Raw genomic sequence first — 72,089 nt, forward strand, 5'->3', positions numbered from 1 at the left:
TGGGTCGGCAAATCCCCCTTGTGGGATTGGTCTTTTTGATGGCTCTGTGCTTCAACTCTTTCTCTCAATGGTTGTATGCAATGGGCAAAACATGGCAATGGATGCTTAAACTGAAGGTGAGAGATAAAATGTTATGAGACAATAATGGGGATGATGAGAATGGTCATGGTGAAGAATGAGGAGAAAACCCTTCCATTTATAACAAAATTTTGAGATAAATTAAGATTTAGAAAATAATAAAATATTATATACTAACTCAAAATCTAGCTATTATGAATATTTTATGATATTTTTTAGAGATGCAAAGATATTCAAAATGGTCAAATATATTTATTTAGAAAGTGGTTAAAGCAATTGACAAATAAAAAAATATTTAATAATTACTTTATTAGAAAATTATATATTACAGAGCAATGGAACACATAGAATATTGCAAAAATATAAACACAGAAAACGCATAAAACCAAAGAGACACAGATATACGTGGTTCACCCAGTTTGGGCTACATCCACCCTGAACAGCCAGTCCTTCCTTTCTATTATCCAGCAAAATGAAGAGACATAACCTACAACAGATCCATTGTAATATCCTCTGTTTTCTCTCACAGTCTCACCTCTCTATTTTTCGCTCGGAGAATACACACCTATATTACACAGCCTCAATACAATGCCCTCATACAAAGAGAGGGGTTGCCTTCTAGGGAAAAAAACCATAAACTAAACATAAGTTCTACTGTCAGATCATCCGCCTAATGAATGGCCCAGATTGACTAGAAATTACTATACTTTTACAAGGAAATTTTACATCTGTTTTTAGCTTCGAGGCGCTGCCCCCGAAACCTACGCCGGGGGACCGCTGGCCCCCGGACCCCCCAGCCGGGGAGGATCCCCACCCACGAACCCACGTGGGGGGGACAAGTCCCCCTGGCACGCCCCCGCGTGGAGGGGTGTACAAACTTCCTAGGGTATACATCCAACTGAAACAAAGACCTCTAAATAATCATGCTCCACACCCAACATACTTTATGGTGATTAAGTCAAATATGAATTAGAAATAATTATTAAATAATGAATTAACTATTATCTTATGAGGGAAATAAGCGAAGAATAAATAAATAATGATTTATTTACTTATTCCTGAGTGACTAAGTAAAAAATGGTTAGAACTAATCATTAAATAATGCTTTAACAATTGTTTTGAGGGAATGACAAATAAATAATGATTTGTTTAATTATCCTCATGGGATTTTTTGGATTTTAATGAGAAATTATTTAAGAAAATGGTTCACTAAATTATTTCCTAAGGTGAAAGTGGGTTTTAATATGTAAAATAAACATCCTTCTTGGTGTATTTTAATCAACCTAGTAGAAAATGGCTAAGCGATCATTTTTTGGGTGATAATAGTTGTGAGGGAAAAATAAGTTGAAGGATAGGATGCTTTCAAAGGTTTTAATCCTTCCCACATGAAATAAATTCTTGATATTGTCTCTAAGATGAGATTCTTCAGGAACCAGTCGCATTACCTCCCAAAAGAGAAATTCGGCATGAGATTCATCTTTAACAAGATGCCCCTCTTCCAAATGTGGGAATGTATGAGATGATAGCTATGGAAATGGAAGAAATGAAGAAGTGGGTGCAAGGACTATTTGAGTGGTTGGTAATTCCATTTGGGCTTTGCAATTCCATAGCTACATTCATGGGGGTGATGAATGATGTATTTCGACCATTCTTAGATGATTTTGTGCTTGTATATCTAGATTATATACTTGTATTTAGCAAAAAATGGGATGATCATGTAAAACATGTCAAAAAGTGTTGGTCCACTTTGCAAAAAGAGAAATTATAATTAAAATTGTCCAAATGTGAATTTGGAAAAACATCTTTAGTATATTCAAGTCATATTATGGGAGGAGGTCAATCGAAGATTGATCCTTCTAAAGTTGATGTAATTATTAAATGGCCTAAACCTACAAGTGTAACAGAAGTGAGAAGCTTCTTTGGAGTGGTAGAGTACTAAAGAATATTAATAACCAACTTCTCCATCATTACATCTCCTTTGCATGCCATGACTAGTGTGAAGTTGATATTTAAGTGGGGAGGAAAGCAACACAAGGCTTTCAACACCTTAATTTAAAAGTGTTGAAAATTTAGCAAGAAAAGTCTTCATTTGAGTTGTGCCTTAGTCAAATGGAGAAATTAGATTTTCCATGTCAGCACGATGACTTGCATTACAATTAACTTGTGTGACATGGCCTTTTCTACTAGTTAGCTCAGTAAATTTGAGGTATAGGCTAGAAGTAGAGTTGTGGATGTAGTGATTCCTAATATTTGGCAATCTAGTTCATTTATTTTAAGTTTGATGCAGTTAACTGAGTTCAAGTAATTAATTGAGTCAGTTGAGATCAGTTGAGTAGTAGCACTATTATTAACTCAATGATCTCTCAATTAACCTAGTCAATTAGCAAAAAATAGATAGACTCATGCATGGAATTTGAATTTCCTAGTTGAATGGACAGAAAAGGTATATTTGTATTTATAATTGTATATTGTTGAGTGTACATTTCTTTTTCACTGAACATGTGATCAATTCCTCGAGAAATTGTGCAAGGAAATATGGAATTTCTCCCCTTTTTTTAGCGGCTAATTCCTTCAGGATTATGCAAGGAAATAGGACGTTGGTTGAGGATTTAATTGAATAAGTGTTGGCTAGATCAAGTCAGGAAGTAGGAGAATGAGTTTACATTGTAGGGTGTGCTTCAGAGTTGAAGCAAGACATTGTAATTGTTTCTCTTTTCATTTGAATTAATGCAAAGCAACGAAGGGGTTTTTCCTAGTTGGATTCCCCTGTAAATCATTGTGTTCTTGTGGTTTTAATGGTTGCATGTCATTGCATGTGTTCCCATCATATGTTTTCCTTTCCACATAATAGTACAAGAAATTTATGTCCCTTGATTTCAGTTCGATTTCATTAGCGTTAGAAAATTTCTTGAAATTTCGACATGTTATTAGAGCGAATTTGATTAGAGAGGGAAGCTCAGAAGCAGATGAAGAATATTTGTTGCTCAGAGGGAGAAACATGAAGAATTTTTTGGGGCTACGAAGTTCATAGCCAAAGAGTGTGAATTCCTAGGAAGTTTGATTTTTCAGTGCTGAGTTATAGAAAAATTCAGTTTTCCAGATCGAGTGATAGAGAGAGCACCGATAGCTCATATTTTCACTAAGAATTTTCCTTGTTTGGGCACAAAAGGGTTTTGCAGTAGTTACTAGAGTAGAATCAATGCTTGGTGGAAGAGAAAGTGAACACACAGAGGGAGTTTTCTTAGAGGGTTTCCAATTTTTAGGAAATCTAAAATTTCCAGTTGTAGAGGTAGAACTAGTAGAAAGGAGTATGAATTACAGAGCAGGTAGCCAAGCGAGAGAGAAGGAGATTCCTATTTAAATTTTAGTTTTGAGTTTGATAGATTTTGTAGCTTTCTAAAGATGGTTGTACAAGATTGCCAGAGGAGGTCATGCGAGCTATCGAGAATGCAGATCTAGGTAGCAAATCAACTTCTCGTTGTCGGGGGTAGGTGCTAGGGGAAGTGTGAGCCTTCAAGTGAAAGTTTCCGAGCAAGGGACAAGGATTGATTGGAAGTAATGGGGCACCAAATCCAGGAGGAAGAGGATTATGACACTCCACTCTGTGAAGTGGGCAGGATATAGTGAAGAAGCAATAAGGAGATCAGTTAGATTAGTCCCAGTTTTTGCAACAACATCATCACCTTTGCTACAGGGGCCCATAGTATCATAGTAGAAAGTTCAATGTTAGCAGGGGAAGCCATTAATTCAGATGACAACTACAGATCTAGTTGCATTTCACATGAGACAGTTACAGAGCTAGATGCAGTGACACAGGAAATGAAAATTACAGTTTCAGTTCTAGCCATCAGATTCCCAATCGAAAGTTGTGCAGTCAAATTTCCATTATAGGAGGATAGCGCGAGTTGCAAGGAGGGAGAAAATAGATTTCCCACAGCGAGATTGAGACTCATAGGGAGTCTAGTTTTAATGGGAGTAGCCCTATGGAAGCTTGTAGTTCAAGATATGGGGATATCCAAATCATTTTTGTAGTAATTGCAACAACAGTGTGGAAGCCACAACAGAGTAATAGAAGCAACAATATGAGTAGATCAAATTTCGTCATGCATGCATCTATACCTACAGGAGTGAGGTGGGGCGATGTAGAGCCTTAGTCCCAAAGTTGTGAATATTTTAGAAGGATACATAGAAGAGTTGTAGCAATTGCAGTGTGCTCTTCTCATTTATCATTACCCTTGTTACACTAGCCCCCAATATTTAATAGCAGATGGGCATGTGTCATTTGATGTAGTCAAATATTAAGTGACAATTGCAAACTAGTTGTAATCAGATGCTGAGGAGCACAGAGAAGTGTTGATAGTAGTGCAGGAGGCATAATGCAAAATCACAAACAACGCAATATTATATGTAGACAATGCAAAGACTAGGAGCAACCAGATTCTCAGGGGATAGTTGTTGTTCACAAACACAATTGATTTAGTATTTTTGATACTTCTCAATTGTAGTTGTTGAAGTAACAACAAGAACATCGAGAGGGAGTTGTATTATAGTACATTCCTAAACAAGTAGGATTGGGAATGTGCAAAATACTTTTCTTGCTAAGAGGGAGTGTTGAAAATGTAGCAAGAAAAGTCTTCATTTGACTTGTGCCTTAGTCAAAAGGAGAAATTAAATTTTCCATATCAGCAGGACGACTTGGATTGTGGTTAACTTGTGTGACACGACCTTGTCTAATAATTAGCTTAGTAAATTCGAGTTATAGCCTAGAATTAAAGTTGTGCATGTAGTTATTCCTAAAACTTAGGAAACTAGTTCAATTATTTTTAGTTTTTCTTAGTTAACTGAGCTCGGGTAATTAATTGAGCCAGTTGAGTAGTAGAATTGCTATTAACTTAGTGATATATCAGTTGAACTAGTCAATCAACTAAAAATAGACATAGTCATGCATGGAATTCTAATTTCCTAGTTGAGTGAATGGAAAAGGTATATTTGTGTTTATAATTGTATATTTTTTAGTGTCCATTGCTTTTTCACTAAGGAGGTGATCAATTCCTCAACCTATTGCACAAGGAAATAGGGAATTTCTCCTATTTTTTAGGGGATAATTCCTCCAAGATTATGCAAGGAAATAAGCAGTTGGTTGAGGCTTGAATTGACTAAGTGTTGGCCAGAGAAATTCAAGGAGTAGGAGATCAAGTTTGTAGTGAAAGGTGTGCTTTAGAGTTCAAGAAAGACATTGTAATTATTTCTCTTTTCATTTGAATTAATCCAAAGAAGTGAAGGGGTTTTTCCCAGTTGGGTTCCCCTGTAAATCATTGTGTTCTTATGGTTTTAATGGTTGCATGTCATTTCATGTGTTTCTATCTTGTGTTTTCCTTTCTTTAGAATAGTAGAAGAAATTTTTGTCTCTTGATTTCAGTTTGATTTCATTAGCAATAGCAAATTTCTTGAAATTTCTATAAAACAGTCAGCACAATGCAATTACTAGCCTTACCATACATTCAAGAACCATTTGAGATCTCGATGGATGCCAGTGGATATTCCATAGTGTAGTAATGATGCTGCATCATAAACCATTTTGTTACCATTTAGAGACTTTCTTTCAAGCAATTGTAAACTATCCTATGTATGACAAAGAGTTGTATGTATTGGTTCAAAGTGTAAAGAAATTGAAGCAATACTTGATAGGAAATGAGACTATCATACATATAGACCATCAACCCTTACACTCTCTCCAGTCACAAACCAAGTTCAACAAACTCATCACTTCAGATAGATGGGATTCCTTCAACATTTCCATTTGTTATTCAAGTACAAGAAGGGTATAAGTAACCAAATGGAAGATATTCTTTCTATACCTCCCATTTATGCATCTATTATTTTGAATATTTCTTCTTTATGTCATGATAGTTATGTTGAGCAATATGCTACTGATGGAGATTTTAAAGAATTTTATGAAAGGTTAACCCATGAATCGTAGGTGCATAACTACCATTTTTAGGATATGTTACTCCACCATCTTGGAAAGTTATGTATTCCTATAAGAGAAAGGGTCCACTTAATTCAAGAAGTTCACACTTCTCTTATGTCTAGTCACTTGGGGTAAGGAAAATTATGTCTCAGTCGTAGAGGTTTTGTTATTGACCTCTAATGAAAGAAATTTTAACCAAATATGTAAAAGGACATGTGATGTTCTATATTTGTAAGCCCACTAATAAAAAAATAGGCCTATACACACCACCCCCTATTCCTTCTCATCCTTGGGAATGTATCTCCATGGATTTTTTAGGGGGTTGTCTTTGTCAAAAAGGGGTCATGACTACTTGTATGTAGTGGTGGATAGGTTTAGAAAGATGTGTCTTTATGCCATGTAAAAAAAAGATTGTTGCTGAGTAGACTACTCAACCTTTCTTTTAGCATGTATGGGTCCATTTTGGACTACCCACATCCATTGCTTTAGCTCAAGACTCTCAATTCCTTAGAGAGTTATGGACATGCTTATGGAAGATGATGGAAACCAATCTAAAGAACAATGCAACATTCCATCCACAAACTAACAGAAAAATAGAGTTCGTTAATAGAACAATGGTTCATTTGATCTGAGGTTATTGCAACAAGCATCCTAAGTTGTGGAATGAACATATACATTATGTTCAATATGCATACAATAAGGCTTTGTACTATTCAACTCAAAGTTCACCATTTGAGACATGCTTTGGATACCTGCAAAAAGCTCCCTTAGATTTAGTATTTGGGAAATATGAAGATTCCAATGAGCGAAGTGATGAAGATAAAGCTCACAAGTTCATTCAGTGGATCCAAATGATTCATCAAGAAATGAAAGAACATTTGGAAAAGAGTTAGGCACAATATAAGGTCTGGCATGAAAAAACACAAAATTGATCACCAATTCTAGGTTGAAGATAAAGTATGGATTCTCATGAACAAGGATATGTTGAAGGGAGAAGGCAAGAAGTTTAAACCAATTAGCTTTGACACATTCACTATCATAGAAGATATTGGAACACATACTATCGCCTTGATCTTCTAGAATATATGCAGATGTATTCCGTAGTCAATGTTGAGAACTTGAAACTTTATGAACCACCCATGACCATGGATCCAGAGGAGTGTGGTCATGTCCCATTAGTGGATGATTTCGCTCTAGAATACTTGGACAAGTTTCCAAAAGATGTCATCCTAGACATAAGAGTTAGGACTTCACGTGAGGGAGATGTGAAGTACCTTTGAGTGGGTTTTAAAGGAATGCATCCTACCAAGGCACGATGGATAGAAAATGAGAAAGTGAGGGAACAATTCACCTACCTATTGATTGTTAAGCATTTGAGTCCCAAAAGGTTCTCAATGGGGAGGAATGATCCATGAGGATCGACAAAAAGGCTTAAAATTTAAAGTCCTCAAATCTCATAAAAAAACTAGCACCAAGTCATAGATCTTGTGGAGATGATTCCAACGATGCAAATGAAACCTCAGTCTAAGTATGTATGACAAAGTTATGTTTTTCTAAAGTTTTTGGTAAACAAAACAATGTAAACTTTGAAACGGGAACTATGAACTCAAAACGAGAACTCTGCCCAAAAAACCTGAAAAAACATGAAAAACAGTGCTAAAAATGAAAAGTGTGTATACTAGAATGATGGTTTTTTTTTAGGGTCAATTTTGAACATCTTTTAAAAATGGCAGTGAGAATGATTTTTTTGTGTAAAAATTGTGCAAAAAACAACTTGAAAATGAAAAGTGTTAATAATGGAATGATGGATTTTTTTTTTTAGGGTCAATTTTCAACATTTTAAAAAAATGCCAGTAAAACCAAATTTTTATGTGCAAAAATTGTGCAAAAAACACCCTCAAAACGAAAAGTGTTGATGCTAGAATAACACCTTTTTTTTGTTTTTTATTTTTGGGTAAATTTTCAACATTTTGAAATAATGGTGTAAAAGATTTTGTTATGACTCCGAAAAACATTAAAATTTCAAAAAAAATAATGAAATCATAAAATTAAAAATAAAAACAAAAATAAAAACGATGAAAAAAAACACAAAAAAAAAATGTTTAAAAAAAATACCAAAACATAAATAAAAATAGATATAAAAACAAAACATAAAATAAAAAAAATCAATCATAAAAATGCAAAAAAAAAAAAAACAAAACAAAATTAACCTATAAAATATCAGAATTAAAAAATTAAAAAAATTAAAGAAATAAATAATAAGAAAAACATATTTTCAAAAAAATAAGATTTTTTTTTAATATGGTAAACCATAAAAAAATTTGAAAAAAAAACGATAAAATTAAGTAAAAATAAGAAATTTTAAAAAAACATTATGAAAAACTAAAAAAATAAAATAAAATTAAAAACAAACTAGATTAAAAATTAGAAAAATAACAAAAAAAAGGAAAAAAAAAACTATCAAAAATTAAGATTAAAAACATTAAAAAAAAAAAAACCCTAAAAAACAAAAATATGTTGAAATTAAAAATAAAATAAAAACCCAAAAAAACAATTAAAATTAAAAAAAATACATATTTTCAAATTAAAAAATAAAATCAAAAAACATTTAAAATTAATATATATATATATATTTATATATATATATATATATATATATATATATATATATATTTGATTTAAATATATATATATATATATATATATATATATAAATATATATATATAAAATAAAAAATTTAAAATTTAAAATTTGGATTTAACAATGATTTAAAATTTGGATTTAAAAAAAAAAAAAATTAAAATTAAAAAAAAAAAAACATTTAATATATATATATATATATATACTTAACAAAATTTATCTTTTATTTAAAAAAATAATAATTTTATCGGCTACTGCCCCCACGGGCGGTGGCTATACGATTCTGAGAATCGAATAGCCACTTCCCGGCCACCCCCACGGGTGGTTGGGCGGTGGCTATCCGATTCCGAGAATCAGATAGCCACCACTCAGCCGCCTATGAGGGTGGCCGAGTGGTGGTTATCAGATTCTCAGAATCGGATAGCCACCGCCCAAGGGCGGCCGAGTGGTGGCTATCCGATTCTGAGAATCGGATATCCACCTCAAGGGCAGTCAGGGGGTGGTTATCCGATTCCGAGAATCAGATAGCCACTGTCTGACCACCGGAGGGGGTGGCTATCCAATTCTCGGAATCGAATAGCCATCGCCCGACTGCCAGTGTGGGTGGCTATCCGATTCTCAGAATCGAATAGCCATCACGTGGATGCCCGTGGGGGTGGCTATCCAATTCTCGGAATCGAATAGCCATCGCCCGGTTGCCCATGGGGGTGGCTATCCGATTCTCGGAATCGAATAGCCACCACCCAACCACCCGTGGGGGTGGCAAGGGGGTGGCTATCTTATTTTCAAAATCAGATGGCCACTGCTCGGCCGCCCGTGGGGTGGCCGGGTGGTGGGTATCCGATTTCGAGAATCGGATAGCCACTCCCACGGGTAGTCGGATGGTGGTTATCCGATTCCGAGAATTGGATAGTGCCCATGGGGGTGGCTATCCGATTCTCAGAATCGGATAGCCACCGCCTAGCCGCCTGTGGGGGCGTGGCCCTCGGTGGCAGAGCTGCGTGCATATATTTTTTTTAAGGTTTTTATCATAAATATATGTTTTTTAAAGTTTTAAATGTTTTTTATTTTTTACAAATTGAAAATATATGTTTTTTTTTTTTTTTTTTAAATGGTTTTTTTTTTTTTTTTTAATCCAATATATATATTTTTAAATTTAAAATGTTTTGAGGTTTTTTTTTTTTTTTTTTTTATTTCAATAGTTTTTTAGATTATTATTGGCTTTTTTTTCCATTTTTTTTAATCTAGTTTGTTTTTTATTTTTAATTTTTTTTTAGTTTTTTGTTAATGTTTTTTAAAAATTTTCTATTTTTAGTAACTTAATTTTATAGTTTTTTTAATTTTTTTTTGTTTTTTTTTTTCCAACTTTTTTTTATGGTTTATATATATATATTTTACATTTTAAGTTTTTTTTTGTCCTTTTTTTTTATTTTTATATTTTTATATTTGTTTTTTTTATAAAAAATTTAAAGTGTCAAAATTTGTTAAATTTAGAAAAAATTATTTACATTTCATACATTAGAAAATTTAAAGTCAAAAAATAGGTCTTTTAAAAAATGGGCCTGATACAGAATCACCACTTTTTTAAATCAGCGTGCAAATTACTAACATTCTAAAACGTAATGTACATAACAAAATTTAAAGTTCCAAAAACTATGCTCTAAAAAAATATGTGTGTTCTACATGGCCCCTTTTCAAAATCGGGTCACTCCTTTGCTATCTCTACGAAACAGGTAACAGTATCAGTTCCAGTTCAAAGTTTACATTGTTACAATAATTTTTTTGGCATTGATAGTGCCACGTGGCATCACTAGGAGGCACAAGATAGCACCTCTCAGGAGTACCATATCTCACCCACTCAACACTCCACATGACATGACATGGAATCCTTATAGGAAGATGATGTGGCAAGACAGGGATGACTAAGCACACATGTGCTCCAATTGTATGGGGCCACATGACCCAATCATATAGTGTCATGTAACACCCAATTGGAAGCAAAATGAACCTCGGCCAACCCACAACAATAGTCACATGACAACTATTATATTAGTGGCACATGGTCAAATATGGAAAGGCAAGTTAACTATGGTAGAATTCAACGTTTGTTATAACTAATACTAAACGTACCCACATATCACATGCCAACCAACATGCCAATGGCTAGGATGTTGGTAGGTCCGTTGACCCAGAGTTATATAAAATCATACCTATTCTATCGACATCAATCCATGGAGGAGAGAGAACGGGGTCAAGTATATCAAACCTTTAATGGATATCAAACCTAAATTTATCTAAGAATAGAGAGACCAAGTATCTAAAAATGGTGAATTTATATTAATATACTAAGACAACCATAACACCACTAATGGGGGAGAAGGGAACTCAATCTTAAGCATTATTTATAGTTTGATTATTAAATATCCATTTCTTCTCCATAAGTGAATTGTAATGTCTTAGTTAACATATGGGGGCTTGATGATTTAACTTGACTTATATGCTCATCAAACAACCCATTACAAGGGTGTAAATATTTATACCACATGAAAATTTAAAAGTAAGTTAATAAGTGTGTAAGGTTGATCTTTTTATCTCCAAATCTAATAAGAATTTTGTTTGAAGTTAAAGTTTATATTTAATTAATAAGAAGTTTGGCTGGAAACCTTGCCATTTATATTAACAAAATAAACTTTTTAATTACTAAGAACTTTGGCCACAAACCTTGCCATTTACCTTGACAAAATAAACTTTTTAATTAATAAAAACTTTGACGGCAAACCTTGCCATTTACCTTGACAAAATAAACTTTATAAAAAAATCAAGCTTTTTTAGTTAAAAGTTTTCTTTAAAATTAACACTTTTGAATGAAATTATAATTCCACTTAATTAATAAAAACTTTTAAATGTGAAAATTCACCGTTTACAAATTTTTGTTCTATTTCAAAACATAAATTTAGAAAAAAAAAAAAAACACAAAAACAAATACTTAATATTTTAATATCTAAATCCAACTCCCAAAACCCCTCCCCTCAAAAGAAAAAACAATTCATATACATATAAAAATACATAAAATTGTAATCTACTCGTAATCTTAATGTGTTTTGATTCAATTATATTATAATCTAATATAAAAAAAATAATTGTTACACATAATTTTTCCATAGAATTTCATCACTACTCAAAAAGAAATTACCAAAAAACATATTCTCCCATAAAATTTCATCCAATTAACTAAAAAAGGCCATGAGAACATTTTACTTTATAGAACAATCGTGAAATCATATTATAAACCAATTGGTCATGGATTTATTTTATCGAAACCTGTGGGTGTTCAACCAATGATAAAATCGTAATCCTATTTGAAGGACAGGCTGCCAAATTCCTGTTAATTTATCGAAACCTTCCAAGACACCACCAAATTCTTTGGGTAATTTGAGAAACATCGAATGGAATAAACTCTTCAGGTGCCACATTTTGGAGAGGCTTTCGGATTTCCTTACATAATTTAATTAAACTTGATATTTTTTGTTGTACTTAAATTTGCATTTAAGTTCAAGATAACTTGAAATGAGTATGTAAAATTTAATAATTTATTTTATTTATTTTAATATATATATAGAGGGGGATAGCATTCAGTTCATGTACGAGATTAAGTTAAATATATTAAAATATATATAAATTTCTTGAAAATAGTTTTAATGATGATTAAAAATATAGGATTTTAAATTAAAAGTGTATATCTTAAATTAAAATCTAAAGCTATCTATGAGTTAGGATTAGTATTTCTCAAATTTAAATAAAATCTCAAGATCATTCCAAGAACAAGAAAGGTGGTAAGAGTGAACCTTGCTCTTTTTAAAACCACCATTATGATATTTTAAGTAATGTAATTTTTTTAAATAAAAATTATTGTTAGGATATTTTGACACATAGGAAATAGTTAAGTATAACTTGGTATAGTGTAGAATTAGGTAAAGTGTGTTTCTTTACTATGTACTTTTGTAACTTACAATCTGACGGTCACGATATGTTCTAGACATGAAGTGATCCGACAGTTCATTCTCTCCTCAGTATTACGACACTTGATCCGTGGCTTAACACTCGATTGGTCCATGATCTCTATTTAAAGAGCATGGAGGGTCATTTGTAGGGTGACTATTCATGAGAGAAGTTTATTTAAATTTTCTTCTTTTATTAATAAATTGCCTGAAGTGGCCGTGTTGGCTCAAGCCATGGACTGTTTCCTTCTTTGGGGGTTTTAACCATGTCAAGGATACTGGTGTATTGATCTGTGATCTATTTATGAGCGATGTCCTTTGGTGTTCTATCTGAGGAACTTACCCTGTAAATTCCTACATAGTATCAGAGCTATTTGAGGGCTACATCCGTTGGTGATCCAAATGAGAAGCCGGTAGAATTGCATCTGACTTTCATTTCCTAGATCTATTGTTTTTGACTGCTTTCGGGCCGAGAGGATTGCTCTGTTATCTTAGGAGCATCTGTTCCAGTGAGGAACCCCTTTCATTTCACACGAAAAGGTTTCTGGTAGCCCTAGTTACGTCATTTTTAAGATCTGGAGGTATACAATATTTATTTGCAGTTTTAGTTATTTATCTCTCTATTTTTTATTACTAGATCTATACCTTTCATTTCTGTGTATGCTCTTTGCCTTGTGACTCTATGCGATATGGACAAATTAGAAACAGAAAGGAAGTATTTTTCTCATGCGTATGCTATTTTCTGTCACGCCTTAGTGTGATCTTAGAAAATCAGAAACATTGAGGAAAATTTTTAGTTTCCAGCGAAAGCTAACTTGAAGCCATAAGGTTTGGTTTTTTTGTATGTCCGTGTTGAGTTGTGTGGTTTCTTGTTTTGTAGGCAAAAATGGTTTTTTCAAATAAGCACGCACCCCAAAGCTCCAGTGACAAAAAAAGAAAAAACATCATTCCTTTTTTCCAAAAATGCTAACCTTTTAAACTAACTCACTTGATCCAAAGTTACTTTATGAGAATAGAGGTTTTGGGTTAAAGTCTTTCTTTTTGTTGAGTTAGTTATTCAAAACGCACGTGTAGCTTACATTTTAAAGTTACTTTATGTAAAAGTGTTCTCACCCACTATAAAAAGTGAGTCACTTATAATTCTAAAGTCTCCTTATCTTTTATTTAAGTTACAATTTAATGGGTAGCTCATAAAGTACCATTGTAAAAGTGACTTTCATTTATTTATAAATGTGGATTACATAAAAAAAAAAATTTAATTGAACTAATTAAATTAAGTTTGGAAAGGGGAGGAGAATTTTTTTAAAATATAACATTATCATTCACTTCTGCACATTCATGCACTTCGTCGACATCTTCAACAACTTTTCTTCAAAAATCCATAACTTCTTCATTCAGAAGTCGTTTTCAGAGCCGTTTTTGTTTAATCAATCTAATTTTTTGAGATGTTTCCATTAGAACACTTAGTTTCAGCATCTACAGCTTCAATTTCTGTTAAAATGAAAAGTCCATGCCAAGTTATTCTTCACAACACCAACTACCTCCAATGGTGGTCCTACATTGTGGATTTACTTAGAAGTAAAGATCTTTATAGAATAGACCTAGGCCAAAAAACCAAACCTAAAGATGAAGATAAGGTAGCCAAATGGGAAAATAGGCAAGATCAATCATGTGAGTTGATAGGGATGTTTATTTCTTCAAACCTTACATTCCATATCGCAGAACTTGATACCCCTAATGAAGCAATGAAACAACTCACTAAAGTTTTTAGAATTAAAAATGAAATGAGAGCCCATCAACTCAAAAATGAGTTTCTTACGTTGGACCCCAATAATTTTTCTTCCATTCAATTTTTGTCTAAGATCAAGACCCTTAGACTTCTCTTGGAAGGTGTAAGGTTAAGAAAGAAGATGCCAGCCTTATCTATTCCATTATTACTAAGTTGGGACCAGCCTACTCTATGCTTGTTTCCACCTTCCATTCTACTAGAGAAGCCTGTATTTCTCAAGGACAAGACTACGAGTTCCCCTATTTTGATACCTTTTGTGATTCTTTAATAAGAGAATAAGAACAACTCTTGCATCTTGGTCTTCTTAATCTTGGAAACTCTTCTAAGAAAGCCTTAGCTGCCCAGCATCAACCAAATTCAAAGAATCCTAAGAAATAGTATCCTAAAATGAATGGTCCTAAACCAAACAAGGGTCCTAAGCAATTTCAGTCTCAAAATGAAAAATCAATCCAATAAAATGATAAGGAAAATAAAAACAAAGGGAAGAAGATAAACATTGCAACTTTTGTAATCGAGATGGCCACTTAGAATCCAAATTCTTTAAGAAGATGGAAGCCTTGGAAGCAGTAATGAAGAAGCATAACATCCATTTGGAGCATTTTAGTGTCAGTATTTGCATACTTCCATCAGGGATCAAAATTCGCTCTTTGCATTTTCATTTTAGGGTTCTCATACTGAAAATTTTGCATCATTCCATTAGGTCATGATAAACCGATCCACTGATGGTTGTCCTCTCTTATGAAAATCTAATTTTTTCCCTCATAGAGTATACTTGCTTATCCTCCTTCAGGTTGTTTTCAGTCATGGTTTCATGGTCAATCTATAATCATCATTTCATTAGGTCATACAACATCATTTCATTAGGTCTTAGGGTTTCATCACCAAGGTCAAACAACCTGATTTTAAAGTGTAAATAAAGGTCAGAAAGGGTATGAGGATGATCAATAAATCAAGCATGATGGTTTGTAAGTCATAGATACTGAGTTATTATATTTTAACCTAATGTAATTTTCACCTCAAAAACATGTTTTTGAGGTGAAAACAGAGTATTTTAAGTTTATTTGTATTTCATATGTAATTTTAAGTCACCGTATGTAATAATTGATCTCAGCTACACCAGAGCATTTCTCCTTACTGCAATACAAAGAAACACTGCAAAAATCAAGTCAAATTGAGCATTTATCCACTTGCAAAGACACAAAGAAGAAAAAGACATTAAAACAGAGTTTTGAAGAAGAACAAGAAACATTAGAAAAGTGGGTTTTTTGAGTGAAAAATCAAAATCTACTCCTATTTAAGCCCTCACATTTCATTTTCAAATTAATTATCTTCATTACCAAGCAAGGAGTGAAAGGGTAAGAAAAAAAGGGCAATCTTAAGTGAGTTTGAGTGAAGGAAGCCCGGCGCTACCCTTTTGGCAGAGTGGCGCTGCGCTTTTGGCTGAAGAAGACTAGCGTTGTGCTTTTGGAGACCAGTGCTACGCTTTTGACCTGGTGCTGTGCTTTTGGCCAATTTTCCCAGTGCAAATTAACACAGGCGCTGTGCTTTTGTCTTGGTGCTGCGCTTCTGAGCATTGGTGCTACACTTTTAGCAGGAGAGCCCAAAAACCTTAAAGCCCTCAAACAAACTTCAAAATTTCTCTTGCTCTCCATCATCACAGGTAAGTGGACATCTCTCACTTTGGTTTTGATTTTCAAATCTAAGTTATAAGCATTGTTTTCCATGTTTAATCTCAAACCCTAAAATCTCCCTAATGATGCTTAAACCCTAAATCCTCACTATCCATCCTATCACCTAGCCCTACAGTTCTAAATTCCCCTATCCCTATTTCTCTATCAGCTCATCCCTTTTTCCCTTTACCACCATTCCATATCATTCATATTCCCCTTTGTCCCTCTTCCCCAAGAGCAAATCTCAAGCAAACAAACCCTCCCTCTCATTTCCTACTCCATTCATTTCCTAGCCACAAGCTCATCTCCCATCCCCTCATTCCTAAAAACACTTTCACTCATTTCCACACACCTCAACCTTGCAAACATGGACCTGGAAGACTGAGACTATGAGGAGGAGAACACAAGCAGTGACACTTCAACAGAGAGACCCATACAACCGAGAAAACCACACAAGGGAGGCAGGATTATTAGAGAAGAGCCATCAAACCTTAGGGAATTGCAGGCCTCTGAGTTGGATGTCACATGTTTCAAATACCTTGGCTGCTATGAATTCTGTGAACGGGTAGAGAGGGTTCAATATCACCTGGAGCTCACTAGACTTTTTTAAGCCCGTCTTCAGGACAATAGGGTGACTCTTGTCGGGGTAACTTTCACCATTTCATCTTCCATCATTTCAAATGCCACCAGAATTCCTAATGTAGGAGAGAACTGGTTCAAGTGCCAGGATCTGGATGAGTACTATTATGAACCTTATATCAAACCCCAATACAGAAATGAGGTGAAGAGACTATTTCCTTTCAGATTTCTTGAGAACAAGTATGTCCCCATGATGAAAATCGTCATGAAGTATTTCACTTGTGAGGGTAGATTCTCCAGGTTGTACACTCATCACATCATGATCCTCATGCACTTTACCAGGGTGAGGATGTTAAACCTCCCTTACTACTTGTTCTGGAGTATTGAGAAGATGGCTTATATTGCCTAAAGGAAGCCATACCCTCAGTAGATGAGCATCCTTTATCATTACTCCTTGATCAAGGTCATTGTGCTTCATCATCTCAGTCTCCTTAACATCGCTTGGGAGACCTTTATTTCTCATGATATCTTCAAGGGTCGTCAAATTCCTCCACCAGTGCCTCAAGAAGCAGGAGGACCTTCTAGGCCAGTAAAAAAATAGATGAGGAGGCCAAGGAGACAGGAACTACTGAGTTGCCTATTTACATGACTTATCAGAGGGGCACTAGGAGATTATTTACAGCAGATAGGCAAGTGTTTTCTCCATAGGATGTGGAAGGGGCCTTGCCTTCTTCATCAACCCATAGGAAAATGCTAGCTACACAGGATGTGGAAGGGGCTTTGCCTTCTTCATCGACACAGCAGGTATAAGGGCAGCAGCTACATAAAGGAAAGGAAAAGATTCTGGATGATGATGAGGAGGAAAGGGACTTTGAGTTGACAGAGCATGATGAGTCAAAATAGCATCACTCTCATCATGACATCGAAATCATTGACTTGGAGGCCTAGGATAAGGAAACAATAAAGTACATCATCATATGGGAATGGGAGGCTCAAGTACAGGCTCTAATGGACAATTTAGAAAGGGCCAAGTATGTCATCACATACTTAGAGCAAGAAAACAAGTCGTTGAGTGACAAACAAGTCCTCATGGAGTTGGAAATGCTCAAGGCAAAAAGGCAAAGTGACAAAGAGACACAAGTCACTTTGACTCCTATTGAGCAGGAGATTGAAGATGATAGGGAGACCTAGCTTGAGAGAGTCAACCTACACCTTGAGAAGTTGCTACGGAAGGTCAACAGAGACAATCAGATGATCAGACACATGGCCTATCATTGCAAGACCCGTAACAAGATTTGCAACAGGAGGGTGAGGAAGATGAAAGTTAGGCTAAGCCGGGCCTTGAAAGGAAAAAAAGAGGAGGATAGAATTAGGATTTTAGTTGAGGCTTCCTTTCCTCATCAGAGCACATGATGATGGTACTTCTCACCAATTTTGGGAAAATTTGGAGCAAATTTTGTCATTTTCATATTTTGGATTTCAATACACAAGAAAACTGCCTAAAAGCGCAGCACCACCGGCGCTGCGCTTTTCCTAGGGGCACCCATTGAAGGAATAGCTTGAATTTTTGGAATCAAAGTGATGAGGACATGCACCCTAGGAAGTTTCAAAGTTTTTGGGGTAGAACTGGTCCACCAAAACGTCAAACAACACCCTAAAAATGACCTTTTTGCCACTTTTTGGACACACAGAAGCAGTCTTGGGAGAATCAAGTTTTGAAGGGCCAAATGAGCTCCACATGCAGAAATTCTAGGTGTTTTGGAAAGTATGCTTGAAGACCTTTCCAATGAGTAATCATGCGCTTAATTTGGATTCCGAGAAGCCCTCCAAACGGGACCTGAAAGTGGTGTTGTGCTTTTGACATTTTTTGCTCAAGGTTACTTTTTTCCAGTTTTTTTATTGTAATCATGGATTCTCTCTCATGGTGGATGATTTACCATTGTAAATGATAACTTGGCATGTAATTATGATGGAAAAATAGTGATAGATGGTAGATTCATTTCTTTAGGAGTTAGTTTTAGCTCAAATGAATCATTTTTTCACTTTTAGGGGCAAGTTGTTGATGATGCCTATATTCATGTTTCTTGTTCAACATCAATTAGATTAGCTCCTCATCTTAGGGATTCAACCACTGACGATGGGAGGAGGTTGAATACTTGTCTATATCTTCTTCTTCTTTCTCTTTTTTGAGGGTTGGACTCAGTTGGATGCTCAAACCTTGATTGTACACCTTTGTAAGCAATTTGGCAGGAGATTAATAAGAAATGTGGCTATTTTTATGGGATCTCTGTGGTATGGAGTTTTAGTACAGTTTATTCTTCTGTGATTATATGTTTATATGTTTTATGTATGCCATCAATCATTTCATTGCTTCTAGTTGAATGTTTTCAAGTTTGATAGGCAGAATTCATTGCATCAATGCTTTGCCTTGGGAAACCATTCACCATTTCATGTTTTCTGCAGTCCATGAAGGATACATGATTGTCACATGCCCTTATTAGCTTCTCACTAGTCTAAAACTTCTCACCACATGAAACCCTAGGTGTTAAAGCCTATGCCTACCTTGCCCCATTGAACACCTCCATTTCTGACCTAGTTTCCTAGACCTAAACTGCCCAGCTCCTTCTGATCCGGCAAAACCTTTCCAAAATCAAATCAAAACTTTCATGCTACTATACCTAGCCTAAAATCCTTTACCTGATCTAGTCATCCTAACTACGATCCTTAAGGAGAGAGCCCTCTCTCAGCCTAGTAGGGCTAGCTACTAGGCTAAGCTTGGTTTGTGGTTACCCTCGCATTACCTTCCTTCAGCCTAAGGTTCAATCCAGGTGATAACATAACACTCTTCAACTTCAACTTCATCTTCAAGAATAGCACTTTCTACATGGGGCTGTCAAGCATCTCACTCTGGTTATGCATGAAATGTATCTTCCTCTTCTCATTCTCATGAGTAGCTCATTGATTCTGGAGCTTCTTATCACATGGTAAAAAACAAAGCCATGTTTTCTTCTTTAAATGATTGTAACACCAAAAATATATATGTTGGTGATGATATATCTCTTAGTGTTGTCAATTTAATGATTTATTATGTGTTCCAACCTTATCTTGCAACCTTCTACCTGTATATTAGATAACTCAATCAGGTGAAGGTAAAACCATTGAATTTTCACCTCATGATGTTGTAATTAAGGACCTAAGAGATCCTAATAGATTTTAGCTCCTGGAATTGTTGATGATTCTTCAAGATTGTATAAGTTTTGGGTCATCAACTCTTCCCTCGGTATTTGTTGCTCACAATGATGAAGTGAGCAAACTTTGGCATGAGCGATTAGTTAAACTATCGCTCCCTTCAAAATATATGTAAAGAAAATATGGTGACAGGTCTTCCTATGGTATCTTGCAGAGATGGTGTTTGTTCCGGATGTGTACTCGAAAAGCATAATCGGGATAGTTTTGAAAAACATGCCTCTTGGCACACCTCAGCCCCTTTACAGCTTGTGCATAGTGATTTATGTGGTCCACTTCCAATTGTTTCATTCTCTGGCTACAAGTATTTCTTAACTTTCATTGATGATTTCTCCAGACGCACTTGAGTATACTTCTTAAAACTCAAAGTGAAGTGTTTAACATGTTCTTGGCCTTGAAGGCCTTTGCTAAGAAACAATTTGGACATCAAATTCTAAGCGAAGATCTGATAATGGTGGCGAATATGTTAACAACAAATTCATCAAATTTTGCACTGAGCATGGAATTCAAATGCAACATATTGTTCCATATACTCCAAAACAAAATGGTGTAGTTGAAAGGAAGAATCACACCTTAAAGGAAATGGCTAATTGTATGCTTCAATCTAAAGGACTTAGTTTTAATTTTTGGGCAAAAGCAATTAACTATTAAAATGTGGCAACAAGAATATTCCAATTTTATTTTTTCCTTTAATTAAAACTGTGAATTAAAATTCGAATTTAGTCTCACCAGTTGGTTGAAAAATAATTAATTAATTCATCTTGAGTTAATTAGTTGGAGAAATTCAAGTTAGAAGTCTTTCTAAAGTCATGCAACAGTTATCGCTTAAATTAAGGAGATTATCCCTTAATTAAGGAGATAGCATTGAGTTATATTTGAGTTGTAATTAGTTAGCTCAGTTTACTGAGTTAAGTCCAGTTAAATTAGTTCCAAACTATTTGAGGAACTAATTGTGAGTTATCAGTCAGTTGATACATGCATGCACTCAACTAGTGTACTCCAGATAACTGAAGATTCTCTCATCATTAACTCATGCATGTCTATTCTGAGAAAGACCCAGTTGAGATTAAAGACAGGGACAATGTAATATCAGTTGCATGTGTTTTCCTATAAACAAAACTCATGCATGCAGAAGGAATTCATTCCTTGAGGATTGCGCAGTTTTACAAGGTGTGAGATTAGTGTGAGTGATCAGTGTTCCACTTGGTAACAGGAGGATCACTTAGGATAAACTGCACAAGGAAATAGGAGCTTGGAGGGCAGAGGAGAAGGCTTATGAGAAGTCTATTTTGCTTGTGAGAATTTGTGAGGATTGTAATGAGAGTTGGCAAGCTATGAGAACTAAGGCTTGGTGTAATTCTGAGATATTTCCAACTTGTATGATAATATAGATAGTGGGGTTTTTAGTTGAGGCTTTCCCCTGAGTATTTTTCTATGTTTCATGTGCATTGATTCTTCTTTTGGTTATATGTGTTTAGCTTGATCTTGCTCAAATATTTTAAGCTTCCACAAATTGATTGTAGAAGTAGGTTAAAGTATTTTTCTTTGGTCATTTTGCATTATCAAGTTAATCTGCAGTCACAATTTCTACATGGTATCAGAGCAAAGTTTATCAGAGTTGTGAATAGTATACTGAGAAGAGAATTCTAGGTTTGAAGTTTGGGGTTGCAGGTGCAAAATCGAATTCTTATCATACTTCAAGGTTGGCCAATGCCGTTCAATGGCTTGAGACTCGAGTATACCTTGGATGGTAGCTCCAATTACATAACATGGAAAGATCACATGGAGGATGTATTAGAAGACAACAGCTTGAAGGAATTCATTGATCAAGAAATCCAAAAGCCAGCTTCAACTAATGCACAAGAGTTGGTTAAGTGGAAGAAGTGTGTGGCGAAGATGAGACAGATCATCCTTGATAGAGTTCGAGACCATATTATCTCGAGTCTCCATGGGGAGGATACTCCATTTTCAATGCGGAAGACATTGAAGGACCTCCACCAGAACAGTAGCGACCAAAGGAAATTGGTGCTCAAGGATAAGCTTCAAAGAATTAAGATGGAGAAGGGAAATACTATTTCCACATATCTGAACAAGCTCACTAGCTACAGAGATGAGCTTAGTAGTGTGGGAATAACTACTGTCGATGATGATATGGTGAGCCTCGCTCTCCTTGGCCTTCCAAAGAGATGGAATAGCTACCAGGACTCTATGGATGGAAGGGAGAAACTATCGGATTGGGAACGACTATAGTCGGATCTCATGCAGGAGGAGATCAGGAGGAGCACATGAGATGGTTCTTCATCCAAGAATGATGATGAAGAAAATATGGCCTTAGAAAGTAAGGCAAGGAAAGTGAAGGGGAAGACTTCCCATTCCAAATCGAATTATTCTCATGGAGGGAAGAAGGTTGACAAGTCTAAAGTGAGATGCTTTAATTGTCACGAGATGGGACATTATGCAACTAATTTCCCATCGAAGAAATCAGAGAAGGGATCCTCGAAAGGATTGGAAGGTGAGGCATTAGCCTCTCAGTTCAAAATGGACTTTACCCTCATCACATGCATGGTTTCATCGATGATGGGTTGTGTCTGGTATCTTGACAATGGAGCATCATTCCACATGACCGGTGATAAAAATTTATTCAGTGCCTTGGAGGAGAAAGACCTCAAGATGCACATAGAGATGGGTGACAATGGAAGGTATAGTGTTTCAGGAGTGGGCACGGTTTCTTTTCAGAGGAAGCAGGGAGCTCCTCTCACCTTGACAGATGTGATGTATGTGCTTGGGCTGAAGAAGAGCTTGGTATCGGTCGCAATGTTGGAGGAAAAAGGCTACGATGTTGTCTTCAATAAAGGAAAGGCATTCCTAAGACACATAGCCACGGGTTAGACCAAGAGGGTAGGGATTCAGGTGAAAAATCTCTATAAACTAGAGGTAGATGATTGTGCAGCATTGAGTACGAAAGCAGAATTGGTGCAAAGCCAAGACATTGGCGAGTTGTGGCACAGGCGGTTGGGAAATTTGCATCATGGGGCCTTAGAGATAATGCATCAGATATCTACAAGACTTCCCAAAGGTAAACTTGAGCAAGTTGACACATGCAAAGGTTGTACCTTTGGGAAAGTACACCAAATCTTCCTTTCATGATCGAGACAGTCGAGCAGAGGCTAACTTAGAGCGAGTTCATACTGATGTGTGTGGACCATTCTCGATGGAATCCACAACGAAGCAAAGGTATTATGTGATTTTCATTGATGATTATTCTCGTAAATGCTGGATTTATTTCATACTAAAGAAGGACCAAACCTTCACAAGTTTTGTGAGTTCAAAGATTTGGTCGAGAAAGAGTCAGGGAAGAAGATCAAGGCCTTGAGAAGCAACAATGATGGATAATATGTCTCTCAAGAGTTTAAGGACTTCTGTGTAGTAGAAGGAATTAAACGAGAGTTGACGACACCTCATAGCCCACAACAAAATGGGGTGGACGAGAGGAAGAACAAAACTATTGTAGGGGCAGCATGGGCGATGCTGCATGACAAAGCCCTACCACTTCACTTGTGGGCTGAGGCATGCAACACAATGGTCTATTTGCAAAATAGAAGCCCGCATCACATACTTGGCATGAAGACACAAGAGGAAGCTTTCTCTGGTAGGAGACCAGATTTGGGTCACTTCAGGATCTTTGGCTCATCGGTATATTGTCATGTGACAAAGGATGCACGGAAGAAGCTTGAGCCGACAACAGAGTTGGGGATACTTGTGGGGTACATTGATACACCCCACAACTATCGGGTGTATCTACTTACTAGTCGGAGGATAGTGGTTCGCAGAGATCTCAAGTTTGATGAGCAGAAGGCCATGCGAGTTTCCCTTGAGAGGGAGCTCAAACTATAGTCTATGGAGGAACTGTTGGTTCCTAAGGAGGAGGAGCCTTAGACTGATATAGCGCAACCACATGGAGAGGTTCCAAGAGTGGAGACATCCACTCAAGCAGAGTCTTCCAGAGATGGACGAAAGTGCACAAGAGAAGCTAACAGATTGTTGATGGATGTGAGAGAGAATGTGGGAGAACCATCTTCTTAGAGCAGATAGAGGAGGTCACCTAAGAGGTACACTGGATACATGGACCTTGTTGGGGAATGTGTTGAGACATAGCCATATTCCTTTGAGGAAGAAGTGCGGCATCCAATTTGGATTTATACTATGGTGGAGGAGTATCACTCCATAGTTCGTAACAGTGTTTGGGACGTGGTTCTGAGACCGGAGAACAAGTCAGTTGTGAGTTCCTGTTGGCTTTACAAGGTAAAGCAAGTTGTTGATGGTAGTGTGGAGAAGCATAAGGAAAGATTTGTTTCCCATGGTTTTTCACAGGTCGATGGGATTGACTATGATGAGACTTTTGCTCCTGTAGCAAGATACTCATCTATCAGATCGATGTTGGCACTATCAGCACAGATGGGTTGGAAGATCCATCAGATGGATGTGAAGACTGCATTCCTCAATGGAAATATTGAGGAAGAGGTGTAAATAGAGCAGCTGGAAGGTTTTGAGACCTTTGATCGTGAGTTGCATGTGTGCCAACTCAGGAGAGCTTTGTACGGGCAGAAGCAAGCACCTTGTGCTTGGTACACCAGGATAGACAACTACTTCACCGGGTTGGGCTTCACAGAGAGTGAAGCAGATGCGAACCCGTACCATATCATGGTGAAAGGTAAGTCATTGATCATTGTAATTTATGTTGATGATCTCATATTGAAAGGTGATGATCAGTTGATCATGTCTTGCAAGGAGGACCTTGCAAGAGAATTTGAGATGAAAGACATGGGTCTCATGCATTACTTCCTTGGCATGGAAGTGTGGCGGAAGGATGGGGAGTTGTTTGTATCTCAGCGTGTTGGGTTGTGTTATATTCTTTCCATGACTAGCCCATGTAGTTAACTAGGCAGTTAAAGGGGGGGCAGAGTCCCCCCTTCGCTGCGCCGATTGCATAGCGGGTGGGTCATAGGGGGTTTGAGGGGTGCAAGTTCCCTGGAAAAAAAAAAATTTGGACCTTATATTTGGTTGGGCAGACCTACCTATGGTTTTGTGCATGATTTTCACACATGGTTTTGGACACGATGGTTTTCGGTCCATGGTTTTGGATGTGATGGTTTTCGGTCCATGGTTTTGGACGTGATGGTTTTCGGTCCATGGTATTGGATGCTTCAGCATGTATAAATATGTATTGTAACATTGAAAGGAACATAATGAAAGATCAAGCTGGTAGTCTCGGTTTTGGGATCCAGGGGAAATATCTCTGTATATGTGTTTTATGTGTTATGCTCTCGCATTATTTATTTTCTATGTTTTATAATTCGTATGCAGGTAATTCATGTATGGAGTTAAAACCTACATTTGGTATCATAGTTGTTTTGGCTTCAAGGGGATGCATTTGTTGCTGAGGGGTTTCGCTCGGGCCTATGGTAGAACTTATTCAGTGTGAGATCTGCGAGATCGATTCTGGTGGTGAAAAAAGATGGCGAGCAGTGGAAAGATAGAGATTGAGAAATTTAATTGTCAGAATTTTGAGTTGTGGAAACTCAAGATGGAGGATCTGTTGGTGGATAAAGATCAGTGGATCGCAGTAGATCCAGATACTAAACCAATGAGAGTGTCCGATGAAGAATGGAAGAAGTTGGATCGGAAGGCAAAGAGCACAATACGATTATTTGTCTCAGATTCAGTTTTTCTGAATGTATCAGGGGAAGCTACGCAAAAGGCTTTGTGGGACAAGTTAGGGACTTTGTACCAATCTAAGTCTCTGGTGAATAAACTATTCCTGTGGAAAAAGCTATATAACCTGAGGATGAAAGATGGAGACTCGGTGACAGAGCATCTGAACACATTTAATATTGTGGTAAGTCAGTTATTATCTGTTGATATTAAAAACTTTAGATGAAGATAAGTGCATCAGTTTGTTGTGTTCTCTACCAGATTCATGGGATAGTCTGGTTATTGCAATAGGTAGCAATACAACTACCTTGTAGTTTGATGAAATAGTCTCATCCTTGCTGACGGGGGAGATGAGATGGAAAACTATGGAGAGCCAGAATGGTGATGCCTTGTCTGTATGAAGACAATCCCAGAACAGAAACAAAAATAAGTCATCAAGTGGAAGATATAAATCTAGAGGGAGATCTAAATCTCCAAGAAAACCTATAAAGGTGGTGTGCTATAAATGTGGAAAGGAAGGGCACTACAAAAAGGATTGTAAATCTAAAGCTCTCAATAAAGGAAAGGGATATGATGATGCTCCTTCTGCAGAGATGAAAACCACCTCAGATGAAGGTGGGAATGTGTACACATGTAGATCATGATCGCTGGTTGATTGACTCAGGCACATCCTTTCACTTCAATCCCCATAGAGAGTGGTTCTTCAAGTATGAGAAATATGATGGTGGTGATGTCTTCTTGGGGGATGACAAGAAGGCTAGAATCGTTGGTCGTGGAAAAGTAAAGTTGAAGTTGCAAGGTGGAATTGTTAGAACACTTCCGGGTGTTCTGCATATTCCCGCATTAGCCAGAAATTCGATTTTTGTAAGCAAGCTGGATGATGCAGGTGTAAAAACAGTGTTCGAGAAGGATACCTTGCAAGATGGTTCGAGGGGCACTGGTATTGATGTGGGGAGTTCGAATTGGAACTATGTACAAGCTGCATTGTAGCACTATTGTTGATGGGTGCAACAGTTCTGTGGTTCATGAAAGTGGAGTAGAAAATCTAGTGGTCTCTGGAGAGAAGACCATGTTGTAGCATCAAAGGCTTGGACATATTAGAGAGAAGGGCCTTCGAATACTTCATGGTAAAGGTATGGTAGAAGGTATGAGTGATAGCTCTCTGGATTTTGATTTCTGTGAAAATTGTGTATATGGGAAGCGAAATTGGGTGAGTTTCCCCTCTGGTGGTAAGAGGGCGAACCATATATTAGAACTTGTGCATAGTGATATGTTTGGACCTGTGAAGGTTCCATCACTGGGTAATTCTATGTACTATGTACCATTTATAGATGAATTCTCAAGGAATACATGGATATATTTCTTTGAGAAGAAATCTAAAGTCTTTGACAGGTTTAAAGAATTTAAGGCTCTGGTGGAAAACCAGACAGAGAAGAAGATAAATGTGTTGAGGACCGATAACGGTGGAGAGTTTTGCAATAAGGAATTTTAAGAATTCTGTAAGAAGTGTGGTATAGCACGACAAAATTCTACTCCATACACACTTGAGTAAAATGGAGTTGCAGAAAGAATGAACAAGACGTTGATGGAAAGGGCAAGAAGCATGCTCAGTGGTGCCAGGTTAGGATAGGAATTTTGGGCAGAGGCGGCGGAGACAACATGTTAGCTAGTCAATAGATCACCTTCATCAGCGTTGGAGGATAAGCCTCCACAAGAGGCATGGAATGGTAAGAAACCATCTCTTTCACATCTGAAGGTATTTGGATGTGATGCATATGTACATGTTCCAAAGGAGAAAGGAACCAAGTTGGATAGTAAATCTGAAAAGTGCATCTTTATTGGGTATAAGGATGGTCTAAAGGGTTATAAGATTTGGAACCTAGTAACAAGAAAGGTTGTGTACAGCCAAGATGTGGTGTTTAGAGAGGTGAAATATGTTATTAAACATGAATTCCAACCAAAGGAACCTGAGAAGATAGAGTTTGAGCTTAAGGAGGAAGAATCAGACTCTACAGCAGAGGAGAATCAGAAGATGAAGAGCCACAAACTCCGAGTGTGAGAAGATCAGTTCGAGAAAGAAGGTAGCCGAAAAGGTATATTCCATCTGCTTTCTATTCAAATTTTGCTTTATCCGTTACTGATGATGATCCCATAACTATGAAGGAAGCAGTAGATTCAGAGGATGGAAAACTCTGGAAAGAGGCTATGGTTGATGAAATGGCATCTTTGCAAAAAAATGAGGCTTGGGATCTAGTGGAGTTGCCGGTTGGAAGGAAACCCATTGGCGGAAAATGGGTGTTCAAGAAGAAGACAAATGCAGAAGGAAAGGTGGAGAAATACAAAGCTCGGTTGGTAGCAAAAGGTTATTCCCAGGTGCCAGGAATTGATTTTGGTGATATTTTTTCTCCTATTGCCAAGGTAGCTTCTATTAGATTACTTTTATCTGTTGTTGTTGCTTTTGATTTTGAGGTAAAATAGATGGATGTGAAGACAACATTTCTTCATGGGGATCTGGAAGAGGAGATCTACATGAAGCAACCTGAAGGTTGTGCGGTGAAGGGTAAGAAAGAAATGGTATGCAAGTTAAATAAGTCTCTGTATGGGTTAAAACAGTCACCAAGGATGTGGTATTAGAAATTTGATACATTTATATGGGGACTTGGCTTAACCAGAAGAAAAGCATATCACTGCATGTATTTTAAATTAATTGGAGACTGTGTTATGTATCTGGTCTTGTATGTGGATGATATGTTGCTGGTTGGAAATGACAAAGAAATTATCTAGGATTTAAAGACCCAATTGTCCTCCAAATTCGACATGAAAGATCTTGATGCTGCAAACTATATTTTGGGCATGGAAAAGAGACTAGGAAAAGAGGAATCTTTGGTTAAACCAGAGGAAATATGTCGAGACAATATTGCAGAGGTTTAATATGCAAGATATTAAACTGGTGAAGGTTCCTATTCCTATAGGTGTGAGGTTATTTGCTGAACAGTGTCCCAAGACATAAGAAGAGGAAGAGGACATGTCTCGTGTTCCATATGGAAGTACAGTTGGTAGCCTGATGTATGTAATGGTCTGTACTAGACCAAACATTGCACATGCAGTGGGAGTATTGAGTAGGTTTATGTCAAAACCAAGGAAGGAGCACTCGACAGCGGTGAAGCGGGTTTTCAGGTATTTGTGTCGCACTAGTGATTATGGTTTGTGCTACCAAGGAAGACCAGGATTAGATAGAGTGTTGGATATTCGTGGCTTTGTTGATGGAGACTGGGATGGAGATCTGGATCGGAGAAGATCTACAAGTGAGTATCTGTTTAACCTATTTGGAGGTGCAGCTAGTTGGGTGAGTAAGAAACAATTTTTAGTGGCACTATCAACTACAGAGGCAGAATAAATGGCAGCCACTCATGCAAGCAAGGAATAAGTTTGGTTGCAGAGATTGTGTTCAAGTATGGGGATAGTACAGGGAGCTATAAGGCTAGACTGTGACAGCCAAAGTGCAATTTTCTTGGCAAAGAACCCTGCATACCATTCAAAGGAAAAGCACATTGATGTTCAGTATCATTTTGTGAGTGATATGATAGAAGACAAAAAGGACTTGCTGGTAAAGGTGAACACTTTGAAGAATACTGTAGATGCATTGACAAAATCTGTGAGCTTTGAAAAGTTCTCTTGGTGTAGAGAAACTATGGGTGTTGCAGGGTTGGATAAATGACTAAGCTCTCTTGTGGCCCCCTGTGGAAGGAAAACAACAAGTGGGATAACGTTGGTTTGTGTTATATTCTTTCCACGGCTAGCCCACGTAGTTAACTGGGGGGTTAGAGGGGGGGTGGAGCCCCCCATTCGTTGCACCGATTGCATAGTAGTGGGGTCACAGAGGGTTTGAGGGGTGCAGGTAACCCCACTCTATAGGGTCCGGGGCAGTGCCCTAGAAAATTTTGTTTTTGGACCCTATATTAGGTTGGGTGGACCTACCTATGGTTTTTTGCATGATTTTTGCACTTGGTTTTGGACGCGATGGTTTTCGGTCCATTGTTTTGGACGTGATGGTTTTCGGTCCATGGTATTGGATGCTTCAACATGTATAAATATGTATTGTAACATTGAAGGGAACATAATGAAAAATCAAACTTGTAGTCCTGATTTTGGGATCCAAAGGAAAATCTCTATGTATATGTGTTTTATGTGTTATGCTCTCGCATTATTTATTTTCTGTGTTTTAGAATTTGTATGCAGGTAATTTCTGTACGGGGTTAAAACCTACACAAGGCAAGTATGCCAACGAGATACTTAGGAGATTCCACATGGAGAAGTGCAAGCCCATGCAGACTCCTCTAGCAGGTAATTGGAGTAAGGAGGATGCTACTTCAGGAGGTAGAGGTTATTGTGTACAGGCATCTTGTGGGTTCACAGATGTACTTAGTGAACACATGACCAAATTTGTGCTATGTGGTGAACCAACTGAGTCAAGCAATGGTTCAACCTACCCAGATGTTTTGGAAGGTGGAAAAGCATGTATTGAGATACCTCAGAGGCACATCTCAGTATGGATTATGGTACAAACACACAGAGGGAGTGAAGCTACAGGGATTTACTGATGCAGATTGGGAAGGGAGTTCATCAGATCGGAAGAGCACATCAGGGGGGATTTTCAACCTTGGGTCAGCTGCAGTTTCTTGGTACAATAGGAAACAGAGGTCGGTTGCACTCAGCTCGACAAAGGCTGAATACATAGCTGCAAGACAGGCAGCATGTGAGACCATCTAGATGAGGAAAAACTTAGTTGGTTTGTTTTATTAGAGGATGGATCCAATTGTGATCTATTGTGATAATCAAAGTTGTATCAAACTCTTTGAGAATCCAGTATTTCATGATAGGTCCAAGCACATCGATATTTGATACCATCATCTCAGAGACTGTGTAGCGAGGAGGATCATGTTGTTAGAGTATATTTCAACAGAGGAGCAAGATGCTGACATTTTGACAAAGGCATTGTCAAAGTATAAATTCGAGTTCCATAGAGACAAGATCGGGGTGGTAGATAATCCATTTCTTGTTGAGAGGGAGTGTTGAAATGTGGCAACAAGAATGTTCCAATTTTAATTTTTCCTTGAATTAAAATTGTAAATTAAAATTCGAATTTAGTCTCACCAGATGCTTCAAAAATAATTAATTAATTCATCTTGAGTTAATTAGTTGGAGAAATTCAAGTTAGAAGTCTTTCTGAAGTCATGCAAAAATTATCCCTTAAATTAAGAAGAATATCCCTTAATTAAGGAGATAAGATTGAGTTATATTTGAGTTGTAATTACTTAGCTCAATTTACTGAGTTAAGTCCAGTTAAATTAGTTCCAAACTATTTGAGGAACTAATTGTGAGTTATCAGTTAATTGATGCATGCATGCACTCAACTAGTGTACTCTAGATAACTGAATATTCTCTCATCATTAACTCATGCATGTCTATTCTGAGAAAGACCCAGTTGAGATTAAAGACATGGACAGTGTACTATCAATTGCATGTGTTTTCCTATAAACAAAATTCATGCATGCAGAAGGAATTCATTCCTTGAGGATTGCGTAGTTTTATAGGGTATGAGATCAGTGTGAGTGATCAGTGTTCCACTTGGTAACAGGAGGATCACCCATGAGAAATTGCACAAGGAAATAGGAGCTTGGAGGGCAGAGGAGAAGGCTTATGAGAAGTCTATTTTGCTTGTAAGCATCTATGAGGATTATAATGAGAGTTGACTAGCTGTGAGAGCTAAGGCTTGGTGTAATTATGAGATATTTCCAACTTGTATGATAATACAGATAGTGGGGTTTTTAGCTGAGGCTTTCCTCTGAGTATTCTTCTTTGTTTCATGTGCATTGATTCTTCTTCTAGTTATATGTGTGCAGCTTGATCTTGCTCAAATATTTTAAGCTTCCACAAATTGATCGTAGAAGTAGGTTAAAGTATCTTGCTTTAGTTATGTTACATTATCAGGTTAATCTACAGTCAAAATTTCTACATTAACTGTGCAAACTACATAGTAAATCACACTCCTACTAAGGTTTTAAAGAATATCACTCTAGAAGAGGCATAAAGCTCAATTAAACCAGATGTAAGTCACTTTCATGTTTTTGGAAGTGAAGCATCGACCCATATTCCAGATGAGAAACATAAAGCTTTAGAACCTAAGAGTGAAAAATGTATTTTTGTTGGATATTCTGAAGATGTCAAAGGATATAGACTTCTTTCACCTAAATCCAAAAATGTTATCATTAGAAGAGATGAAAAATTTGCTAAAAATATATCAGCCTATGAGCCTAGTTCGGCAGATGTGCCACCTCCCTCTATCCCTTCTACTTCTGAAAATATTTATTCTTCAGATGATGACAGTGAGGATGAAAATCCTCCGCCACCTTCTCAGGATCCTCCTTCAGCTCCTCAGCTTCCAAAATGGGTCCGTGCTACTCAGGATGTAGCAGGTGCTCTTGTAGGTGATCCTACAGATCATGGACATACACGTTCTTAGTTCGATAGAGCCTCTTCCTTACTAGCTCAAGCTTCAGCGAATTATGATCCTGACACCTTTACAGAAGCTTCAGGCCATCCAGATTGGGACGCAGCTATGAATGAAGAATATTGTTCATTATTGGCAAATGATACATGGGATCTTGTTCCTCTTCCAAAGGGACAAAAACTTGTTAGATGCAAATGGGTTTACAAAAACAAGTTTGAACCAGATGGAAAAGTTGACAAAAATAAAGCTCATCTTGTTGCTATGGGTTTTTCACAAGTTGAAGGCATTGACTATACTGAAACCTTCTCTCATGTTGCCAAAATGAACTCTATCCGCCTTATTCTTTCCCTTGCTACTTCTTTCAAATGGGAAGTCCATCAGATGGATGTTAAATCTACCTTCTTGCATGGGGACTTGCATGAATAAATCTATATGGAGCAACCTCTTGGCTATATAAAAACAGACTCCAACCTTGTATGTCAGCTTAAGAAATCCCTTTTTGGTCTCAAGCAAGCTCCTCGGGCTTGGTATGCCAAAATGGATAGCTTTCTTTTAGATAATGGCTTTTCTAGGTGTCATTTGACAATACTGTCTACACTAAGAAAGTGGGTAAGTTTCTTATCATTCTTGTTCTTTATGTTGATGATCTTATCCTTACTGGTAGTGATCCCAACTTTATAAACCATGTGAAGTCTAGCCTTAAAAAGAAGTTTGAAATGACAGACTTAGGAAACTTGCGTTATTTTCTTGGTCTTCAAGTCTTGCAATCCAAGGAAGGTATTTTCCTTTCCCAATCGAAGTATGCCTGTGATCTTCTATGCCACTTTCACATGGAAGACTGTAAGCCAGCTCCTTCTCCCTTTCAGTCTGGAGCCAAACTTTCAGTCACTTGCACTTCCCCTGAAGTTGATGCTACCTTATACTGTCAGCTTGTAGGAAAACTTTTGTATTTGACCCATACTTGTCCTGACCTTTCCTTTATTGTTGGCCTTATTGCTCGGTTTATGCAAAACCCACATGAAAGTCATTGGAACGCAGCTAAAAAAATACTTCGTTATGTTCGAGGTACAGTTCAGTTTGGGATTCATTACAGTGCAAAAGCATCTCCTCTATTGGTTGGTTTCACTGATTTTGATTGGGCTGGTGACCCTGATGATCAGATGTCTACTGTCGCTTATGTCTTCACTCTTGGTTCTGGACCTATTACATGGGCTTGCAAGAAACAAAGTGTCATTTCTCTTTATTCAGCAGAAGCAGAGTATTGTGGTGCTGTAGAAGCTAGTAAGGAAGCCCTGTGGCTTCGTCAAATCTTGTCAGAGTTTGGCTTTCAGCAGCAGCATCCGAGTACACTTTGGTGTGATAATCAAAGTGCCATTCAACTATGCAAATGATCCGGATTTAAACAGGAACGCAACAAATTACAGAGATAACCATATACACAAAGATGCAGCGGAAATAATACTTCATTTCATTAATGGAAAAATACTGAAATATGCTTACAATCAGAAATGGAAATAAATCAGCTAGGGTGATGGTAGCTTATCTCTGAGAAGAGATGTGATGGCTACATGCCTCTGAACTGTGTTACAATGAGGCTCGAAGGCCTATTTATTGTTGAGAAACAATGGAAATCCCTTAACATTCCAAAACCTAACCCTAGGAGATGAAACGCCAAAATGTGGGCCCCGTTTGGGGTAAATTGGTACATCAACTTCCCGGGGTCGTAACTTTGGCATATGATCTCCGTTTGACGCGTATAATAGCTCGTTAGAAAGATCTATCCGAGCACTATCATTGTTGGAACGGGCAAATTCGTCCATTCCATGGACCCATGTTGCCCCTGGATTCCCCAAAAAACGTCGTTTAGGGCCTCAAAACGGCTCCGGAAGTTCAGGACCCGAAAAACTGCTAAAAATAGTAAGTTGTGCTACAATTAAGGAAACTGAAAATGCTGAGAAAGACAATGGTGGGGGTCTAGGTGGACTTGGCAGGTGGCCACCAATATCCACCTGGATCATTCCTCCCCCCTTAGGAAGCAATGGTCCCCATTGCGTTGAGTTCCTCCATGAGATGAGGAAACTTCTGCTGAACTTGTTACCTGGTGAGCCACTTGCCCTGCTGAAGGAGTTGGCCTGCTTTGACAACTCGATACAGTTGGATATTCTGTTGGCGAGTGTTCTTGATCTGTGTGTCCATGATCCGATCAGTTGCAGCTTGTTCCATGCAATCTGGATTTAATTCTGTGGGTTTGAGCTGTTCTGCAATGTCGGATGTGTCTAGCAATGGTGGAAAGTATGGCCGAAGGCGGTCCACATTGAACACTGGGTGCAGGCCAAGGAATGGGGGAATGCTGAGCTCAAATGCATTGTCTCCCATAGCCTTAGCAATGGTGTAAGGACCATATCGGAGTGGTCTCAATTTCCGATAGGCTCCAGTAAGGCGTTCCTTTTGCAAATGCAACCAGACTTTGTCGCCCACCTGAAACTTGTGTGGCACCCGATGTTGATCATGTCGCTGCTTGTACTTGGCATTTGATTTCTCAAGAATGTCATGGACCTGCTGGTGAATGTGTTGGATGCGCTCAATGAAGCTGGTGGCCTTATCTGTTTCGGACTGGACATGAGCTGAATTCATGTGAGTAGCTGCAAGTGGCATGGCCACATCAATGGGGCATAGTGGCTGGAATCCCAAACCCACCTGAAAAGGGCTATGGCCAGTGGAGTGTGAAGAGCTCGGTTGTAGCTGTGCTGAACATAGGGGAGGCTCTCGTCCCATGTGCGTGGATGCTTTGAGTTATACATGCGCAGAATGTGCACAATCATCCTATTGACAACCTCTGTCTGGCCATCAGTTTGAGGATGGAAGGCTGTGGACTTCGTGAGTTTGGTGTCCAGCATTGACCAGAGACTGGACCAAAATGTGCTGAGAAACCGACTGTCCCGATCTGAGATGATAGACTGTGGGATCCCAAAGTGCACCCACACTCGTTCAAAGAAGAGTTTAGCAGTGGCTTCTGCTGTGATATTCTTCTTGCAGGCCACCATAATGGCCATCTTCGAGAACCTGTCGACGACCACAAAAACACAGTCATTTCCATGCTTAGTGGAAGGAAGGCCCGACATGTAATCCATGGAGATGGATTCCCACGGTCGACTAGGGGTAGGCAATGGGGTATAGAGGCCGTGCTTCTTAATGGCCGGTTTGGCAATGGCACAGGCAGTACATGATCGGATGTACTTCCCAACATCCTGTCGAAGATTCGGCCAATAGAAATAATTTTGCAGTACTGCCACTGTTTTCTCGACCCCGAAATGCCCAGCAGCCCGACTATAGTGTGCTTCCCAAATCATCTTGGCACGCTCGCTTGAAGGAACACAAAGGTGACCGAGGTGGCATAATAAGGCATCCTGGAGGTGAAAATCTGCAACATGTCGACCCTCCAAGAGTGTCTGGTATGTGTGGCCGAATTCTGGGTCGCTTTTGTAGAGAAGTGGCCAATCAGAAGTCTCGTGCCCACAAGAGTTGAGCACGGTGGTTAGCGCCATGATCGGTGGTCGACTGAGGCAATCTGCAACATTATTGGTGCTGCCCTTTTTATACTTGATGTTCAAGTGAAACTGTTGCAGGTATGTAGACCACTTCTGATGGCGATCATTCTGCAATTTCCCTTGGGTCTGTATGAACTGCAGAGGTCGATGGTCTGTGTGGATGACTGTTTCCTTCCCCAAAATGTAATGCTTCCATTGTCGGCAGGCCTGTACAATGGAATACATCTTTTTATCATAAGTGGGGTACTTCCGGACTGTGTCTGAAAGTGTTTCACTGTGATATGCCACTGGATGTCCATGTTGAGTAAGGACTGCCCCAATAGCATAGTCAGAGGCATCTGTCTCGACCTCAAATGGTTGTTGTAAATCTGGTAACGCGAGCACTGGTGCCGTGCAGAGGTGATCCTTCAACTCCCTGAATGCCTTCTGTTGAGATTCAGACCAAAAGAATTTTGCTTTCGCCTTGCCCTTGGTGACTTGACTCAAGGGCCAAGAAATATGAGAAAACCCCAACACAAACCTGCGGTAGAAGTTGGCAAGACCTAGAAAGCTGCGGAGCTCTGTTAGAGTGGTTGGAGAGGGCCAATCCCGAATGACTTGGATCTTGGCTGGATCGACATGCACCCCCTGTTCATCAATGATGTATCCCAGATACTGAACCTAGGTCATGCCAAAAGTGCATTTCTCCAAATTGGCACATAGCTTGTGTTGCCGCAGTGTTTGGAGAACCTGTTGGATGTGGTGGAGGTGCTCTTCCCAACTCTGGCTGAAGATCAGAATGTCATCCAAGTATACTACTACAAAGGAGTTGGTGAATGGCCGCAAGATGTCATCCATTAGCCTCATAAAGGTTGCAGGAGCATTCGTCAATCCGAAAGGCATGACCAACCATTCGAAGAGGCCCTCCTTGGATTTGAAGGCAGTCTTCCACACATCGGAGGGTTCGATTGGTACCTGGTGATATCCTGACTTCAGATCGATCTTGCTGAAATATTTCGCCCCCTTTACTTGGTCTAGGAGGTCGTCAATCCGCGGGATCGGGTACCTATTACGGACAGTGATCTTGTTCAGCACCCGATAGTCAATACAGAGTCTCCACGTCCCGTCCTTCTTCTGTACCAACACGATCGGGCTCCCACAGGGCGATGAACTTGGACGGATGTGACCTTTCTGCAGGAGCTCTTGAATTTGCCTCTTGATTTCATTGTTCTCCAGAACGGAGCGCCGATAAATTGGTCCATTGGGTAGCGGCGCACCTGGGGTCATATCGATGGAGTGCTTGACTTGACAGTGCAGAGGAACCCCTGCCGGGGAGGTGAAGATGTCCTCGTACTCCTCCACAACCTTGTCCATCTGTAGTTGTCGTGCAGAGGGACCCCGTTTGGAGGCTGCGGCCACTGTCTTCTTCTTTCCTTGAGGGCGTATCATCAGGAAAACAAATTTCCTGGTTTTGGAAATGATCTTACTGCATTGCTTCGCAGTAATCAAAGAGATGGCGGCAGGTGGTGCTACCTCCGGTATCTTGAACAACTTATTTCCCAATGTAATAATAACAGCATGGGGCCTTGATTCATACACAGCATGTCGCTTCCACAAGTATGGTTGTCCTAGTAATACATCACAAACTTCAAGGGGAGCAATGTCACACAATACCTCATCCGTGAAGGGCTTGATGTTGTATGGAAGGCGACACTGCTGGCTCACGCGAAGATCTCGTCCTTGTTGAAGCCACCCAATGGTGTATGGTTGTGGATGTGCTGTGGTCGGTAAGCCCAACCGCTTCACGACCTCTGCCGAAATGAGGTTCTTTTGACTCCCGCTATCAACAATGAACTGTATCGGGGAGCCCTTTACCCACATCTGGGAGTGGAAGAGACGCTCCTCCTCCTCTGGATCTTCGGGTTCATTTTTCTGGATCTTTGCAGTAGCAACAATGGCGCTGGGATCCACATCAATGATCTGCTTCCCTTTTTCATACCCCTTATCGGGTTCTGACTCAGAGTCGGAACATGCATCTGATTCTGAAACATTTAGCTCAGCCACCAGTGACTGCTTGGCCCGACACTCGTGTTGTGAGTGGAGCTCTTATGGAACTCGCACCATTTTCTAGTGTCCTTTCTCGGCTTCGCGGCACTGTTCTTTGCTTGCAGCTTCGGCTGGTTGTCTTGGGCTGTCCCGCCTTGGCTTGGTCCTTTGTTCTGTGGTTTAGGGGCACCTTTCCCCTGCTTTGGATTCGCAGATCCAAAGTCTCGCTTCTTTTGCTTAAACTTCTGCTCGACCTTGACGGCATATCGGTATGTTGCGCCGAGCGAGGGGATGTTTAGGAATTGTATTTCTTCCTGGATGTACTTGTGCAGGCAGCCACGGTATTTGAGTATCAAATGTTGCTCCGAATCCTTGATACCCAACTTTGTGCGAAGGGCATGGAAAAGATTGGTGAACTCCGGCACGTCTTGGTCCCTTCCCTGCCGCAGTGTGGTCCACTTTATGTATTCATCCTCATAGCTTCTGACAGGGTAGTATTGCTCCTTGATGGCATCCCAGAACGAATCCCAGGTGGGTGCGGCTGAAAATAGTGAGCCAGTACTTTCATCCTTCTGCTCGCAGTAGGTTTCCCACCAGTCCTTGACGTGGGGGGCTGCTTTGAGAAGAGCAAAAACAATCTTTTCCCAACTCGAAAATTCATGAACAGAAAAATAACCCTCTAGCAGATTTAACCATTTATCTACGGCATCTGCGTCTATCTGACCCTCGAATATGGGGATTTCAAAATTAACTTGTACCTTAAAGGGTGTGGCGTTTCCAGAGTAGCTGCTGGAAGCCGATGCGCCGCTTCTGGGTAGCCGCTGAAGGATCTGGGCAAAGCTGTCCATCATCGCGTTCCGTTGTCGCTCGAGGGCTTCTTCGAGCAAGATTTTGATGGGATCTCCTGCCCCCTCGTCTTTCTTCTCGTCCGCCATAGGAGGCCGTCGGGATTTGCGAGGCTGGTCTTGCAAAGGTTCAACCAGTTCAAGCCCTAACTCCTTATATCCCGACCTTGTTGGGGACATGCAAAGAAAAACAGAGAAAAAGCAGACCGCTCTGATACCACTGATCCGGATTTAAACAGGAACGCAACAAATTACAGAGATAACCATATACACAAAGATGCAGCGGAAATAATACTTCATTTCATTAATGGAAAAATACTGAAATATGCTTACAATAAAAAATGGAAATAAATCAGTTAGGGCGATGTTAGCTTATCTCTGAGAAGAGATGTGATGGCTACATGCCTCTGAACTGTGTTACAATGAGGCTCGAAGGCCTATTTATTGTTGAGAAACAATGGAAAACCCTTAACATTCCAAAACCTAACCTTAGGAGATGAAACGCCAAAATGTGGGCCCCGTTTGGGGTAAATTGGTACATCAACTTCCCGGGGTCGTAACTTTGGCATATGATCTCCGTTTGACGCGTACAATAGCTCGTTAGAAAGAGCCCCCGGATTCCCCAAAAAACGTCGTTTAGGGCCTCAAAACGGCTCCGGAAGTTCACGACCCGAAAAACTGCTAAAAATAGTAAGTTGTGCTACAATTAAGGAAACTGAAAATGCTGAGAAAGACAATGGTGGGGGTCCAGGTGGACTTGGCAGGTGGCCACCAATATCCACCTGGATCAGCAAAGATCCAGTCCAACATCAGCACAACAAACAAATTGAACTACACATGCACTTCATCAGAAAGCTCATTCATGACCATGTTCTTGAAGTGCAATATTGTTCAACGTTGCAGACATCTTTACAAAGGCTCTCACAGAGGCGAAGTTTACTAAACTTTGATTTATGGTTGGAGTTCAGGAAGTTGTCACTAAGGGGGGATAGGCTCTAATGCCTCCTTCCTTCTCCTGTTGTGTCATATTTGTACATCCTTCAATCCTATCCCAATTTGTTCTTAAAGAGGGATGTTAAGACATTCCGACACATAGGAAAATAGTTAAGTATAACTTGGTCTAGTGTAGAGTTAGGTAAAGTGTGTTTCTTTACTATGTACTTTTGTAACTTACAATCCGACAGTCACGATACGTTCTAGACATGAAGTGATCTGATGGTTCATTCTTTCTTCGGTATTACCGCATTCTTTCTTCGGTATTACCGACACTTGATTCATGGCTTAACACCCGATTGGTCCGCGATATCTATTTAAAGATCATGGAGGGTCATTTATAGGGTAACCGTTCATGAGAGAAGCTTATGTAAATTTTCTTTTTTTATTAATAAATTGCGTGAAGTGGCCGCATTGGCTGAGGTCGTGGACTATTTCCCTCCTTGAGGGTTTTAACCACGTCAAGAATACTAGTGTATTGATCTGTGATCTGTTTGTGAGCGGTGCCCTTGTGTTCTCTGTGAGGAACTTACCTTGTAAATTCCTACAATCATGAGTTAATACATATTCAATAACATCAATCAATAATAACGTCCTTAATAAAATTCTCATTATTAACCAATAAGTAATAATAAAATTTTCACTATTAAAAATAAAAAATATATAGATAACATATAATGAATGAATAAATTATTTTATTATTTTTACTTTTAAAATAAATAAAATTAAGGTTAATTAACACAATAAGGTTCAATTATTTTAAAATATTTTTTTTAATGATAATATAAAAATATTTGAATTTATATTTATTATTTATTTATTCTTCATTATTTTTGTTTTGAAATTTAAAATAAAAAATAATAATTTATAACTGAATTTTTTATTATTTAAAATCATCACATCTATCTAATAAATGAATAAATTAGGAAATTTGAAGGAAACATTTGGATCATTATTAATGTATTTTTTGCCGGTAAGATTTTACTTAGATTGGATTTAGGAAATGAAAATTGTTGTGAATTTTTTAACCATTTAAAAATTTTATATTTTTTTGAATAACCAAATTTGTATTATAAGATAGTATTTGATTTTATTTAGAATTTATGTTAAAATTATTAAAAAATATATGAATTCATTAATGTAGTTTTAATTTTACATCAAACCGTCCTTTCTCTTTAGAATGGTGTTGTTTTGACTCAAAAATGAGGTAGTCAAAGATGGCAATGGCTAACCATCCTGCCATAGGGCTGCCAGCTTAGCTACATCACGGGGTGACCTGAAAAATAAACTGTGTGTTATCGGATTAAGGAGTATGCAAGAGCCTTTAATGCCACATGGCACGCTCGTTAGCCATTGCCGTCGAAGATATCAAACCCGGGCCGGTGGAATATAAATGATACGGCATCTTGTCCGTAGTGCTGTCTATTCTCAGGCTGTGGGCATCTTATTTTCTCGGTGAATGGTGGTGAAATTGCACTCCATATACCTTCTCTACATTTTTCTCATTCAATCTGTCGACTCGTTCACCCAAATCTTTTTCACGATGTGAAGTTTCAGGCCTCACCCATGTGGCGCAAGATGAAGGAATAGGCTTATCATTATGTCACGTCGCTCACCCAAATCTTTTTCACGGGATGAACATGTTACTGAACTCTTACCAGAAATTTGGAGGTAGCTCTCTTAGGCGTTAATGCCATTATGTTACTCCGCCGTTCTACTCACGGGCTGAATTCCCTCTTTGGACTTCAACCACAATCAAAATTGAATTTGCGCACATCTGTTCAGCTGACCCAATTGCACGCTACTGATAATGGTGATGGTCAGTTGTTTCATCACGATGTACACCACATATGCGAAAGGACGCTGTCTGCAGTTGATTTTCATAACTCCTTATCGAATGGCAGTCTAAGGAGGCTGGGGTTAAGGTCTGGTACTTTGGAACTCTGTAGAAAGCTCTGTACAGAAAATTTTGTGAGCAGACTCCACTCATATGGCGCGCATTGATGGTGGTGAATTTGCACTCCATATACCTACCTTCTCTACATTTTCCTCATTCAATCTGTCGACTCGTTCACCCAAATCTTTTTCACGATGTGGCGCACAGATGAAGAGATAGGCTTATCATTATGTCACGTCGCTCACCCAAATCTTTTTCACGGCTTGAAGTTGCAGACTCCACTCATATGGCGCGCATTGAACCACAGATAAAGAGATAGGGTTGGGACCGTAGACTTGAAAGTTGATGGTCGGCCAGCACAACTTAAGGGCGTGGAAAAATTAGTGAGTGGAGGATGGTGGTGAAAACCTCGCCTACATCATTCTGTCATGTTACATACCTAAATTTTCTTCTAGCTATAAAGTTGCAGTCCCCACCCGCCCATATCACGCGTATTGACTCACAGATAAAGAGATAGGCGTGGCGCAGTAGGGTTGATGGTTAACCATTATGACCTAGAAACGTGGAAACATGACCGGCCGTTAATTCCCGTGCTAAATTAGTCAAACCTTCTAGAGACACCACCAGATTCCTTTGGTGATTTGAGAAACCTCTATTGCAATAGTCTCTTAAGGTGCCACATTTGGGAGAGCCATAATTTAATTAAACCTAGTTATTTTTAGGTGGAGCGCTGCTTTAATTTACCATAAAAACATACTAAAGAAAATTTAGCTCATTTATCAATAGTAACTAGTATGCAAAATTCAATAATATATTTTAATTTTAATGTTATTAACCAATAAAGTTAATTAAAGATAGAGTTGATATATAAAGAATAAATTATATTTTACAATTTTTTAATAAAAAGTTGAATTATTATTGGATAATATTTGATTTTAGGTGTAAAATTAAGTTAAATTTATTAAAAATCATGTAAATTTATTGAAAAAAATTAATAATGACTATCAAAAATATTATTTAAATTGAAATTGTCTTTAGAAATTAAAGCTTTAAAAATTTATGAGTGGCTAGAACTCATCTTCCTTAGACTCAAAGAATATTCTAAGGCTAAATGTCATGTGGTAGGAGTGAATTCTACGATACCATCCTCATATATGTGCTTTCTTTGAATAGCAATAATAAGTTAGTTCATTGATATCAATAGCATTGCAAATAACACTCTAACAGTTACTAATGATAAGTTTTGCCATCTTCAATATATACTATTAACATATAGTTAATTTTTTTTTATAACAATTGATTTTATTATTTTAAATTTTATTATAATTTCAAATTGAAATTAAAATTAAAATTAATATACAATAAATTAATCTTATTGTATTTAAATTAGAATATAAGGTGTCCATCTCATCAGCTATTTAGACTTCTTAAGGATTTCTGCTCTACCATGGGTATCACTGTTAACAACAAAACAAAAGTTATGATTATCAAATTCAAAAAGGACACTTATGTTAATTTTATGTATGACAATAGTAACTTGGAGGAAGTGTCTTCTTATAAGTACCTAGGAATTGATATTCATTACAAGCTCAACTGGAACTATAGCATTGAGAAAATGATTAATGGGGGGTGGAAAGCTTATTTTGGCCTTGAAAATAATTGTAAGATGACAAACCCCGTAATGTGGGAGAGAAAGAAGTTCCTCTTTGAAACTTTAGTCACTCCTGTTATCTTATATGGATGTGAGGTTTGGGGTTGTAGCATCTCTAGAGAACCCTGGAGAAAGATTGAGCAAATCCAGAAGCACTTTATAACGTATAACCTCAAAATTAAAAGCAATACACCCTATCCTATTCTCCTTATAGAAGTGGGTTTTTCCCCAATCGAGAGCCTAGCTATGACTAGGCTTCTGTTGTACAAGCACAAACTCAATAACATAGGAGACCATAGACTTCCTAAGCTAGCTTTAAATTCCAGCCAGAACTACCTAAGGCTCAAACGAGGTTGGTATAAAGACACCAGGGCTTGGTTAAACCATTGGAAGATTGACGAGAATGTTGCATTGCAAAACATTAATAACATTAAAAATATTGTTACTTCTAAGTTCAAACAAAAAATGTGGTGTGAGAAAGATTTAGCAGCTAAAAGAAAATTAAGATATTATAAGGAGGTCATCAACCTCACCCTAGAAGATCAAAAGTATCTCTCTGTTTCAGCTAGCTCAAGGAAGAAAATTAATATAGCCAAGATTACAACGAACTCTCATGAGCTCCATAGTGAAACAGGTCATTGGTCCGTTCCTAAAACACCATGGATGGAAAGGATCTGCCATCTCTGTGAGAATATGAACATTGAGGATGAAAATCACTTCCTCTTAGAGTGCCCCATGTACAACCACATTAGATCTCAGTTTCATAATCTTTGTTGCAATACTGACCTTCCTAGCCTCTTACGATGTCAAAATTATAGTGAGCTCGGGAGGCTTCTCTCGAAGCTTTTTGAGCATATGAATAAAATCTTAAATCAAACTAAATAATTTATTTCTTAGGTCCGATGGACCAAAGTTTGGTCGCATAGGAATAAAATCTTAAATCAAACTAAATAATTCATTTCTTAGGTCCGATGGACCAAAGTTTGGAAAGGGAATGGTGTATATAGAATTTGTTTTTTTTAATTGGCTGATTCAAAGTTTTAATTGGAATTTATAAAATTAAAATTATTTTAAATAATTAATTATAAAATTTTAATTATATTAAATTTAAATAATTATGTAAAGTAAAAATAATTGGTATTCAAATTTTAAATTAAATCATTTTTAAGTGATCAAAATTTAAAATTTATGTATCTTATAGGTAATTAAAATAAAATTTATATTAAGGAATTTAGACTTCTAATTTAGTAATTTAATGATCATTATATTTAAATAATATGGATTATATAAATATTATATATTATTCATTATTAAACGAATACATTTAGTTAACAAATGAATTCTTTTTACCTGATTTAGCTAATTTCTAATTAATTATATTTTATTTGTTTTTAGATATACACATACATTCATTTAAATTAACTAATGAATTATTTTAATTATTTTCTAAAAATAATAATAAATTAAATATAACAAGAATATTAGGGGTTTGACTAAGATCATTAGGTCAAATTAGCCATTGGCAATATAGCCGTTGGAGTCTCTGCACACTCTATTTAAAGAGGCTAAGCCAGATTGGTTCTTCATCTTGTCCCGACGATGAACCACACTGGTTGGTTCAAAACGCGTCGACAAAATATTGGTTATGTGATTTTGCCGAAAATTTATATTTATTTGTGATATTTCTCAACTGTTCAAATTACAATAATTATATGTAAAAATACAATCATCTATTATGAGATAGAAAGATGTTTAATATAAGCGTACGATTATATACCAAACATTTCTAAATTGCGCATATTATGAAATAGAAAAATGTTTAATATAGACGTATGATTATATACCAAACATTTCTAAATTGTGCATTTGTTTATATATGTTTTGCATCACAATAAGATACATAAGTGTTGGACTGGTTGTGATAATTAGTCTAGAAATATCTAATATAAAAGAAAATCAAAGTCAAAGAACACATTTTTCAAATAAAAACATAATTATATATTTAGTTGATTATTATCTTATAACTATATTATTGGGAATGTACGTGGACAATAGAGATGAAAGAGTGTCTATTCACTAGTTGAATGGAAATGGCTAGATTTTTTATTTATTATAATAATAATTTTTTTATTTATTTTACCATGTATGGAATTAGAGTTTCTTTTCTTATTAATATGGTGTTAAAGTTTAATATAAAAATTTGGATGGTGAATGTATTAAAATGGTGTAAAAGTTTAATATAAAAAGTTGGATTGTGAATGTACTTGTGATAAGTATAATGTCAATAACGAAAAAAAAAATTGAATTAAACTAAAATAAGTATAAATTTAATATCAAAAGCTAAAAAGTTAGAAAAAAATGAATTAACTTGGGACAAAGAATAGTGACATAATTGCTTAACAAATTTTTCTAAAATCAAAGTTTAAATAAATATAAAGACAGACTTCAATTAGATATCGCTTAAAAAAAGATTCTAGTAATAGTAGGAGGTTATCCATGGTCATTTGGGAGGGGTCCATGATCATGTATTGATCCAAGACCTTAGTGATAGCTTAGATTTCAAAGTGTTCGAAAGAGTGTCAAACTTGAGCAACTGGATATATCTTGTCTTCCTCATTCCGGCGCCGTGAACGGTTCGAAAAACTGATACCGTATGAAGAAGTTAGTGCTATTTGAAAAGTCTAGTAAACTACAATTTTTGGACATTTGACCAAGATTAAGCGTTAAACCTTTCCTTAAACATTTTTCTTTAAGTTTCGTATTGAGCACGCATGCAGTATTCGAAAGGTGGGAAATGGTATCTCGCGTGGACAAAAAGCTGTAAGCGGTATTCCCAAATTTCACGCGATTAACCTTAGCGTGTGACACGTAGCATGAGAAAACCACTTTTCTCGCGCGCTCTTGATTTGATATCGGTTGTGTAGAAATTCACGTGAGATTGTGCAACAACCGTTCGATTGGATGGGTCATATTGACGGTGGAGATTGTCCAAGCTAATTGGCGAGTGGACAACACGATAGCCATTGGATCATGCGAGATAGATCGATGGTGGAGATTCCGCTATTTGGTATACGTGGTCCCATAACCGACAAGTCCACGCGGGAATTGTGTAAAGATATGGCTTTGCTACATCAAAGCGGTATCACAATTGTAATGCCTTCCTAATGATTGAAGGTTAATACGATTGCAACATTATCCCTAACCGCCAGGGGTATACCGCCCTCATGTGCGCGCCCAACAGTTATAGTAACGGCTCACCTCCAACGGTCAACTTGGCGGAGCATCTAAACTTAGGCAGATATGCTAAGTTTAACTGGAATTAGGTGCAATTCACCAAATTTGGTGGAGTATCCCTAGGGGGATATTGATTAAATGCACTCCAGGAGCAGTTTTCGACCAAAGAGCCAGAAGGAGAGAGAGTGAAACAAGAGGCTAGCTAGGCTAATTGGAGCCTTATGAAGCCAATGGAATAGTCTAGAGAAGCTAAAGAAGTCATCTTCATAGAGGTTTTGGAGCTTAGAGCCATGAGGAGTTGGAGGCAGTTGTAAGAGCTACCAATACTCGTTCTCAGCAAATCAACAGTCATTCCTGACTGTAATGAGCCTTCTGAATTTATTGCAGGGATTTGTAGAAGCATTTGGAGACTTCTAAAGGCCGAGATGCTACATGGAAGTTTAAGAGAAACCTAGTGCCAACCATGGAGGAAGGCCTAGTTTGGGAATGCAATGCTCATTTTGAGCAAATGATTAGTCTATTTTGGCATCTGATATATGCTGGAGATAGTGAATGAGGTTTTAGTGACTGTTGAAGAATTCTAAAGGAGATAGTGCCATCAAGAAGGTCAGGTTAGCTCAGAGCATTGATTGAAGGAATCAAGTCTAAGGGAGCTTAGATCTGTTTGCAGAGTGATGACAGCCATAACAAGGATATAGATGGTATTCTAAGTCCACTGGTTCAGTTCAGTAACCTTTGGAGTTAAGTGTGGAACTTGTAAAAGAAACTTTGCCATAATCCCAAAGAGCCAAGTAAAGATGACAAAAGCTCAAGGAGACGTAGCCCAAGATATTCAGGTGAACTCCTAGATTAAATTTGTTGTTATGTGTGGTTGTTTATTTCCTGCATTATATGGCTGTTATATGTGTTTAATATCAACAGTAACAAATGGATTTAAAGCACTTAAACAATTAAAAGAAAATATACACCTCTTTCAAGTATTTAATTCGCAAATGTCATATATAAGCTAGATCATTCATTTGTTAAGCTGAGTGGGAGGTTCTTGTAAGCATAACAAGTTATCAAACCCCCATTTCAGATGAGTCCATGTAGATTTAGCGAGATCAACATCAATTTGTTGCACAAGTTACCACCCATTAGTAAAAGGCCATGACATATTTGACCCCTAAAAAATGGCTAAGCCTTGAGTTGACAATTGCTTGCCAAATCCTCCCACACTCATGCACAAGTCTACTAGCCTAGTGGTGAAACCTATTATTCTTTATAGAGGATATTAGAGGTGTTTACTCTCCACCTAAGCTATCTTTCAATATATATATATATATATATATATATATATATATATATATATATATATATATATATATATATATATATATATATATATATATATATATATATATATATATATATATATATATATATATATATATAGGTTGACACCATTAGAGTGCCATCATATCATGAAACTACTTATCATAGATGAGATAATCAAAAGAAACACCATTTTGTTTATTCCAAATCCAATACGGAAATTCTACACATGAGAGAATGTAAGAAGACAACATTCACATAACAACTTGGACCATTCACTACAACAAAACCCTGTCGTTTGCTTCCCTTTTAAACCCCTTTTTTATTCCATTTTGAGTTTTAGTTTGTCTTTACATTCTTCAGTGAAACTTGATGCAATTTCACAAATGGGGACTTTGGTCAATGCTATACCTAACAATTTTAGCTTCCACCTTTGTGGGATGAAAATCACAATCTAGGGGCTCGTAAAACTAATAGAAGGAAAGGTGACTAGACATAGTGATGAGAATGAATTTTATGTTTTGTTTTTTATACGAATAAGAAGACCAATTTAAATTGGTGTATTGGTTCTAAGGCATTTTTTCATTTCACTAAGAGAAAGGACTAGTATCTTGATTTTATAGCAGATAAGAGAGGTTTACATTTTGTGAGTTTTGATGGTGGGGTAGATTACATAATCATTGAGAAAGGAAATGTATATATTGAAATGCAAGGTAAAAGGATACTCTTACTTAATGTTTTATTTTTCCTTTGATTGGAAAATAATATTTTTTATGTTAGTGAAATTATGAAGCACAATTATCATTTAAATGCCATCTTAACAATAAAAAATGGTTAAAAAAACTAATAATAACTTAATTGGTATGGGTGTTGTTTCACTTGGTGAGTGTTGATACAATTTAGGAGGATGGTAGTGGCGAGAAATACATGGGTTCACTTTGGAATTAAAGGCATGGACATCCAAATATACATTTTCTTTCCTTTTTAACTAATAGGAAAATGGTGGATGACCTTCTAGATACTTTGGATAAGAAAGACATTATGTGTGGTGCATGTATTGGAGGTAAGCATCATAGAATGCCTATTGATGAGGTGAATGCTTAGAGAGCCAAAGTAATTCTTGCATTAGTTCATGCATCTCTCTCTCTCTCTCTCTCTCTCTCTCTCTCTATATATATATATATATATATATATATATATATATATATATGTATATGTATATGTATATGTATATGTATATGTATATGTATATGTATATGTATATGTATATGTAGATGTAGATGTAGATGTAGATGTAGATGTAGATGTAGATGTAGATGTAGATGTAGATGTACATGTGATATCATTTTCTAGTGCAATGTACATTTTGTTGTTCGTAGATAATTTTTCAAGGAAAATTGTGAGTGTATTTTCTAAAACAAAAATCAAATGTATTCTCTAAGTGAAAAAAATTTAAAGTTATGATTGAGAAACAACATGTTTCTTAGAGTCTATAATGGTCGCGAAATTTGTTCTCATAGCTTTAATTAATTTTGTAGTCAATATGATCTAGGTGGATATTAGTGGCCACCCATCTATTCCACTGGCTCACAACACAATTTTCATATTTTGGTAGTTTTCAATTTTTGGCAGTTTTCAGGTCCTAAACTTTTGGAGTTGTTTTGAGGCCCTAAATGACGTTTTTTTGAAAATTTGGTTGATGTTAGGCCTAAAATACCGTAGGAAATTAAAAAGTATACTCCTTGGATAGACCTTTCCAATTGGCTATTGCGCATGCAAAACAAAGATTGTATTCCAAGGTTACAACCTCGTGAAGTTGATGTTCCAAGTTACACCATCGAGGCCCATAAGCGTTTGGGACTTTATCTCATAGGGTTAGGATTTTTGATGTTTAGGGTTTTTAATTGTTTCTTCATAATAAAAAGGCGTTCAAGCTTCATTGTAACACAGTTCAAGAAGGCACATAGCCGTCATATCCCTTCTTAGAGATAAGCTAACATTATTTGAGATAATTTGCTTTCATTCTACGTGTATACACTTTCAAAATTTTCCATTTACTAATTGAAGTCAAGTTTTATTGTATCTCTGTGTTTAAGTTATAGATATGTATTTCATTTTTCTCCCTTTAAATATAATTCAGATCGATGCTATCATATTGACATACTCTTTCTCTATTTTTCTATGCATTATTGAAAATGCAGCATGAAAATCTAGTTTTGACTTTTCCTTGGTCAAAGTAGATTAAAATTCAAATTTCAATTTCAACAAAATACTTGGAGGTAGTTAACTGAGGTGACATGGCACTTGCCACTCAGTTAACTCATTTAATTTGAGTTGGAGGCACTTGAGTTCAGTTTAGTATGATTGATTGCTAATTTATAGCAATCTATTTCAGTAAAATTGAGTTATTGTTAGTTAACTAGTTCTAACTGCAAGAGGAACTAGTGGAAGATCAAAGAGTGGAAGTGTAACTTCAACTCACTATAGTGATCAACCAGTTAATGTTAGGTCCCTATACTACTACTGTAGCCCCTTATTGTTATTAGTGCAACCCTCGTATTACATTATTGTGCCCATATAGTCCCCATGTTGTTATTATTATGCCCCATAGAAGCCCACTATTGTTATTGTTGTGCCCCTACAATATTATTGTTATGTAGGCTCTGATTGTATTGGGACCCCTTAGACTTCTATATATTGAAAGGAGGTCTTGCCATTTGTATCATCCAAGAATTGTTCATTTGTGTAATGTAAAGGAGGTTGCCCCCTCGAAGGGGTTGATTTTTAACTCGTTGATTTATCTTTTCTATCTTTTTGTGAGCTGGTGTCCTAACATTTGGTATCATATCTTTGGATTCTAGGGTTTCACTACTTCAAACATGTAATTATGGAATTTTCTCTATAACGTTTTATCTATTAAGTTTTAGAAGCTAAAAAAAAAAACTCATTTGAGCCGAAATCATTTAGAACCTCGAGTCTAAATTTCAGATCTTGTATCTCTATATTTTCGGAGATATGATATGAGGAAGTTAGGGTTCTTGCAAGCTTCAGAATTCCATCGCAAACAGGTCATTGTGGAAGTTTTGCTATAATTTTTTTCTACGAAGGTTCAGACTCAACAATTAAAACCCATTTGAGCCGAACTCGTGATGAAGCTCAGGCCCAAATTTTAGATCTTGTTTCGCTATATTTTCAAATATAGGATCCAAGACATTTAGGGTTTTTGCAGGCTTCTGAATTACATCCCAAACAAGTGACCTGGGGAAAATCGTCATAACTTTCTCTCTAAGCATTAGATTGAAATTTCGTAAAACATTACAGAAAGAGGATGACCTGTGGTTATTTGTATATTGGGTTCAGATCCTAAGGTCGAAATAGTGACATGCGACACTTCGTACAAGTTCGCTCTACTGAATGAGTCTATAATCAGGTCATCGTGGGAGATTTGGAATAGCTCTTTCTTGGAGAATCCAATCTTGATCAAACTTGCGGGGTTGCAAAGAGGACTCAGAGGGCTACTGCAGAACACAATTTCAAACGTTTCACATCCAAAAGTATAGGGATACAATAGATTCAATATAGAGCTCCTATAAAGTGAAAACATGTGTGTAGTTTTTTTTTTAATTTTGCATAAGTTTGGTTGAGAAATTTGCTTGAAGGAATTTAAAGGGCATAGTGAAGCATTATTATCATTAATTGATGCCCTGAAGAAAAAAATGGAAACACCTAGTAAGCAACCTGAAATCTCTACCATGACTCGTGAAGAAGAGGAAGAAATGCAACATGATATATCAAAATTACGAGACAAAGTGCAGCAAAATTTACTCTCACAAAAAGTAACAGAAGCTAAGATGAATGGTTTAAAGAAAGGCGTGGAAGTTATGTTGGACGACACAGAAGATAAGATGGATGGTTTAAAGAAAGGTGTGGAAGATAAGATGGATGGTTTAAAGAAAGACGTGGAAGTTAAGATGGATGGTATAGAAGAAAAACTTAGAGGAAACATGGAAGATTTGAAGAGATATTTGAAAAAGTTGCTACAAGAAATGATTACTAATGGAGAAAGGATAGCAAAGGAAACTCATGATGAGAACAAATGAAATGTTAATCATGATTTCATAGACTCTAACGTTGGATTGAAGACCTACCAGTTCCAAATATCGATATGAAGAAGTTTGATGGCAGGATCCCATAACATGGATACTATAGATGGAGCAATATTTCGATCTCCATAATGTGCAAAACACACAAAAGGTATGCATTGCAACTTTAGATTTTGAACCAAATCAATGTGTATTCTATCGATGGCTTTCCTCTTGTAAACAAATTGTCACTTGGGAAATTTTACGAAACAAATGATAACACATTATGAGGATACAAAAAGCAACACCTTTTTTAGCCAATTGATAAATCTCAAACAAAAGGGTTCAATGATGGAGCACTTTGAGGACTTCTAAAAATTCAATATAAGCGTAAAAGATATTCCAGAGGAGCATAGGGTTGACGTGTTCATAGGGACTTTAAAGGATAACATCCAACATGAGGTTCGCCTTTGGGAACCTGATTCATTAGAGAAGGCATTTAGGTTGGAAAGAAAAATGGAAAGCAAAATTATGACAACAAGGAAGCCTACAACTCAGAACTATAAATATGGAAGTGTTGTTTCTCCTAGCCTTTCACCACCTACAAGGTTTACACCACAACAATTGGAAGAAAAAAGAGAAAAAGGGATTTATTACAATTGTGATAGAAAATACGGTAAAGGTCATAAGTGTGCTAAGAAGAAATTAATTTACATAGATGGGGAAGAGGAGCAAGAAAAGGAACAAGAAATGTCAAAAGAAGAGGATATAAACCAGGAATCAATCCCAGAGAAAGAAGAAATGAATCTGACCATATCTTGTAATGCATTGACAAGAATTACCACTCCTCAAACTCTCAAGATAGAAGGGCATATCAAGAAGAAAAAGGTAATAGTGTTGATTGATTCAGGTAGTACCCATTAAATTTATTCATATTAAGAAAGCCAAGGAATTGAATTGCTTCCTATATCCAATACCAGAGTGTCAAGTAATGGTTGCAAATGGAGGAACCATAAATTGCTCTAGAAAGTGCCATAATATCAAGCTATCCATGGGAGAATATGACTTGAATAGTCCAATGCTTTCCATTCCAATAGGTGGTGCAGATGTTGTACTAGGAGTCCAATGGCTACAACCTTTGGGTACGATAAATTTTAATTTTCAAGAACGTTTCTTGAATTTTTTTTGGAAAGGAAAGGAAGTTGAATTAAGGGGTATCATAGGGAAACTGAGAAATATAATATGCTCTAACAACATGACAAAGCTTCTAAATAAAGAATAACGGGGCATAATTGCACAATCATGTTCACTAGAGGTTCCCACATCGAAATCATCTATTTCTGCAGATATCCAAACATTTTGGACAACCATTCCAAGGTATTTGAGACCCCCAAAGGCCTCTCACCTATCTGTGATCATGATCATGCTATTCATTTGATTCCAGGAAGTGTTCTCGCAAACATCATGCCTTACAGATATCCATATGCCCAAAAAAGTGAAATTGAAAGTATGGTTGCAGAAATGATAGAAGTTGGTATAATTCAACCTAGTCAAAGTTCTTTCTCTGCTCCAGTGGTATTGGTACACAAGAATGATGGATCATGGCGCATGTGTCTGGATTATAGGGAGCTCAACAAGCTTACTATTAAAGATAAACTTCCCATTCATGTCATTGAAGAATTATTGGATGAATTACATGGAGAAATTTACTTCGCAAAGTTGGATCTTCGTTCAGGATATCATCAAATCAGAATGAAGACTGAAGACATTCCAAAAATAGCATTTAGAACTCATGAGGGTCATTACGAATTTTTGGTCATGCCTTTTGGCCTTACCAATGCACCTTCTACATTTCAAAGTTTGATGAATTCCATTTTCAAACCCTTCCTTCCAAAATTTGTTTTAGTACTTTTTGATGATATACTAATCTACAACAAGTCTTGGAAAGATCATGTTCAACATGTTGAGAGCATTCTCAAACTATTAGAAGAGAAACAATTATATAAAAAAAGCTCCAAATTGTTCTTTAGAGTACAAGAGGTGGAATATTTGGGTACTCAGTTAGCTCATAACTCATCTTATCATCCTCAATATGATGGGAAAACTGAGATATTGAACAAATTTTTGGAAGGATATCTTCGTTGCTTTGTATATAATAAACAGACACAATGGGTCAAGGGTTTCCTTTGGATGAATGGTGGTATAACAATTCCTTCCATACTGCAGAAAAAATGACCCCATTTATGGAACTTTATGGATATCATCCACCGTCCATCACATCATCTTTAAATGAAAATTCTAAGATTCAAGAAGTGGAAGATCACATCGAGCATCAACAAAAAGTTCTCAAACTCTTAAAGGATAACCTCACTTTGGCGCAGAATATAATGAAACAACAGGCAGATCAACATCACAGCGAGAGAAGTTTTGATGTAGGTGACTGGCTATTTCTATGACTACGACCATACAAACAAATGCCCCTCAAGCAAGCTAAGAAGGATAATAAATTATCACCAAAGTATTATGGTCCGTACAAGGTTTCACAAAATATTGGTACTATGGCATACAAATTGGAGCTTCCTGCATCTTCCCAAGTGCACCCAGTTTTCCATGCTTCATGCTTAAAGAAGTTTATAGGTGAGAAGATCCCACTTCAAACAATATTGCCATAACTTGACAAGGAAGGAAAAGTCATATTGGAATCAGAAGAAGTCACAAAAACAAGAAATCGACATCTATGAAATTGATCAATTTTAGAGTATCTCATCACGTGGAAGAACTTACCCACTGAATATTCCACATGGGAGGATGATAATTTTATATAGAATCATCCAAAACTACTCAAGTGTTGAGGACAACACGTTTTTAAGGAGAGGGACATATTAGGTCCCTATACTACTAGTGTAACCCCTTATTATTATTAGTTCAACCCCCTTATTGCATTATTGTGCCCATATAGTCCCCATGTTGTTATTATTATGCCCCATAGAAGCCCACTATTGTTATTGTTGTGCCCCTACAATATTATTGTTATGTAGGCTCTGATTGTATTGGGACCCCTTAGGCTCCTATACATAGAAAGGAGGTATTGTCATTTGTATCATCCAAGAATTGTTTATTTGTGTAATTAAAGGAGGTTGCCCCCTCGAAGAGGCTATTTTTTAAGTCGTTGGTCTATCTTTTCTATCTTTTTGTGATCTGGTTTCATAACAGTTAACTAATCAACCAACCCAAAATAGCTGATGCATGTAAAGAATTTGAGTTACCCAGTTGAGATTGGAGTTCAAGGGAAGTGTACTATCATTTGTAAACTATTTCAAGTTGTACAAGTGGTGCATGTAGTCAGAGATTGGCTTAAAGGAATTGTGCAATCTAGATTGAGTAACTTTCCCTAATTAATATGAGCTAATTCCTCAAGGAACAGTGCAATGAAATAAGAGCTTGGCAGGATGAGAAATTGGCTAATTATCGGCCCGAGTCAATGAGTGAAGCAGTAGTATAGAAGATACAAGTGAAGGTTGTGCTTAAGCTTGATCAAGCATATTGTATTCATCCAAATTATTTGATTAATGCAAGACAGATAGGAAGGGGTTTTGAGAAATTACTTTCCCCTAAATAAATATTTGTGTATGTGTGTTGAATATTGATGCATGTTTATGATTTGATTTACCGATCGCGATTTTTTTCTGTAGATGAGTAGAGTATATTTGAGTCTTATGTTTTAGTAAATTACATAAGAAATTTTCAATCTACATAGGAATTTCTACATGGTATTAGAGAATGAATCACAACAGAGAAGAGAATTCGAAGTTTCATTTGCAAGAGGATTGAATTTGCAGGATCAATTCTTTAGAGCTAATAGGATGGATTTCTACGGACTGAGACTCGAGTATGTCCTTGAGGGTAGTTCAAATTATGTTGCTTGGAAGGAAATGATGGAGGTAGTGTTGGAAGATAATGGGTTGAAGGAATTCGTAGATAATGATATCCCAAATTTGGTAACATCCGATGCTCGTGATCTAGCAGAATGGAAGAAGTGTGTTTCAAAGGCGAGAAGGATCATAGTGGAGGGAATTAAAGACCATATTGTCTTGAATCTAAATGGGAAAGATAATTTGTATGAAATTTAGCAATCCTTGACATATTTGTTCCAGAATAATAGTGGCCATAGGAAGCTGGCAATGAAGGACAAACTTCAGAATATCAAGATGCAGAAGGGCGACACAATACCACAATACCTGAGCAATTTCACACAATGTCGTGATGAATTTCGGAGTGTTGGTGTTACGGTTGTAGAATATGATCTGGTAAGCCTAGAACTTCTAGGCCTTCCCAAGAGCTAGAACAACTACGAGGATTCAGTAAACAAGAGGGAGAAGCTACCAAATTGGGAATGATTGTGGTCTGCTTTGGTGCAAGAAGAAATAAGGTAGAACACCAGAGACGAAACCTCATACAAGTGTGATGATGAGGATAATGATGCCTTTGATAGAAATGAAAATAAAGGGAAAGGGAAGAAATCCCAATCTAAAGTAGAATCAGATTAGGAGGGCAAGAAGAAACACATCCAAAATCAAGTGCTTTCATTGTTAAGAGTTGGGAAACTATGCCACGAAGTGTCCACGCAAGAAGCTAAGAAAGAAGCCCTCAAGAGGAGTGACATGTGAAGCTTTGGATGCACAATTCGAGTTTTAATTCACCCTTATTTCATGCATGGAAATCACAATGATGGGTAGTGTGTGGTATCCGGATAATGGTGCCTCGTTCCACATGATGGGGAAAAGATATTTTTTCACTAACTTGGAGGAGAAAGATATTTAGATGCACATCAATATGGGAGATGATGGAAGTTATAACACGACCGGTATTGGTACAACTACTTTTCAGAGGGATTCTCGCTCCCCTTTAAAGCTCAAGGATGTGATGTTTTTACCAGGTCTGAAGAAGAATCTAGTTTTCATAGCGGTGTTGGAAGATTGTGGATACGATGTGATATTCAACAAAGGGAAGGATTTCCTAAGACATATCATCATGGGACGTGTGAAGAAGGTCAGGTTTCTAGTGAAGAACCTCTACAAATTAGATGTGGAAGATTGTGCAACATTGAGCACAAAAGTAGATAAGGTGCATATCTAAGGCATCAATGAATTATAGCATAGAAGACTTGTCCATTTGAACCATGACACTCTGAAGATCATGCATCAGATTTCTATAGACCTTCCCAAAGGTGCATTAGAGCAGCGAGATACATGCAAAATGTGTACATTGGGAAAGTAAAAAAAATCCACCTTCAATGATCAAGATAGTAAAGCACAAATAGTCCTTGAAAGGATTCACTCTGATGTGTGTGGACCTTTCTTGATAGCCTCCACTACCAAGCACAAGTATTATGTTATATTTGTAGATATTTTCTCACTAAATTGATGGATTTTCTTCATGCCGAAGAGAGACCAGACATTCTCCAAGTTTGTTGAATTTAAAGCACTCGTTGAGAAAGAAACTAGTAGGAAAGTGAAGGCTCTTAGGAGTGATTATGGTCGTGAATATGTGTCTAATGTGTTTAAAACTTTCTGTGCAAAATAAGGCATTCGATGGGAATTGACAACGCCCCACAACTCACAACATAATGGGGTGGTTGAGAGGAAGAACAAAAGTATTGTAGGAGTTGCATGGGCGATGCTGCATGGCCAAAGGCTATCACTGCACTTGTGGGATGAAGCATGCAACATAAATGTTTATTTGCAGAACAGGAGTCCTCATCGGATTCTTGGCATGAGTAAAAACAATGTAAACTTTGAAACATGAACGATGTTGATTACCTGTTTTTTTGAGGCAGAAAAAAAATCAACCGATTTTGAAAAGCGTTGATTCAGAATACATATATATTTTTTGACACTTCAAATTTTCTTATGTACATTATTTTTAAAATATTAGTGATTTTCATGCTAATTTTAAAAAGTGTTGATGGAGCGTCAAGCCCTTCTTTTAGAAGACTTATTTTTTGACTTTAAATTTTCTAATGTATTAAATGTGAAAAAATATTTTTCAAATTTTAACAATTTTTTAAGTAGTCATCTTCTTCATATTTTTTTTGTTTTTCTTTTAATTTATTTTGTAGCGAGATCTTTATTTTTTTGCACAGTTAAGAAAAAAGGTCGATATTTTAAAGTTTCGATCTTCTATATATTTATATATCGTTAATTAATATTTCAATGCACATCAAATAATTGTCTCTAACAAATATATATTTAATAGTTGATATAAAAATACACATTTTGAATATAAATATAACAAAAAAATTACACAGTTGAGACTTTTTTGCTAAAATTTACATGTCAAATAAAATTTATATGAAAAATTTAACAAAAAATGTTTTAAAATTAACATTTTATGTATTTCATGTCAAAAAATATAATAATCACAACTTTTTTCAAAAAAAATTGATCCGCTTAAAAATTAAGGTGAAAATTACATAATAGAAATATTAAACATATAACAACAATAACTGAATACTTATTCTTCTCATAAAATGTCAAATTCAAAACATTACAAGTATAACTAATTATTAGTTACAAAAAATGAGCTTGATTTCCAAGCATAACTTGAATTTAATCAATAATATCCCGTAATCCATACTCTTCATCTTCTAGAGTTTCATCATTGTCTTCTTCCATAATATTGTCTTCTTCATTTTGCTCATTTTCCTCTTTTGATGGATCTTTGATGTCCGCGAATCTCATAATGTATGCCTTTCTAATCATTCCATCTAATGGTGGTTGAGATTCCTTTGCATTTTTTTCCACATATGATTCATTAAAATCCCATTTCCTCAAACCAACTTCTTGCATTACATCTCAAAGAAATTGAAGAGCATTAATTCTTTGTTGAATAAATTTGCACTGTACTGGATCCTTTTCAATGGCAATGCAATTTCTTCCTTTTTGTAGGCAACATGCTAGTGTTGTACCTAATCATTAGGTACAAAAGAAATAATGAAGTAAAATAGTATAATCACATAAAAATTAAAAAACAAGATATTGAAATTGAATTTTATATAATAAAACTTACCTGCGCCTGAGAATAAATCCAAAACCCAATCTCCTTCATTTGAACATAATATATAAGATAGCTAATCAATGATTGTGGTTTTTGATAAATGTTAACTATCTATCCTTTTACTTGTTTATCTTCATATGTTAGTTTTTTTACAATAACATAATGAACCAGTACTTGGCTATGACTCTTTCCATCTACCCGATTCAGAAGCATAGGCTTATAGCTATCATCTTTTGTCCAAATTTCAACATGGATAAACTCACAATCACTTATAATTGGTTGATATCCGCGGTTAGTAAGGTTTGAATTTTCTTTGTAACACGAAATATTAAAAGTTCAATTAACTTGTACATAAAACATTTTTTTAATATTAGTCAAACATACAATTTCAACATATTACCATGTGAGCTACATGTTTGATTTTCTTTTCCCATGAAGCTTGTCAATAAAATTGCAATTTTTGTGTCTGAATGAAATGTCACAAATATCCATAATGGTGATGTTGTGACTTCTACAAATCCCACAACCAATTTACTAAGAGCTTGATAATTATAAAGGTCACTATCATATTCAATGTTTGGGATATTGAAACCATGAGGAATATCTATAATAGCTAGATAATAATCCCTTTTAGGTATGAGTTTTGCAATATTTTCATAGTCACCTTGTATTATTTGATATTGGATAGTATCGAGCCCATTCGAAACGAAATGAGTAAGACTAGGATCAAGTTCAACTAAGATGTTGCTTTCTCATTATTTCCATCTTAAGTTTTTCAATAAAGCTTCTTAAACTCTCCGGTGCTTCATTTACATCGTTCTTCATATTTAATGGAATAAACAAATATATGTATAAGTTATGAAATAAAAATAGTATGCACATGAATAAAAATGAATGCATAAATCAACATACATTTTTAAATGAAAGATAAACATATTTAGTGTTGATGTAGAACTTGAATCTCGATAGTTGCGTGCAATATCATCCCGACTATCTTCATTCAAAAATTTAATCATTTGTTCTTGTATTCTCATGTAAACCTGGTCACTGAATAAATAGAGTAAAAAATGTTAATATGATGATATGTATAACAAATACTACCAACAACAATATGTTATATTTAAAAGAAATTTATAATCTAGAAATAAGTTAAAAAAAATCAACAAACTTACTTTTGAAATTCCTCACACATTTCGTCCAATGATAATTCCCCTGACTTCACACGAAATAATATTGTTTTGACAAGATTTTCATCCTTCACTCCTTGCAATGCTCTCTAAGGTGTGATAGTCATATCTTTTGGAAGGAGCTTCATTTCAAGACTTGATTTACTATTGCTGCATGTCAATGGTTTATACTTTCTGACCTCCTAGTTTTTAATGCCAATGTTCTCCCACATGTCGAAAATCCTATTAATCAATTCTCATATCTCTCCAGTTCTAAATCCTAATTGGAAAATGTTATCCATACCTCTGAATATATCAGAATTTACTTTGCCACGTTTTGAATTGTTATTTTCCTCAATTTGATAACCTATTTCCATACAACATTCCTTTTGAAAGGCTAAACTAACTTTTGTCTTATCCCCACCACATTTTTCTTCAAATTCATTATGAATAAATCTAACCCTTTGGATGAAAGTCATAGAAATCATATAATCATTATCTGTATTATGATCCCATGCCAATAAATTTGCTTATGTATCTATTAAAGCAACATAAACGATATATTTCATTGGTTCAAAATGTGGGTTATTGGGATATTCCTCCATCAATTTTCTTTGAGCTTCTACAGAATGGTTCCCCACAAGTACATAATATTTATATTCAAAAAATTTTGACTTATCAAATGCTTCTTTGTTGGGAACTTGAATTGGATCAACAAGAAGCACATAATCAACCACATGAGCATATGGATTGTACATCATCAACGGTTTCAAGTTGTGAACATGAAGGTGGTGTGGCTTTCTAATTTGATATTTAAATTATCCTCCATTTGGCTTACATATTTCTCTTACATTAAGTTGAAATGTACGAACACCCTCAATTATGTTTGTCTTTGTCAACTGATGTTGAATGAAATTTTGTTTTGTTTTAATAATGCCATCCTCTAAATCATCCCCTAGTGTAATGATTTCCCTGCTTCCTTTGGAGTTTTCACTAGGATATTTACTACTAACCATGATTTTTTGAGAATGATCAACTTTTAATTTCTTCCTCCTCTTGGTTATCATAATCTATTTGAGATAAGAAATCTCTTCATCATCAACTAGAAGGGAGACATTCTTGGGCATTTTTGCTTTTGGTATTATATGGCTCTTCTCCTTTCTATCATCATTTCTAATCTCATCCTCACTAATGGAAACATATTCTTTAGCTTCAGCTAACTCATCAAAAGTAACATGTCTAGATTTGCTAGATTTATCTACAATAGGCATTCTTTACCGATCCCTTGGATGTAGTCTTGTAGCATCATAAAGTACTTTTTTTTTTCTTTTTTGTCATATCTTTTTCTAACCTTGAGTGGAAACTATTGACAACATTCATAATATCTCGCTCTATAAAATAAATTCCTCCCAACATAATTGAAAGACCTTCAATAAAATTCTGTCAAGCGAAATATAATATGTTATTAAAAACTAAGTTATAAAAAATATAATGATACAATTATAATAACGCAAAATAGATAAATATAAATAACAATACTAACGACATTTTGTGCAATGTCATTTATGATTTTCTTACATATCCTTGTAGAATCATCCGTTGTGTCATACATCGACAATGCAAACTGATATCTAATCTTGTCATGTGACTTGGGAGGTTTTTTAGGTACATAAACAACTTCAGTATTTGGCATCAAACATATGTCTAGTACTTTTCCTAGCACCTCATAATTTCCACCATCGTAAATCATACCAACATATAGATATATTTTTAGATATTATTCGCCTTCTGTATATTTCACAAACCATGCAAATTGTGTATGCTTCACTTCTTATGATTTCTTCCAATAATAAACCAATTTCTTTTCCTTTTAGGAGCCACTTGCTAGATTTTTAGTCATTAGCTCAGGTCGGATTTGTTCAACAGTAGTTTTTGAGGGGCTTGTCGAGGGTTGATTTTTGGAATAGCCCCCCTAGTAGGAGAGGTTGATTATGAGAATCAACCCCTGACAGGCAAGGGCCAATTCTGAGAATAAACCCCCTACCTACTAGGTTGTCGTTGTGCCACTAGTGGGCATGCTCGCCGGGCGAAAAACATCTTCCTGGCAAGTAGGAGCTTGATTCTCATAATCATTCCCCTTCTTGCTAGGGGGTCATTATGCCCCAAGCAGGCACGCCCGACCATGGGCATGCCTACTCATGGCATAGCAGACGTGGCAAGCACACCCACTGTGCCATGGGTGGGCAAGCCCACGACCGAGCATGCCCGCCCAAGCCACAGAAAGGCCTGCGCATTGGGTGGGTGTGCCTAGCCTTGAGAGAGCCCTCCCACGGCACAATGGGCATGCAGGCATGCCCACGACTGGGCTTGCCCACCGTGTGCTTGCCCAAGGCACAATAGTCTTGTGCCTTGGGCAGGTGCGCCCGACCGTGGGCATGCCCTCTCTCAGCATAATGGCCGTGCCTAGAACACCCACTATGCCGTATGCGGACATGCCCATGGCCAGGCCTGCCACACCTACAGGTGACATAGTAGCCCCTTGCCTGCGAGGGGGCCATCGGGCAAGCTTGGCTGATGTGATTTTTTTTTTAATTTTTAATTTTTGAAAAGAAATCTATATTTTGTTAACTAAATGTTAATTTTTTTTCTAATGAAATGGTTTTTTTTGTCTGGTATCCTGCATGAACATAACAACCTAGCTGACATGTAATTATTAGTAAACCTATGGGGGTTTAAGATCTACACTTAGTGGGATTTGAACTTAAGTCTACCTAGTTTCAAAAAATTCCTAAATTTCGAATTAATAAATTGAGTTGCTACCCAAGACAAAGAAAATAAATAAATAAATAAAATGATATGCTGACATATAACAAACTAATTTCCTGAAATTCCTCATTCAATGTTTGAAGTATAAGGGAAACTAACCTTTGAAATGTGATAACCTCCCATTGAATGTGTTCTCAATGACGGTCGAATTAAAGGGGAAACTAACTTTATAAATGGGATAATATCTCATTGAACGTGTTGTCAATGACAATGTAGACTAATGCAAGAGCATCTGAGCACCCTTCATTAAAATCAGAATCCAAAGCTGTGAAAGGGAAAACTTGGGAAATCATTGTAATCTGGGGAAAATTCTGTTAAAATAGAGCTAAATTGATGGAATTGATAAGTTTTTAGAAGGCTTGATTAAATGTAATTATCTGCCATGTATGCATATAAAGAGATTTAGGGGATTTGATTGAGCAATTTGTAGGAGAAAATTGTGGATCTTAGATGATCCACACCTTTTTAATTTCCTATATAAAGAGAGTCTGTGTTGTGTGAAAGATAAGAAGGGAGGATACAATGTAGTCGCGGGGTAATTTGTGGTTCGGGCCGTGAGGCTTTAGTCTGTAATTGAATTATGTATATAATGGAACTATACGTGTTATTGTACATCTGTGTGTTATATGAGTTTTATGTGTTTGTGTATTTATATATACGTTCTTTCTATAAGATTGATAAATATACATGTACGAGTGTAAAGGATGAAGTTCCTATGAACTTCACTTTAAATAGATTATGGTAGATGTTGGGTGCTAAAAGGTGTCTTTTAAAACTCCTAATTGCCTCACATTAATTATCAAGCTGGGCAAGTCCTTTTATTCCAAGAGTGTACACAATATGTGCAAGCTATAAATATAGAGAGTAATGATTTTTAAAATGAAATATAACACTTTGATACAAGAGTAAACAGATGCATTTATAAAACCCAAATTGAAACTATTAACAGAAATATTACATTTAAGCATTAAGACTTAATCCTCAATTGAAATCATAATCAAATCTAAAACAAGCAATTCAATTGACAATAGCATCAACTGAGAGCATAGTAACATTAACCAATCTCTTCTAGTTGACTCTATCTAAATCACACCCAATCTCAATTAAACAATTCAAATGGAAATGATGTCAACCGAGAGTTCAGTAGCATTAACCAATCTCTTTTAGCTAATTCTATAATAACCACACTCTTATCGTAATCAACAAGATTCAATTCCTTAATTTATAATCAATTTAATCTACAGTAAGCATAAATGGAATCAAATGACAAAGTTGCGAAGTACATAAGGTCAGAATAAAGGAAAGTAAACTAACTGCAATACAGGAAATCGGAAAATAGCAAACAAGATAAACTAGTAGAGAATGGAAAAACATCAAACGAATTAAACTTGCGTGAATTAGAAGGATATAACACAAAGGATAGCAGTTTGATCCACCAGAGGTCGGGCCCTTAGCCACCAACGAATACTGCTGAGCTACTTCAGAAAATACGAATGAACAGCAACGCAAATTATGTATTAACCATTGAACTCAATCCTCATTACAATACGATCGTGTTCCTCAAAAGCATGAGTCTAGAAATTAAAATTACAATTTGAAATAAACAGATATCGCTCCCCTTTCCTCCTACAGTTTTCACTTTTATAGTAAAAAAGGTAAAAGATAAATGCGATCCCTTAGGATCAGGAGATCCTGAGGGATTCACAACTGTATCCTATCTTCTTACATTCTTCTTATTTAGTGTTGATCCTCTTGATTCGTCCTCCAGCCTGACCACAACCGACGTGCCTTATTCCTCCTTTGTTGGTTTACGCTATTCCGTCTCTAGGGAACAACAACTATTTCTTTCGTCATTTTTTTGCATAAAAAGGAATAAGAGTTAGTTACGGTGGCTAAATATTAATCGAGAGTAGTTCATTAATTTCTTATCACAATCCATCAATATGTTAGTGTATCAAGGTACGAAATAGATAAGAAAAGAGGAAAAAGGCAATGTAATTGAGAGTAAATACATACCCATTGCATAACTCAACATACTCCCCTGCTTACCCTGTTTCAGGTCCTCATGAAAAGTGAATAGTTCTTATGCAATGCAGATAAAGAGTAGGCTGGAGAGAAAGCTTCAAAAATTGGCCTAAAGCCATGATGTTGAGCCAGGAGCGCAAAGTCGGGCTTTTGTTTCCCTTCAGGCAACTTGTAGTCAACCTCATACTCTTCAGGAGGATACCAAATAATGGGACTCTGAAACTAGCATCCCAACCAATGAGGTCCTTCTCTCAAAATAAGATTGTTGTAGGTGATCATCTGGGCCGCAACAACTTTAAAATTCCTATAATTAAATGGTTCCTTTTCTTTCACACTATTAGTGGAGATTGTCCATCTGAGCTTAGATGTAGTCAGGGATCTTTCTTGAATGGAGAGGAAATATGATATTCCTTTCTGCACAATCTCCCTATGTATGGGCCCTAAAGTTTTAATCACCCCCTCTCATTTCATCATCTTTTTATGGTTGGCAAACATTCGTAAAGGGTGTTTAGGTTCACTCCTCACCCAAAGATCCAATCCATGTTCCTGTCTTTGGAATGCGTTATAAGCTTTAAACCATTTGAGTTGGTTAGCTGCAAAAGAGATAAAAGCTTGGAATTGAACATCTCCAACAAAAGGATTAGGGTTCTTTTCCACCTCGTTTTCTAATATGAAATTATGCAGATCGAACTCACAAAGAAGCCTCTAGACCTTTGCACCATGTTCCTTGCAGCAATTTATAAAATTTTCAATTGTCCCTAATTCAATTGGTTTATTAGCTCTTACGACTTTGATTTTTAATAACAGGTACCATTCTAATAAGAACATGGAATAATTGGTGGCGGGAGACCTACATGTCAGGAAATCTGAATACAGCGAGCAGATGGTGTTTGTCTTACTCATGAGTCTGTTTAGCTTGTGTTTCACCTTCTCAAGCTTTTCTTCCCCCTTTCTACACCTGTCAAAGGTCTTGTTCTTCGTTATAGTTAGTTCCCTAAGTTGTTTCTGCATCTCTTGATATCTCTGCAGGGGAACTATCTCTTGTTCATATCGTTCTAAAGCGAGCCAGGCTTGTGTCAATTCCTCCTGAAGATTTAGTAAAATAGGGTCATGGTGCGTCAGGATGTCTTTGGCTTGTATGTCCGTCTGAGTGCCTATGCTACAAGAGGGGATATCCTCTATCTAAGTGCCTATGCTACAAGAGGGGATATCCTCTGTCTGCACTTATTTATTGTGGGAGGTCCAATCCTCTGTTTGAGCAGCTGCATCTACTAAATCTGCATACAATACCACTTGAGTGGTGATTGTTCGAGTAGGTATAAGCTCAGTTTGAGTCCCTAAAAATCTCCATAGCGTCATGCAGCTTTAGTGTCTTGTCGGCCCATAATGGTCCTTCTGTTGGCAACCCAGACACCTTTGCTATCACAACATCTGATACGGTGATTTGTCTACCTCTCACCAAGGATTGTCGATTATGTAGATGCTGTAGAAATTCAATGGCGATTTCCTCATTGGGGGGTTGAAATCTTGTAAAATATGCTATCCATCCTATGTGAGCTAGAATTTCCCTGGTTCCATTGGAGACAGCCAATATTAAAGATTCTCATTGCACTATTTTATCTCTCGTGATGCTTGAGTTCTTCCTACTCCCGCAAACGATTAGTGCAGTGGAAAAAACACAGCAACGAGCAGCAGTCGAGAGATGGAACAACGAGTAGTTGTAACAACACTGTCAGGTGATGTTTTATGAAAATAAATACCATTAAATCGAGGACTGTTATAATTCCACATGCTCTGTGATTATGGGATGTCGTATTATCCTACAAAATCCAATAAAATGATGACAACGCATGCATGAGTGTACTGGAGGTCCCCACCCCCTCTCGAAATTAAAGGTTGCCTACGACTGAATGGACGAAAAGATGACGTTCTAGCAGCGAAGTACAAGGGTGATGGATTGGGCAGTAAAGGCAGCAGAGTATGTATATTAATGAAAGGATCGTAAAAGGATATTGGAGTAATGAAAACGAGGCATGTAACGAGAATTATTAATAAGTGATAAGATGTCGTGAGGTGATGCGATAAATAAAAAGGACAACATACGTAAGAGATTATACCTTACCAGTGTTATTCCACTTGAAAATGATGCGATTGATTTTATAAAAGATTAACTCATGCATAAAGGTTCAAGGTAAGGTATGTTAGGGAAATAATCTCTCCATAGAAAAAATAGAAAAATAAGAAGAGGGCATTGCAATAATTATTGATGTAGGAAATAATACTTCAATACCATAGGTAGAGCTTCTGCCGCCTGTAGGCGTCCATAGCCTCGACAGAGTTGCTTTCTAACCCTTAGGAGCCAGGATCCTCTATGTATAGTTGGGGAAGTGAATTATGATGTCCACAGTAGAGATCAATGTGTTGGCATGGTAACTAGATGAACACATTGCCATTCACTAGGAAGTAGCGAAAGTGGTCAAGCCGGCTTGTGATGAGACCTCCTGTTCCAAGGATTTTGTTTCTTGAGGCATCCATTGGATGATATCCCTAGTGTGGTGGCCATAGTGGGAATGCCACTTCGCCACATCCCTATGAACATGGTAGGTTGGCTCATGATGAGACCCCCTATCTTCCATCTATAGATCTGTTGTTGCATACAACAACCCTCCATTTCTGTAAAAACTTATACACAAATTTTTTTAATAAGAAATGGGTCCCTTTTTAAATAAACTTAGTTAGATTTGTGAGTTGATAAATAAAACTAGTATTAACCTCATTACAAGAAAAATCTTTATCAAAAGGCCCAATGTAAATAATTCATTATATAAAGCCTTTTGATAAAAAACAAAGTGTTCCTTTAAAATATTATAAATAATTCCACATTTGCGATAAAGTGATCGAAGATCGCATATCGCAATGACAAAGGGACACACACAAACAAAGCCTCGTCAAATCCTCTGATCCGATAAAGGAAATCGCAATCGGCAATCAAAGATATCATATGACAAAGGTACACACACAAAAGGCCCCATCAAATCCCTCGATCTGATAAAGGAAATCGCAATTGGAAATCAAAGATATCTGTTGGCAAAGGGATAAAAGCGCAAGCCAAACCCCGATTGTGATCAATCAATTAGGCGCACATCTCAAGAGGAAAATATACGCTAAAACGGTTTGCATGCATAGTACTCCGCTTTATTATAATATCACTTTTCAGCAATCGGAGATATTCGTTGCAAGTCATAAAGCCTCTCCCTTTGAAACTCCCGATTGCGATTTGCGATTTATCGCCCATCACCGATTGAGGAAATCCGAAGCATGCTTGAGATAATCATTTGGTATATGATCGACGAGATGGGTATTTATGGTATTTATTCACCACAGTTGATGGTTCGAACGGCTATTAAATTTTACAGTTAAGAATAAGTCCTTCAAAAGATTTCATTAGTGATAATTCTTAACTACATTCGATTTATCATATGTCAATCACCTGAATTCTATTCATTTTCATATTGGCTTTCAGTGGCAATATTTCTGTGTTACGGTTTGCAATTGCCTGTGAAGAGTTTCTCCGAACCCATGAATCCAGAGAAGATGGGAACGAAATCTAAGAAGGCCAAAGCAACTCCTGGAGCCAAAGAACTAGGATCAAGTAAGAAGGGATTAATATCAGATACAACATGTCTCGATCTAGGAAATGCTAGCTGGGAAAGCATTTATAATTTAATAGAAGCATAGGAGCCCGAAGAATTAGAAGAGGAAGCCACAGCTAATTCAACCAACAAGTCAGAGGGAACTCTCAAAGGATTGGCCTGTTCATACCTTCACAAGATAGCAGTGGGCCAAAATTTTGCCATACACTGATGTGGTTAGATGGGTTGTTGAGAAAATCCCAACTTCAGATAGAACATTTTCCACAGTTGATGGAAGGATATTCGGCTCATTCAAGCCTTAAGATATCAGGCGAATGTACCATCTACCTCCACCAGAGAAGCGCTATAACAAGGCATTCCTGGAAGCATTTGCAAAGGAAAACGACTTGGAGTCAGACTCGATCAAGCACTGGAGGCATTTCCCGGGGAAACATAAGCATGAGTCATCAGGTAAGTATTCTGTCGACTCATTAGCTTATCCTTATTGCTATGCTGGAGCTATCATGTGTAGACTGTGGGGACAACATGATTATGAAAAATTCACTATAGATATGGTCCCGTTAATGGAAGATGTGATTAATGGTTATGTTATGGATTGGGCAAATATTTTGTCTGATAGACTAGCCACTGAGATATTAGAGTACAAAAAAAATGCATATACAACTTCCCAGATCATTCGTCCTTTCTACTACAGTGCATATATTCTGGATATTATTTGTTTTAATTCTGAATACCTGATATTTGGATGGAAGTGGACTTCCCAAGATCCGAATCCTATTCATATTTATCACAAACAGTTGTGGAAGGCACACTATAAAAATCACCTATACAAAATTTGCAATGGTTTTGTTTTACCTGTATTTTATTTTATTTTCAATAAGCCTGCCCCCAGGATATCCCAGGAAGTAATAATTGACCTGACAGTAGTAGGTAGCTAGTTTCGAGAGGAGAAATTTACCTATGTGAAGCTTTTTTGCAGTCTCACTAAACCCCATGTTCTCACTCTATATGTTCCTGATAAATTGTTAGGCCGAGAATTGGCATATCAGATAACAGTTGAAGGGACATCAAGAACCTTTAGGGATTCCAAGAAACAGATGTGGCCTATATTCCCCCTACGATGTGGCATTTTTACCTTACATGATTACAAGCATGCAAAGAAAGAGGCAGAGAAGATTTAGATGCTGAATCTTGCCACCATTCCAAATAGGCAATATGACCCAAGGAAGGTTGCCCATAACGTTACTACTCAAGCTAAATTTGCCAAATTTGATCATGAAGCGGATGACTTTGATGATTTATTTGCTTCACCTGAAACATTTTTTCAGGTTAAATGATTGGCTAGGATCAGGTATGAAGAATAGGGGTTAGAAACGTTCAATAGGCTCAGAGCCCAGAGATTGCAAACTCTACCTTTGGACCTATTAGCTACAACCCCTATAGTTCAGCCACAGAGTCAAAGCGAACAAAAAATTGCTTACAAGACTCATGTAGTGGAGAAGATTCCCGAAAAATAAAAGTTGCCAGAGCAAGAGGGGGGACAAGGAAAAAGTAGTGAACTCATTGATTCAAGCATTTATGTTGATCCTGAACTTATCAAAGAATGACAGCAATTTGACTCCATTATTAGTAATACTAAGAGCCTTTGAGGTAAAAATCGGTCAGAAATCAGTAACCAATACAGTTATGACTGAAGGAACTAGCGGCCCACCCATAACTCGCAAGGATGTAGAAATAATCCCTGAAAACCCCTCCGATGAAATTGTTTTACATGTAGAAGAAATACCACCCTTGGATGTCTTCTACAACCCTAAGCATAGGGCTGTAATCAAAAGACAATGGAAAAAGAGGAAAGTTAATCAATCTCCTCTTTTGACTTTACAAATGGAGATAACAAACGTGGTATGGAGAGAAGAAGTCAATGATTCTGAAGATCTCACTAAACTTTCTCAGTATGCTAGAGCATACAGAGTTACTACAATGGACAAAGCATCGGAGGTCAGTAACTTACTCAAAGAAAAAGACCAAGCAATTATTTTGCTGAAAACACAGGTATAAGAGAAACAACAAAAAATATAGTAGTTGGAACAGCAGTTAGTAGCCCAGAGGCAGTCAAATGACCAATTGAAGGAGAAATTGCTCAAAGAAAAACAAAGGATTGATCATCATGCAATTTAGAAGCAACAGGAATTATCCCAAGCATTGAGCAAGTTGAAATCATTAAATGAATAGTTGAGCAAATCAAAGGAAGAACAGATCGCCCAACTATCACTCCAAATAGAAAGATTCAAAGAATATCCCCAAGTGGGAGAATTCAGATCAGAGGTGTTGGGCCATTAATATGTCATTATTATTATCACTTTTGAATTCCTATTCCACCCATTTCTACTCTTCTTTATCATGTCATTTATCATGGTTTATCATATAATTCCATCTTATAATGATTTATGCTCTTATGGAAAAATATTATTTAATCTCCTTTGTTTTTAATAAATTGATGATTATGCATGATTTTATCAATGATGGTTTATTAATAAATTGGTTTTAACATTACTCACCATTTTTAGCCTCCAAGATATTTTCCAGATTGAAGATTTGATCATTAAATGTGCCAACTCAGAAATTAGCTGGAATAAGAAGTGACAATTTTGTATTGAATGTTTTGGGCAAATGGAGAAGAATCTGGAAAATCTGAAACATGGGTTTTGTCCAGAACAGACCAAATTAGTTTTTCCACAAGCAGTTTTCCCAAATTCAGCCCGTACTAAGAGAAACGGAAGGTTCTCTGAAGACATTTTTCTCAAATTCGCTGTGTGGCCGTTTTCCAAATTATCCCAGTTGCAATGCCAAATTCGACCTGTTCTTGTTGAATGATTGATGGAGAGATATTCCAGATATGATCTTGCTTATCAATTTGTTGAGAACAATCCAATTTTGTAATGAGAATCATATTGTAATCATCTCTGTTGTAACTGCTCTCTGCTCTCTCTCTATTTAAATGAAAACAAAGATCAGAGAAGGGGATTCAAAATTCAGGATTGATTATTCATGATGGAATAGATTATGAGAGATTAAGTCAGGGATTATTAGAGATAGGATAGGAGGAAATGGGGATTGTTGCATTAGCATTGTAGTTCTCAAGGCTTTTGCTATTGTAATGATTTCACAGTTTGATGATTAATAAGTAAAAGGGTTGTTGTTCATTCGCCTTTTCTGAAGTAGCCCAGCAGCATCCACTGGCAGCTAAGGGCCTAGCCTCTGGTGGATTAAGCTACTGCTCTATATTACATCTTTATAGTTCCAGTCATGTGATGGTTTGATTTAATTATTATTTCCTTGAATCGCTTTGCTTTATAGTTTAATGTTTTTACAGCATGTTGTTCTAATATTTTATGAAATTGTTTTATTTCATAAGCTGTGATTGAATCACGTGGTCGTTCCTTTCCATCATAACAGATATTATTATCCCTTTCAACTTATATTGTTATGCTATTCATTTCAAATATAAAGCTACGTTGTTCATATTCAAACTTCGATGTTCACTACATATTGCGGTTCATTTCTATTGAAATAGCTTTG

Source organism: Pinus tabuliformis, chromosome 1_1 (assembly GCF_031772625.1).
Source record: "Pinus tabuliformis cultivar Carrire ecotype Pingquan chromosome 1_1, CPIR1, whole genome shotgun sequence".
Lineage (NCBI taxonomy): Eukaryota > Viridiplantae > Streptophyta > Pinopsida > Pinales > Pinaceae > Pinus > Pinus tabuliformis.